The 72,089-nt window shown below is 35.4% G+C and overlaps 3 protein-coding genes and 2 long non-coding RNA genes across 7 annotated transcripts; 1 reads left to right on the top strand and 4 right to left on the bottom strand.

Annotated features, from left to right (window-relative positions):
• Nucleotides 1-42,595: 42,595 nt before the first annotated feature.
• LOC128295374 (uncharacterized) lies at nucleotides 42,596-44,245 on the bottom strand. The gene is made up of 2 exons (XR_008285832.1): nucleotides 44,160-44,245; nucleotides 42,596-42,950 (listed from the first exon to the last, which is right to left on the bottom strand). It is a non-coding gene; the product is annotated as an uncharacterized LOC128295374 (long non-coding RNA).
• Nucleotides 44,246-48,617: 4,372 nt separating this feature from the next.
• LOC128295373 (uncharacterized) lies at nucleotides 48,618-50,296 on the bottom strand. Its single transcript, XR_008285830.1, has 2 exons — nucleotides 50,171-50,296; nucleotides 48,618-48,971 (listed from the first exon to the last, which is right to left on the bottom strand). It is a non-coding gene; the product is annotated as an uncharacterized LOC128295373 (long non-coding RNA).
• A 3,932-nt stretch (nucleotides 50,297-54,228) lies between these two features.
• On the top strand, nucleotides 54,229-57,912 carry LOC108464572 (uncharacterized). Of its 2 annotated transcripts, none has more exons than XM_017764933.2 (11): nucleotides 54,229-54,600; nucleotides 54,700-54,852; nucleotides 55,129-55,182; nucleotides 55,357-55,383; nucleotides 55,818-55,929; nucleotides 56,006-56,062; nucleotides 56,254-56,364; nucleotides 56,919-56,990; nucleotides 57,187-57,297; nucleotides 57,447-57,498; nucleotides 57,642-57,912. In XM_017764933.2, exons 1-10 carry the CDS (start codon nucleotides 54,466-54,468, stop codon nucleotides 57,491-57,493), a joined length of 879 nt encoding a protein of 292 aa, XP_017620422.1. In that variant the 5' UTR covers nucleotides 54,229-54,465; the 3' UTR covers nucleotides 57,494-57,498; nucleotides 57,642-57,912. The 2 variants fall into 2 exon arrangements, with proteins under 2 accessions (XP_017620422.1, XP_017620421.1); XM_017764932.2 differs by having other exon boundaries at nucleotides 56,919-56,999.
• Nucleotides 57,913-57,937: 25 nt separating this feature from the next.
• Nucleotides 57,938-59,681, bottom strand: LOC108464571 (probable nucleoredoxin 3). 2 transcript variants are annotated; one of them, XM_053028113.1, is made up of 3 exons: nucleotides 59,303-59,681; nucleotides 58,671-59,088; nucleotides 57,938-58,589 (listed from the first exon to the last, which is right to left on the bottom strand). In XM_053028113.1, exons 2-3 carry the CDS (start codon nucleotides 59,043-59,045, stop codon nucleotides 58,008-58,010), a joined length of 957 nt encoding a protein of 318 aa, XP_052884073.1. In that variant the 5' UTR covers nucleotides 59,046-59,088; nucleotides 59,303-59,681; the 3' UTR covers nucleotides 57,938-58,007. The 2 variants fall into 2 exon arrangements, with proteins under 2 accessions (XP_052884073.1, XP_017620420.1); XM_017764931.2 differs by having other exon boundaries at nucleotides 58,671-59,156; nucleotides 59,303-59,678.
• Nucleotides 59,682-59,971: 290 nt separating this feature from the next.
• Nucleotides 59,972-63,535, bottom strand: LOC108463889 (luminal-binding protein 5-like). Its single transcript, XM_017763878.2, has 8 exons — nucleotides 63,307-63,535; nucleotides 62,525-62,792; nucleotides 62,217-62,431; nucleotides 61,873-62,115; nucleotides 61,310-61,789; nucleotides 61,049-61,203; nucleotides 60,846-60,928; nucleotides 59,972-60,758 (listed from the first exon to the last, which is right to left on the bottom strand). Exons 1-8 carry the CDS (start codon nucleotides 63,362-63,364, stop codon nucleotides 60,260-60,262), a joined length of 2,001 nt encoding a protein of 666 aa, XP_017619367.1. The 5' UTR covers nucleotides 63,365-63,535; the 3' UTR covers nucleotides 59,972-60,259.
• Nucleotides 63,536-72,089: the final 8,554 nt, after the last annotated feature.

Here is a 72,089-nt window from a genome sequence, read left to right as displayed (position 1 = left end):
GACAAGACTACTTATATACATACCAAAATATGCCAAAACGCAAGCTAATTCAATCGACCATATTCATAACAAAACATACAGGCCAACATTAGCCAAAATACCTATACATTCCATTGTAACCAAAATTTAACAACCGAATGTACCAAAAGAGACGATAGATAGTGTGATATAGCTCCGACAAGCTTCCTTCCAACCTGAATGAGCTTTCGATCCACTATAAAACACAGAAAATAACACAGAGTAAGCATTTATGCTTAGTAAGTTCGTATAACACAAAATTTAACTTACCATTTAGTCATTTAATAGGCAAGTAAACAAAGCATATCCCAACACAATTTAGCCAAATGCCTAAGCACATATACACCAATCATGCTAGCCTTGTAAACACATATATAAGCCAATAAACATGGATGAACACAATAATAGATCAAGTTTCCATATACCATGTGACAACATTTCCATGCAATTCATGTGTATACCTGTAATAGTTCGTATCAAAATCTTATCATTTCATACCAGAACATTGCCCATTGAACCATTTAGAATACCGCTAGGTACCCAGGATAGCTTACACATAGTGTGCTAGCTCATATAACGTAATCCATCAATTCATGTACATGTATGCTCATACAAGCTCGAGCTGTAGATCGGTATGCTCACACAAGTTGTGGGTCAGAACGTAGCTACACGATGCTGCTCACACAAGCTATAGAGTATCTGCAACAAATGCAGGACCTTAGCCATTGATAGGACGTTCAGGACCAGTACCCAAATCATGTAAACCCTAATGACATGTCTTATTATCATACGGACTCTTAAGGTTCAAACGGGGCTCAGTAGCCGTACATCCTTAGATATGCAACCGTGTATACATATAGCAAATTTACAATTCATGCATATTTCAAAATAAAACATACATTCACAACTTAATCACATGTATTTACCTCGACGAGTCTACGAAGATACGGAGGAAATTAATCTGAGACTCTTTTTGCCCCGATCTAAAGCTGTACGAGGTCTATCTTGATCTATACGAATAAATTTAACTCAAATCAATATAGTTTTCCTTCAATTTAACCCAAAACCATATTTTTAATTACTATTTTGCCCCTATCTTTTAATTCTTTACAATTTAGTCCTTGGCTCATAAAAATTGAAATTTATGAAATTTTACTACAACCCATTATGGCTGAATATCAACTAGGTCCCCATCATGCCCTATATTTCATTTATTTCATAATTTTACCCTGTATAATTTTTTATTTTTCAATTTAGTCCCTATTTGACAATTTTACCAAAAAATCCTTTACAAAAGTTGTTTATCTAACATCAAACTTCAAAAATCACGTATATCAAACCATGGAAAAACTTTAATAGTTTAACAGTTTCACAAATTAGTCCCTAGGCTAGCTAGATTAAGTTACAATGATCCTAAAACATAGAAAAATATAAAAATAGGACAAAAATCATACCAATTTAGCAAAGATGAAGATGGCCAAATCCCTAGCTTAGAAGAATAAGAAGTTTCAGTGGTGTTTCGATGAAATGAAGAAGATGAAAGCATTTTACCTATTTTTAATTATCATTTAATTACAAATTTACTTAATTAACCTTTAAAAACTTTAAAAATTATACAAAATGCCAAGCCATCATATTCCACTATCAACTTAAATGGTCTAATTACCATATAAGGACTTACATTATAAAGTTCTATAGCTATTTAATACATTTAGCTATTAGAACTCAACTTTTGGACTTTACGGGATTCAGTCCTTTTTATCAAATTGAGCATGTAAATGGTAAAATTTCTTAACAAAATTTTTATGCGGTACTACTATCATGCTGTAGGAAATAAAATAATAATAAGATAAATTTTTTGACTTTGGATTTGTGGTCCCAAAACCACTATTTCGATTTCACTAAAAATGTGTTGTTACAACTCTCCCCCTAAAGGGATTTTCATCCCCGAAAATCTTACTAGAAAAGAGGTTCGGATATTGGTTTCTCATAGCTTCCTTGGGTTCCCAGGTGGCTTCTTCTATTCCATGTCGTTTCCAGAGAACATTTACTAAAGTTATGTTCTTGTTTCTCAATTGTTTCACCTCTCGTGCCAAAATTCTGATCGGTTCCTTACTGTACGACATATCAAGTTGAATATCGACATCCGTCGGGAAGATAACATGTGAAGGGTTAGATTGATACCGTCACAAAATAGAAACATGAAAGACATTACGAATCTTTTCTAACTCTGACGGTAAAGCTAATCGATACGCAATAGGTCGGTTCTTTCAGTAATCTCATACGGCCCGATAAATCGCGGACTTAGCTTTCCTTTGCAACTGAACCGAAGAACTTTCTTTCAAGGCGATACTTTCAAGAATACTCTATCAATGACTTGGAACTCTATGTCTTTACGTTTAAGACCCACATATGATTTCTAACGATCTGAAGCTGTTTTCAAATTATCTTGGATCACTTTACTTTTCTTTGGTCTCACGAATCAAATCAACCCCGTGTGTCTTTTTCTCACTGATTTCGGTCCAGTATAACGGAGTTCGGCACTTATGACCATATAGAGCCTCATACGGTGCCATCTTTATACTCGACTGAAAATTGTTGTTGTAGGCAAATTCAATCAACGATAAATATTTCTCCCAATTGCCTTAAAATTCTAATACATAGTAACGAAGCATATCTTCAAGAATCTGAATTACTCGCTCAGAATGACCATCGATTTTAGGATGAAATGCAATGTTAAAATGCAACCATGTACCAAGAGCTTCCTGTAACTTTCTACAAAATTGTGATGTGAACCGTGAATCTCTATCCGAAATAATGGAGACTGGCACTTCGTGTAATCTGACAATCTCAGAAACATATAACTCAGCTAATCTATTAAGGAAGAAATCTGTATGTACTAGAATAAAATGTGCAAACTTCGTCAAAAAATCAACGATAACCCAAATGACATATTTCTTTCTCGGAGATAGGGGTAGACCCGACACAAATTCCACAGTAACTCGATCCCATTTCCAATTCGATATCATGACTGGCTGCAATAATCCAAAAGATACCTGATGTTTAACTTTAACTTGCTGACAAACTAAGCATCTAGATATAAATTCAGAAATCTCTTGTTTCATTCCCGGCCACTAGTGCATCTATTTCAAATCACTGTACATTTTATTACTCCTAAGGTGAACAAACAAGCTACTATTATGAGCTTCATGCAAGATTCTCTGAATGAGCTCTGGATTCTTTGATACACAAATTCTACCTCTGAACAATAAACAACCATTAGATCCTATCTGAAATTCTGAATCGGAAGTCGACTCACATTGTGCCCGCTTAGCTAGTAACTCAACATCACATTTCTGAGCTTCATAGATAAGTTGTAGAAACATCGGTCTATCTTTCAACTCAGCTAAGATCAAACCATCATCAGATAATGCTAGTAGTGTGTTCATCGCTTGCAAAACAAATAAAGACTTTCTACTTAGAGCGTCAGCAACTACAATAGCTTTTTCGGATGATAATCAATGATCGATGCATAATCTTTTAATAGTTCGAGCCATTTACGCTGTCTCAACTTCAAATATTTCTGCGACATTAGATACTTCAAACTTTTATGATTGGTAAATATATGACATTTTTCGCTGAACAAATGGTGTCACCAAATTTTCAACACAAACACAATAGCTGCCAACTCGAAATCATGTGTCGAATAATTCTTTTCGTGTGGCTTTAACTATCTAGAAGCAATAAGTGATTACTTTGCCTTGTTGCATCAAAACACAACCTAAACCATTTAAAGATTTATCACTTTAAATCACAAATTCTTTACCCGATTCAGGCTGAACAAAAACTGGTGCCTCGGTCAATAGTGCTTTCTTCTAATTAAACTTTGATGACATTTCTCAGACCATTCAAATTTCACATCTTTCTGTAAGAGTCGCATCATTGGTGTAGCTATCATCGAGAACCCTTTGACAAACCTTCAGTAATAACCAGCTAATCTCATAAAACTTCTAACTTCGGATACGTTTCTCGGTGGTTTTCATTCAACAACTATTGAAATGATCAACTCTGATGCCTTCAGCCGATACTATATGTCCTAGAAAATTGATTTCTCAGAGCCAAAACTGTGACAGCCCAAAATTGACCCTAGTCGGAATGTGGTTTCGGGACCACAAAACTGAGGCATAAAAATAATTAAAAATTTATTTTGATGCCTATAATATGTGTGTGCTCATGTATGACATTTTATGATGATTGATTTAGTGTTATAAAGGTGAATTCCACAAGAAAGGACTTAGTAGTGAACTTTGAAAGTACGATAGGGAAATGTGTGATGACTAATTAAAGCATGCATGCAAAATAATGGACTTGCATGTCAAATTCCCTTTTACAAGTGATGGCCGGCCATGACAAAGAGATATGGGCTAAACATGTCATGAAACATGTTTTGTTGGGCATTAGGGAGAAATAATAAACAAATAAGCATGGGTAAGAAAAGAATGAAAAAAAATGTGTGTGAGAGTAGCATTCCCCCATTGCCGTGCAACCAAGAAGAAAACAAAAAATTTGTTCATCCTTGTTCTCTCCTTTTGGCCAAAAATACTAAGAGGAAGAAGAGATTTTTGCTTCATTTCCTTTGTTTAGAAGAGATCTAGAAGGATATCTGGCTAAACTTGCATCAAGATTGAGGTATGTATGAGGTTGTGTCATGAGATTCATGCATGTTTTAGTTTCCAACTTGATGTTCATGTTAGCCATGGTTCAAATCCTTGTTATGCCATGGAAGTGGTATTTGGTCAAAGTTGGTATTGTGATAAAGCCATTGCATGTTAAGTGTGAAGCTTGATGATGATGCATGCAATGATGGATTGTCTACTCTTGAAATTTCTTTGTAGCCATCTTGAGTAAGATTTTGAGTTTTCTTTTTGTTTAACCATGATTGAAGATAAAAGGGGCATGATTATGATGTATTCGGCCATGATGCATTCATGAGCATGGTTCATGCTTCTTGCATGTTAGTTAAAATTTGTGTTTTAGATGGCTATGGACACCTTGAAATTGACCATGCTCATATATGTATATATATGTTTGCACATGATGTTTTGGCTATGAAGTAAGTGATGAATATGTTTGTTTAAAGAAGAAGATGTTGAAGAATGCTTGTGAAATTGCAAGCACATTCGACCTAGCACACATATGAGTGCTTGATGCTATATTATAAGTTTTGAGCTACAACATGCAAAGCATTAACTAGTAAAATGCATGCTGTTTTTGTGTGGTATTAAGTGCATAATTGGCCTCAACATGGACATGTATATTCGGCCTTAGGTAGCCTATTGAAGGCCTTAGCTTTTCCTTGATGCCCGAATGAATTGTATTGAATTGCTTGATGTAGTATAAAATGTGCATGACCATTGTGTATTCAAGCTAAAGGGTGGCCATTTGACCATTTAAACTCCTTGTCATATTCGCCATAAGCTAGCACAATGAGGTTTTAATAAATTGAATTTGTTTGAATTAGCTCAAGAGCTTAGAGGGCCACAATTGGACAAGGGGAAGGAAAAAGTGATCGAATAACCGTAAAAGCCGTTCGACAACATCCGAGGTAAGTCCTCAAGAAGTGACCTTAATTGAATTATGTGGAATGAAATATGGATGTATTGATTATTGATTTATGTGTGTATGAGTATTGAATGATACCGGGCTAAGTCCCGAAGGCGATTATGCTAGTGATTATAATTGTGTTTGAGCCTTAGTAACGAAAATGAAATATGTATGTCCAATGATTATTGATGTATGTGTGCATGAGAAATTGAATGATACCGGGCTAAGCCCAAGACAATTATGCTGGAAATTATATCCGAGTTAAGACCAAGGCAATTGTGCTAGTGGCTACATCCGGGCTAAGACCGAAGGCATTCGTGCGAGTCATTCTATCCGGGCTAAGACCAAGGCATTCGTGCGTGGTTATATCTGGTTGTATTCGAAGAAGCTTGGGCTGGAGGTGAGTGTTGGTTGCTGTAATAAATTCAATTAGTACGCTCGAAAAGCCCAAAGAATAAGGTACGTTTATATGTGCATTGGAAAGTCGACATATTTGAGCAACATTCGCTCAATCGACTAACAATTTCAGCTATTGGAATGGTTGATACTTTGTGAAAGTATATAATGATGAAGTGTGAAGTAAGAATGATTATGAGAATGTGTATTAATGAAATGATGCATTTGGTTATGTGAATGTATTGCTTAACTTAAAGCTGATTTTATTCCTTGAGACTTACTAAGCATAAAAATGCTTACCCGTTGCTTTGGCTCTCTGTTTTATAGATTACGCTCGATAGCAATCGGATTCGGGATCATTAAAGTCGAAGTCATCCACACTATCAACGCCTCTATTTTGGTATAAATTTTGGTTGAACTTTGAAATGGCATGTATAGGACTACCCTTGTTGGTTTAAATATCTTTGTGATGTATATGTATACGGCCATGCGAAAATGGCTCGTAAAAGTGAAGTACTGAACTTAGACTATTTGCGGTTTGTATATATATATATGGTGTCATGATGTGATTATGGATTGGAGATGGGAATGTTGGTCACATGATCAGCCATTGGTATGGTTAAAATGATCATATATGAACCTATGTATGGCAAGACTAGTTGGTTCATGGAGACTACAAAATAGGTAAGACCTACCTTAAAACAGATGCTGCCAGCTGCAGTGACATGAATGTGAAAAATCACCAAAATCTGTAGGAATGGTATTAAATAGTGAATAAGCTATGTAAATGAACCTTGATGAGTCTATTTTCATATGGAAGAAACGAAATGGTCATAGGAGTTACATGTTAAGAGATATTAAAGCTATTGTGAGACAGGGCCAGAACGGTTTCTGGGTCCCCTGTCACAACTTTAAAAATTTACTATAAATTATCCAGAAAGAATTAGGAGTCATGCCTTATATTTACAGATTCCATTTTGAGTCTAGTTTCATTAGAAACAAACGGCACCAGTATTAAAGCCCTTTACAGAGAGATATTCAAGTTATAACGCGCGAAGTTCAGAGCAGTCGATCCCTGTAACATGGGTGACTTTAACTAATAAACTGTACCAATTTGCCTGACCAAAAATTCTAGAAATAAATCCATGGATGGATATATGAGTCTAAATTCAGGGAAAATTTACGAAACCAGTTTCCGAGTTTTGAAACTCGAGATATGATTTTAAGGCGACGGTGACGCAGTTTTCCAGCCTGACTGGAAATGTCAAATTGGGGGCAAAATATGTGAACTTGGCTTGTTAACCCTCGTGTCCGACACGGCGATGGTCTCGGGTTCGGGTGTTATAATTTTATTGGTATCGAGCCACGGTTTAGTCGATTCTAGGACTACCGTGATGTGTTTGGGGTCTAGCTATACATGCCATTAAATGATGAATCGATAGTGTGGTGATTTCGACAATTTGACTTTGTGTTTGTTTATAGCAATGGATCCGATCCCAAGTAGAGCAATAGGCGATGATGTGGAGAGTGTGGCGCTGCTCCCACGCAAGGGACAGCCGCGGACTCTCAACCTATGGCCAGCAATCCGAATGATGAGGCTAGGCAAGCCTTTTATAGTGTGATGAACGAATGGTTTAATCAATACATTCGAACTAACACTACTGTTCCACAACCTCCATTCCCGACAAATGCAACCCCGCACCTACAATACCTCCGGTGGTGACCAAATAAGGTCAAGTAAGCCCCCATCGATAGGATTCAAAACATGGGGCCACTGAATTTAAGGCTACGGATGATGATGATGCCGAAGCGAGCTGAATTTTGGTTGGATAACACTATCCGGTGCTCGATGAGCTATCCTGTACACCCGATGAGTGCTTAAAGTGTACCATCTCCTTGCTACGCGAGTCGCCTACTATTGGTGGAGTACTCGACTTCGTGGTGCCTAGAGAGCAAGTGACTTGGGAATTCTTTCAAACCGAGTTCAAAAAAAGTATATCGATCGAGATTCATCGACCAAAAGCGAAGGAATTCCTTGATCTTAAGCAAGGTTCTATGTCGATTACCGACTACGAACGAAAATTTGTGAGGCTTAGCCGACTGCGAGAATGCATTTCGTCCAAGCCATTATGTGTAAACGCTTGAGGATGGGCTGAATGATGATATAAGGATGTTCGTTGGCATTCTCGAAATCGAGAGTTCGTAGTACTTGTTGAGCGAGCTTGTAAAGTCAAGAGCTTAGAAAAGAGAAACAAAAGTTGATGTGGGAACCGGAGAATTCGAAGAGGTCCTCGGAAAGTCTCTTCAATAGGCATCGAAGAGATTTCGAGATGATGTGAGCCGGTCTAGAGGCGTTTGGGCTTTTCTAGACGAGGACGCGATCGACCCCTGTGACCACACGAGTCACTTGATCGCCATGGTGGAAATGATCGCCGAGAGAGGCGGAGTGTCTACATTGTGGCAAATGGCATTCGGGAGCTGTTGGTTTCGTGATCGCTCCTGCTATAAGTGTGGATCGGCCGACCACTTTATGAAGGATTGCCCGAGGATGCTTGAGCAGAATGTAAGTCGAGTGGAAACCGGGTGCTACCATTTGCTCGAGGTAGGCCACCTAGAAATATGGGCAATGTCGATTGGCGGTCGAGAGGATCTAGAGATGCTACCATCGGATCTGAGGCTCGTGCCCTGCTAGGACTTATGCCATACGCGCCGCGAGGATCTGCCTCTCGGATGTCATTACCGGTACTTTCACTCTTTTCAATACTAATGTGATTGCTTTGATTGACCTGGTTCTACTCATTCTTATATATGTGAAACCTTAGCATCCAAAGAAGACTTCGCCTATTGAGTCTCGAGTTTGTAATTCGGTGTCAAACCCTTGGGTCATTACGTGCTTGTCAACAAAGTGTGCAAGAAAAGTCCCCTAGTGCTCCGAGGTTCTTGTTTTCCGGCGGACTTGATGCTTTTGCCGTTCGATGAATTCGATGTTATTCTTGGTTTGGATTGGTTGACCATGCACGATGCGGTTGTAAATTGCAAAAGCAAGACTATTGATTTGAGGTGCGCGAATAATGAGATAATTCGGGTTGAGTCTACGGACTTAAAGGGGTTGCCAGCTGTAATATCAGCAATGTTGGCCCGAAAATATGTAAGAAAAGGGTGCGAAGCGTACCTTGCATACGTGCTCGATGACAAGGAATCAGAAAAGAAACCCGAATCTGTGCCCGTGGTTTGTGAATACCCGGATGTTTTCCCTGAAGAATTGCCGGGTTTACCACCTGTTCGGGAAATAGAATTTGGCATCGAATTGGTACCTGGTACCACTCCAATTTCGATAGCTCCGTATCGTATGGCACCAACAGAATTAAAGGAATTGAAAGCTCAGTTGCAAGAATTGGTGGATAGAGGTTTTGCTCGCCCGAGTTGTTCGCCTTGGGGTGCACCAGTGTTGTTTGTGAAAAAGAAGGATGGAACCATGCGGCTGTGCATCGACTATCGTCAGCTTAATAAAGCGACGATAAAGAACAAATATCCGTTACCACGTATCGATGACTTGTTCGATCAACTGAAGGAGCCTCGGTGTTCTCGAAAATAGATTTGAGATCGGGCTATTATCAATTGCGAATCCGAGATTGGACGTACCCAAGACGCCTTGAGCGAGATATGGTCACTATGAGTTCCTAGTGATGCCGTTTGGGCTCACTAATGCCCTACGGTATTTATGGATTTAATGAATCGGATCTTCGACCATATTTGGATCGATTCGTAGTCGTGTTCATTGATGACATCTTGGTCTATTCAAGAAATGAGACCGAACATCTTGAACACCTGCGGTTAGTGCTTTGCAAATTTTACGGGATAAGCAATTATATGCTAAGTTCAGCAAGTGTGAGTTCGGTTAAGAGAGGTTAGCTTCTTGGGTCATGTGGTATCTGCATCGGTATTCGAGTCGACCGAATAAAATTTCAGCCATACTTAATTGGAAGCCTCAGAAATATTATTGAGGTTCGAGCTTTTTGGGGCTTGCTTAGGTTATTACCGACGATTTGTAAAGGTTTCTCAACGATAGCCACGCCGATGACGGCTACTCCAAAAGGATGTTAAGTTCGAATGGACGGAGAAATGCCAAAAAGTTTCGATCAATGAAAACCTATTTGATGAAGCCCCAATTCTAGTGCAACCCGAGTCCGCAAAGAGTTTGTCATCTATAGCGACGCCTCCCTACTTGGGTTAGGTTGTGTATTGATGCAAGAAGGTCGAGTTGTGGCCTATCGTCGAGGCAATTAAAGCCACATGAGAAAAATTATCCGACTCATGATCTCGAATTGGCGCCATCGTGTTCGCCTTAAAGATTTGGCGACATTACTTATTTGGTGAAAGGTGCCATGTGTACTCGGATCACAAAAGTCTCAAATATTTGATGACCCAAAGAGACTTAAATCTGCGACAAAGACGTTGGCTCGAGCTGTTAAAGGATTACGAGCTGGTCATTGACTATCACCCGGGAAAGGCAAATGTTGTTGCGGATGCCTTGAGTCGTAAATCATTATTCGCTTTACGAGCGATGAACGTGCACTTGTCTGTTCGATCCGATAGTGTGTTAGTAGCTGAATTGAAAGCCAAACCACTATTGATACATCAAATTCGAGAAGCTCAGAAAGTCGACGACGAGTTGGCTGCAAAACGGGCTGAGTGTGTTCCGAACAAGGACTCGGAATTTCAAATCGATGATGACGATTGTTTGAGGTTCGAAGTCGTCGTGTGTTCCAAAGAATTGAACTCATTTCGATAATTCTGAATGACGCCCATTGTAGCCGAATGGCAATCCACCGGGAGTCTGAGAGGCGTACAATGATTTGAAACGCCGGTTTTGGTGGCATGGTATGAAGCGAGACATCTCCGACTTTGTTTGAGATGTTTAATATGTCAACAAGTGAAAGCGGAACATCGGTGCCTTCAGATTACTTCACCAATCACGATACCCGAGTGGAAATGGGATCGAGTCACAATGGACTTTGTATCCGGACCGCCATTGTCGCAAGTAAGAAGGATACGGTTTGGGTCGTGGTAGATAGATTGACTAAGTCGGCCCACTTTGTCCCCGTCGTCACGGATTTTTCAATGGACAAATTAGCCGAATTGTACGCTTCTCGAGTTGTGAGATTACACGGGTGCCTATTTCCATCGTGTGGGATAGAGATCCGAGATTTACCTCGCGATTTTGGAAAAAGTTGCAAGAAGCTTTGGGTACCAAGTTGCATTTTAGCACCGCCTTTCACCCCCAAACCGATGGTCAATCCGGCGGATAATTCAGATACTTGAGGATATGTTGAGATGTTGCGTCCTCGAGTTTAGTGGTTCATGGGAGCGGTATTTGCCGTTGATTGAATTCACTTACAACAACGACTTTCAATCGAGTATTAAGATGGCACCCTACGAGGCTTTGTACGATCGTAAATGCCGTACACCATTGTTTTGGACCGAGCTTGGTGAAAGCAAGATTTTCGGGTGGATTTGATTAGAGATGCTGAATGAAAAGTGAAAGTAATCCGTGAAAGTCTGAAGATAGCCTCCGATCGTCGAAGTCGTGCGCGGATCTGAAACGTAAGGATATCGATTATCGGTGGGTGATAAAGTGTTTCTCAAGGTATCGCCTTGGAAAAAGATACTCGATTCGGTAGTAAGGGCAAGCTGAGCCCGAGGTTCATTGGGCCATATGAGATATCCGGCGAGTCGGTCCAAGTGGCATATCGTTTGATTTTGCCCCCGAACTCAAAAGGTTCACGATGTCTTTCATGTTTCGATGCTTCGACGCTATAGATCCGATCCATCGCACGTGATTAGTCCATCGAAATTGAAATTCAAGCTAATATGAGTTATGAGGAAGAACCGATTCGTATCCTATCACGAGAAGTGAAAGAGTTATGAAACAAGCGGGTTCCGCTAGTGAAAGTGTTATGGCTCAAGCACGGGATAGAATAAGCTACTTGGGAGACCGAGAACTCTATGAAAGAGCGATATCCAAACCTATTTACCGGTAAGATTTTCGGGGACGAAAATTTCTTAAGTGGGGGAGAGTTGTGACAGCCCAAAATTGACCCTAGTCGGAATGTGGTTTTGGGACCACAAAACCGAGGCATAAAAATAATTAAAAATTTATTTTGATGCCTATAATATGTGTGTGCTCATGTATGACATTTTATGATGATTGATTTAGTGTTATAAAGGTGAATTCCACAAGAAAGGACTTAGTAGTGAACTTTGAAAGTACGATAGGGAAATGTGTGATGACTAATTAAAGCATGCATGCAAAATAATGGACTTGCATGTCAAATTCCCCTTTTTACAAGTGATGGCCGGCCATGACAAAGAGATATGGGCTAAACATGTCATGAAACATGTTTTGTTGGGCATTAGGGAGAAATAATAAACAAATAAGCATGGGTAAGAAAAGAATGAAAAAAAAATGTGTGTGAGAGTAGCATTCCCCATTGCCGTGCAACCAAGAAGAGAAAACAAAAAATTTGTTCATCCTTGTTCTCTCCTTTTGGCCAAAAATACTAAGAGGAAGAAGAGATTTTGCTTCATTTCCTTTGTTTAGAAGAGATCTAGAAGGATATTTGGCTAAACTTGCATCAAGATTGAGGTATGTATGAGGTTGTGTCATGAGATTCATGCATGTTGTAGTTTCCAACTTGATGTTCATGTTAGCCATGGTTCAAATCCTTGTTATGCCATGGAAGTGGTATTTGGTCAAGGTTGGTATTGTGATAAAGCCATTGCATGTTAAGTGTGAAGCTTGATGATGATGCATGCAATGATGGATTGTCTACTCTTGAAATTTCTTTGTAGCCATCTTGAGTAAGACTTTGAGTTTTCTTTTGTTTAACCATGATTGAAGATAAAAGGGCATGATTATGATGTATTCGGCCATGATGCATTCATGAGCATGGTTCATGCTTCTTGCATGTTAGTTAAAATTTGTGTTTTAGATGGCTATGGACACCTTGAAATTCGCCATGCTCATATATGTATATATATGTTTGCACATGATGTTTTGGCTATGAAGTAAGTGATGAATATGTTTGTTTAAAGAAGAAGATGTTGAAGAATGCTTGTGAAATTGCAAGCACATTCGCCTAGCACACATATGAGTGCTTGATGCTATATTATAAGTTTTGAGCTACAACATGCAAAGCATTAACTAGTAAAATGCATGCTGTTTTTGTGTGGTATTAAGTGCATAATTGGCCTCAACATGGACATGTATATTCGGCCTTAGGTAGCCTATTGAAGGCCTTAGCTTTTCCTTGATGCCCGAATGAATTGTATTGAATTGCTTGATGTAGTATAAAATGTGCATGACCATTGTGTATTCAAGCTAAAGGGTGGCCATTTGACCATTTAAACTCCTTGTCATATTCGCCATAAGCTAGCACAATGAGGTTTTAATAAATTGAATTTGTTTGAATTAGCTCAAGAGCTTAGAGGGCCACAATTGAACAAGGGGAAGGAAAAAGTGATCGAATAGCCGTAAAAGCCGTTCGACAACATCCGAGGTAAGTCCTCAAGAAGTGACCTTAATTGAATTATGTGGAATGAAATATGGATGTATTGATTATTGATTTATGTGTGTATGAGTATTCAATGATACCCGGCTAAGTCCCAAGGCGATTATGCTAGTGATTATAATTGTGTTTGAGCCTTAGTAACGAAAATGAAATATGTATGTCCAATGATTATTGATGTATGTGTGCATGAGAAATTGAATGATACCGGGCTAAGCCCGAAGACAATTATGCTGGAAATTATATCCGGTTAAGACCAAGGCAATTGTGCTAGTGGCTACATCCGGCTAAGACCAAGGCATTCGTGCGAGTCATTCTATCCGGGCTAAGACCAAGGCATTCGTGCACGTGGTTATATCCGGTTGTATTCAAGAAGCTTGGGCTGGAGGTGAGTGTTGGTTGCTGTAATAAATTCAATTAGTACGCTCGAAAAGCCCAAAGAATAAGGTACGTTTATATGTGCATTGGAAAGTCAACATATTTGAGCAACATTCGCTCAATCGACTAACAATTTCAGCTATTGGAATGGTTGATACTTTGTGAAAGTATATAATGATGAAGTGTGAAGTAAGAATGATTATGAGAATGTGTATTAATGAAATGATGCATTTGGTTATGTGAATGTATTGCTTAAATTAAAGCTGATTTTATTCCTTGAGACTTACTAAGCATAAAAATGCTTACCCGTTGCTTTGGCTCTCTGTTTTATAGATTACGCTCGATAGCAATCGGATTCGGGATCATTAAAGTCGAAGTCATCCACACTATCAACGCCTCTATTTTGGTATAAATTTTTGGTTGAACTTTGAATGGCATGTATAGGACTACCCCTTGTTGGTTTAAATATGCTGTGATGTATATGTGTACGGCCATGCGAAAATGGCTCGTAAAAGTGAAGTACGAACTTAGACTATTTGCGGTTTGTATATATATATATGGTGTCATGATGTGATTATGGATTGGAGATGGGAATGTTGGTCACATGCAGCCATTGGTATGGTTAAAATGATCATATATGAACCTATGTATGGCAAGACTAGTTGGTTCATGGAGACTACAAAATAGGTAAGACCTACCTTAAAAACAGATGCTGCCAGCTGCAGTGACGTGAATGTGAAAAATCACCAAAATCTGTAGGAATGGTATTAAATAGTGAATAAGCTATGTAAATGAACCTTGATGAGTCTATTTTCATATGGAAGAAACGAAATGTTCATAGGAGTTACATGTTAAGAGATATTAAAGCTATTGTGAGACAGGGCCAGAACGGTTTCTGGGTCCCCTGTCGCAACTTTAAAAATTTAATATAAATTATCCAGAAATAATTAGGAGTCATGCCTTATATGTACAGATTCTATTTTGAGTCTAGTTTCATTAGAAACAAACGGCACCAGTATTAAAGCCCTGTACAGAGAGATATTCAAGTTATAACGTGCGAAGGTCAGAGCAGTCGATCCCTGTAACATGGGTGACTTTAACTAATAAACTGTACCAATTGGCCCAACCAAAAATTCTAGAAATAAATCCATGGATGGATATATGAGTCTAAATTCAGGGAAAATTTACGAAACCAGTTTCCAAGTTTTGAAACTCGAGATATGATTTTTAAGGCGACGGTGACGCAGTTTTCCAGCCTGACTGGAAATGTCAAATTGGGGGGCAAAATATGTGAACTTGGCTTGTTAACCCCTCGCGTCCGACACCGGCGATGGTCTCGGGTTCGGGGTGTTACAAAAACTCATATTTTCTAAATTTAGCAAAAACATGTTTATCTCGCAGGGTTTGCAACACAATCCTCAAATGTTTAGCATGCTCGAACTCGTCTCGTGAATATATCAAAATCTCATCAATAAATACCACAACAAATCTATCTAAATATGGTCTGGTTATTCTGTTGCTCAGATCCATAAATACTACAGGTGCATCAGTTAAACCAAACGGCATCACAAGAAATTCATAATGTCTGTACTTAGTTCTAAATGCAGTTTTCAATACATCTGAATCTTTCACTCGTAATTAATAGTAGCCAAAACAAAGATCAATCTTCAAAAATACTGTGGTGCCTTTCAACTGATCAAACAGATCATCAATTTGAGGCAGTGGATACTTGTTCTTGATTATAAGCTTATTGAACTGACGATAATCAATACACAATCTCATTAATCCGTCCCTTTTCTTAACAAATAGAACAAATGCACCTAAGGTGAAAAACTGGGTCGAGCGAAACCCCTGTCTGTTAATTCTTGTAACTGTGCTTTCAACTCTTTCAACTCAGTAAGAGCCATTCTGTAAGGTGCTATCAATATCGGTGATGTCCCCAATACTAGTTCAATAGCATACTAGTTCAATAGCAAACTCAATCATTTTGATCAGCGGTAATCCTGGTAACTCCTCTAGAAATACATCAGGATACTCACAAACCATCGGCACTGGTTCAAGTTTCGACTCAGATACTTTAGTGTCTAACACATAAGCAAGGTAAGCATTGCAACCTTTTCTCACATATTTCTGCATTGACATAGCTGATATAACAACAGGCAACTCACTCGGACTATTTGAATCAATACGAAATGTCTCACCATTCTGACATTTCAATACAATAAGCTTTCGTCTACAATTCACAACAGCGTCGTGTAGAGTTAGCCAATCCATGCCCAAAATTACATCAAATTCGTCAAATGGTAATAGCATCAAATCAGCCAAAAAATTGTAACCCCGAATCATCAAAGGACAAATCTTGCAGACTTTATGAACTAGCACATACTGACCTAGAGGGTTTGACACTTTAACCACGAACTCAGTGGACTCAACAGGTAAATTCTTACTAGACACTAAATTCGTACACACATATGAATGAGTTGATTCCAGATCAATCAAAGCAGTAATATCAGTATCAAAAATAGAGAAAGTACCAGTAGTAACATCCGGCGTAGAAGCATCCTCTCATACATGAATAGCATAAGCCCTAGCTGGTGCTCATGCCTCGAATCTCACAGCAGAATCTTTTGTTACAACACGTCTACCACTCACATTTCCAAAATTACGAGGTGGTCTACCTCTTGCAGCAGTATTGCTCGGCCTCGTGGTTTGTGCTTTCTTTTTCTCTGATTTCTCTAAGTAATCTCTAAGATAGTGATATAAGGAACCAGGCATGAAACACTCTCCATTCATTAATCGACACTCACCATAATATGGTCTTTTATAGTGCTTGCACTCGGGCCAAACATATCTAACACTACCCACACTTGCTACAGATGTAGCCTGAGGTTTTGGACTCGAACATCAGTTGCCTCTATCTCTACTAGAGTACCCCATTAAAGCTGTAGAATGGTTGTGATGTTCTTTTGATATCTTTGATGTTGATTGATATGACTTTCCAGTCGATCTCTTCCTCGAGTCTCTGGCTTTAAAATCAGCATGTCTTTTCTCTTTACTCAGCTCTTCAGCTTTATGTGCTCGGTCAACTAGGACAACAAATCTTTTAGCTGAAGAATTCTGACCAGAAGCTTTATGTCTTCGTTTAGCCCTTCTTCAAACCTCTTACACATAACAGTCTCGATTGGAATACATTCCAGGGCATATTTGCTCAGTCTAACAAATTTATGCTCGTACTTTGATACAGACATACGGTCCTATTTAAGCTTGAGAAATTCTTTACGTTTCTAATCCAGAAACCTCTGACTAATATATTTTTTTCGGAACTCAGTTTAGAAAAATTCCTAGGTGATCCGCTCTCTCTGCACAACAGAAATTAACGTGTTCCACCGCTGATAAGCTGAATCTTTCAATAACGATGCCACACACTTAACACACTTGACTGGTGAACAAGATAGTTCATCGAAAACCTTAATTACAAGAATTCTACTCTCTCTAGATCATCTTCAGCAGTAGCTCAGAATTCTTCAGCCCCGTAGCGGCTTATTAATTCGTATAGGTTCCAAACCTTGAGGAATAACGGGAACTGGTTAGGAAGCAGGAGGGGATGGTGGTCATTAAGCAGCCAGGTTCATCCATACGAACTTGGTGAACTCTTCACTCATCATCTGGAAAAAACTTCTTTAGCCTCTCCTCCTCGACCCTCAGATATAGGCCTTGTACCACTCAACGCTACTCCGTGAACAAAGGCTTGAGCGTTACTCTCTACTTCATCAGAGTTAGCTTGGTTAGATGTCATTGTTATATGAAAACATGTTTTAAAACAGTTAGGAGATATCACACTATCACAGGTTATATAATAGCATGTATAGCTAGACTCATACATGCTACGTTCAATCCAAGAATCAACTAAACTATAGCTCTGATACCAATCAATGTAAAACCCCTAACCCGTATTCGTTGCCGGAACAGAGTTACGGAGCATTACCAGAGTTTACAATTCAAACGGACAAAAATTTCTAGCATTTCATATCATAATAATAAATATATTAAACCCAAGTCAAAACATACATATTATCCTTTAAACGAGCCCTCGAGGCCTTAAATATACGTTAGAAACAATTCGGAACTAAATTGAAAACTCAGAGAATTTTTAGAAAATAATGAAAATTTTCAACACTGCAGGGGTCACTCGGCCAAGAGACACGCCCATGTCTTAGGCCATATGGGCATTCGAAGTAGGGACACATGACCGTGTCTCAACCTATGTCCATACACGTGTAACTCACTGACTTAGGTTACACGGCCAAGTCACACTCTTGTGTGCCAGGTCGTGTGCTAGGCCGTGTAACAGCCTAACATGCAACCCTTTGAAAGCTACAAGGGTCACCTGGCCGTGTGTCACACATGGCTGAGATACATGCCCATGTCTCTGTACGTGTGGATGAAAATAGGTCATTTTACAAGCCATTTTTCTCAACCAATTTGGCATGTACCTACACACAACATCACATACTAATAAGCCATAACAAGGCATCCAAATCAAGCATAAACAAATCTTATATATATGGTATAATATTATACAACCAATATGCCCTTAGGCACCTCAAATGAAAACATTAAAACATATATAAACATGTACTCTATTTGGAAAAATAATCAACTAACTACTAAGCATATTTGCATCAATTCATGCCATTTAGTTTACTTACCAAAAATTCTCAATTGGTACCAAATATGCCATTCTAAACTAGTACCAACTCACCATATAAGTATTACATACAAAAGTACCAATTCACCACAAATTCATCAATCCATAAAACACATTTAACCATCATTTTACCTTTCATTATTCAAACACAAAGCAAGCCACATATCAACCAGGACAAGGCTACTTATATACATACCAAAATATGCCAAAACATAAGACAATTCAATTGGCCATATTCACAACAAGACATATAGGCCAACATTAGCCAAAAACCTATACATGTCATTATAACTAAAATTTAACAACCGAATGTACCAAAAGAGCCGATGGATAGTGTGATATAGCTCTGACAAGCTTCCAACCCAAACGAGCTTTTGATCCACTATAAAACACAGAAAATAACACAAAGTAAGTATTTAAGCTTAGTAAGTTCGTATAACATAAAATTTAACTTACCATTTAGTCATATAATATGTAAGTAAACAAAGCATATCCCAACACAATTCGGCAAAATGCCTAAGAACATATACACCAACCATGCTAGCCTTGTAAACACGCATATAAGCCAATAAACATAGATGAACACAACAATTGATCAAGTTCCATATACATGTATCAACCAATTCAATTCCCATATACCATGTGACAACATTTTCATGTAATTCATGTGTATACCAATAATAGTTCGTATCGAACTCTTATTATTTCGTATCGGAACATTGTCCGTTGAATCGTTTAGAATACCGTTGGATACCCAAGATAGCTCACACATAGTGTGCCAACTCATATAACTATAATCCGTCAATTCATGTACATGTATGCTTATACGAGCTGTAAATCGATATGCTCACTCGAGCTGTAGATTGGTATACTCTCACGAGCTATAAATCGGTATGCTCACACAAGCTGTGGATCGGAACGTAGCTACACAATGCTGCTCACACAAGCTGTGGAGTATCCACAACACATGCAGGACCTCAGCCATCGGTAGGACGTTTAGGACCAGTACCCAAATCATGTAAACCCTAATGACATGTCATTTGTATCTTACAGATTCTTAAGGTTCAAACGAGGCTCGATAGTCATACATCGTTGGATATGCAGTCGTGTATACATATAGAAAATTTACAATTCATGTGTATTTCAAAATAAAACATATATTCACAACTTAATCGTAAGAACTTACCTCGACGAATTTACGTAGATCCAAAGGCAATTAATCTGAAACTTTCTCTTTGCCTCGATCTAAAATCGTACAAGGTTTGTCTTAATCTATACGAATAAATTTAACTCAATTCAATATATTTTTAATTCAGTTTAATCCAAAATCATATTTTGGCAAAATTACCATTTTGCCCCTACAGTTTTGATTCTTTACAATTTAGTCCCTAGCTCATAAAAATGGAAATTTATGAAATTTCACTACAACCCACTATGGTCGAATATCAACTAGGTACCTAGAATGCCTATTTCACAATTTCACCCTATATAATTTTCTATTTTTTAATTTAGTCCCTATTTGACGATTTCACCAAAAATTCCTTTACAAATGTTGTTTATCTAACATTAACCATCCATTTCTAACATCAAACTTCAAAACTCATGTATATTCAACAATGGAAAAACCCTAATTGTTTAACAGTTTCACATATTAGTCCCTAGGCTAGCTAGAATAAGCTACAACTATCCCGAAAACATAGAAATATATAAAAACGAGACAAAAATCATACCAATTTAGCAAATATGAAGGTGGATGAATTCCTATCTTAGAAGAAAAAGAAATTTCAGTGGTGTTTTGATGAAATGAAGAAGGTGAAAGCATTTTACCTATTTTTAATTATCATTTAATTACCAATTTACTTAATTAACCTTTAAAAACTTTAAAAATTATACAAAATGCCAAGCCATCATATTCCACTATGGTCTAATTACCATATAAGGACTTCCACTATAAAGTTCTACAGCTATTTAATACCTTTAGCTATTACAACTCAACTTTTTCACTTTACATGATTTAGTCCTTTTTATCAAATTGAGCATGTAAATGGTAAAATTTCTTAACAAAATTTTTATGCAGTACTAATATCATGCTGTAGGCAATAAAATAATAATAAAATAAATTTTTTCACTTCAAATTTGTGGTCTCGAAACCACTATTCCGATTTCACTAAACATGGGTTGTCACAGAAACAAATGGACCTAGGAAATCAATGTCCCACACATTAAAAATTTCACACACATGTATAGGTGTGAAGGGCATTTCATTCCTTCGGCTCAAATTATGCACCTTTGATACCGTACACAAGTCTTACAAAGTAAGTAAGCATCATGAAAAATGCGTGGTTAAAATAATCGACACTCAAGTACCTTATGTGTTGTACATTTAGGGCAAAAATGCCCTCCACAAGCATAAGAATGACAAAAGGCTAGAACAGATTGTACCTTGGTTTCTGCAACAAGTTATTAGATTACCTCATCGGAACAGTGTTTCCATAGGTAGAGGTCGTACCAGATGTAGTACCGTGAATCTCATTTGATTTTGTCTTTTCTAGAGTGTGGTAAGTTACAAGAGATAATATTTGTAGTGAGGTAATTTACCATATTCGCGTACCATTGATAAACAGCTTGTGTCGAAAGTAGATTCTAGTCTAAGAAATTATCCTTTCATAGCATATTGTCTTTTGAGAGCCACAACAGACTTAAGTGGTCCACTACTAAGTTCTCGCACTCTTTCTTATCTTTAATCTCGAGGTCAAACTCTTGTAAAAGTAGAATCCATCTAATCAACCTTGGTTTCTTCTCTTTTTCGATCAAATACTTTGAAGCTGCATGGTCAGAGAAAACAATGATTTTAGTTCCTAACAAATATGATCTAATTTTTTTCCCAAAGTAAAAACAATAGCTAATAATTCTTTTTCAACGATAGAACAGTTTCTTTGGGCAGTATCAAGGTTTTAGAGGCATCAGAGATGACGTACGGTTCCTTCCCGATTCTCTGTCCAAGGACAGCTTCTACTTGCATTATACATAATCTTGAAGGGATAATCCCAATTCAGTGGTTGCACTGTGGGAGTTGAAACAAGCTTCTTCTTAAGAGTATCGAATGCATCCTTAAACACTTTATCAAATTCAAAACCTTTGTCTTTTTACAAGAGATTATAGAGCGGTTGTGAAATCTTCAAAAAATCCTTAATAAAACGCCTATAAAAACCTACATGGCCAAGAAAACAACGGATTTCCCTTACAATCATCAGGTACAGAAGTGAGTTAATAATGTCAATTTTTGCCTTATCGACAGCAATCCCTTCAACAGAGACAACATGACCAAAAATTAATTTCTTATCAACCATAAAATGACATTTTTCATAGTTTAGAATGAGATTAAATTTCAGGCATCTTTCCAAAATCTTAGTGAAGTTTGACACACATTCCCTGAAAGAATTACCATACACCATTAATTCATCCATAAATACCTCAATTATTTTCTCGACATAGTCAGAAAACATACTTACCATACACCTCCGGAATGTGGCCGGTGTATTACAGAGTCCAAACGGCATCCGACTATAGGCGAATGTGCCAAAAGAACACGTAAACATCGTCTTTTCTTAGTCTTTCAGTGCCACTAGAATCTGGAAGAAACTTGAATAGCCATCAAGACAACAATACTGATATTTACTGGCTAAGCATTCGAGTATTTGGTTAATGAAAAGAAGTGTAAAGTGGTCTTTTCGAGTTAAAGCATTCAAGTTCTTGTAGCTATCCAAACTCTCCACTCATTTTGAACCCGAGTAGGAACCAATTTACTTGCTGAATTTTTAATTAAAGTCACGCCGATTTTCCAAAATACATATTTTAAGTACACTTTGCTTTTTTTTTGTTTTCAATTCAATTTTTACTTTGTTGTTCAATTTTGTTTCTTTCTTTGCCTGCGAAATATTACGCATTGTTTTATTGTTCTTTCCTTTACTTTTTTTAATTAATCCTGCATAAAACCTCCATTAAACATATTTATTTTCACGAGTAATTAAATTTTATATTTAGTTTTAGGCCGATTAATAATCCGGTAGAGAGTGGTGAGATCCGAACTCGCACTTAAAAATCTTTATTCTAGTATTTGTTTTTTTCTCCAGTTTAGGAGATAGACATCGTTATCTCACAAAGTTGTATTGGCACCAAATAAAAAAGAGTTCGTTGGTTCAGTGTTGGTAGGCATACAGTTGGAAGTACCGAATTGATCGTATGTTGTATTCTATCTATTGAAAAACACATTGGTGTGTTCAATTAAGTAGTTCGTTGGATTTCGTCAAAGGAAATAACAATCATATCTAAATTACCTGCATGGCTGAGGTTGTTGGTTCGAGTTAGGCCTTTTTAGTTCGCAAGGCTACCAGAAAGCTAAATCGTGGACACATATTTCCTGGTTGTTCATTTGATAAGATTAATTGTTAAGCATTCCTGTAATTAATTTATACACGGGAGGGTTGGTGGTATGAAGCGTTCTTAGTCATTATAACTAACTTATCAGTTAAGGAGAAAATTTATTATCAATGATTGGTTTGAAAATAGAGCAAAATCAAGTTTGAAGTTGGAATTTCATCATATTAGTTTATTCGATTTAATTTCTTTTCTTCTTATTTTAACTATTATTTTGATTTCAATTATTTTTATTATTTTTACATGTATCATATTTAAATCCTCCCTTTTTATTTTTGCACAAATTGTCGCACGTTGTGCACATGACAACTACATAGATGCAGAACCTAATTGAATCGAACAACAATTTTAGATGTCTAGTCTCTGTGAGATCGACTCTACTCCCTATACTACTATTTATTTACTGTTTAGGCATAGAAATATTATTTTTGGTGGATTTGACACCCATCACTAGGTCATGTGGAGTAGAGAGGTGATTTTTGTTACCCTTATGCTCCATCAATACACTCCACTTACAGCTCGGCCACCATTTTGGTTTCACCTAAAAAAAGAGGAAGAGCATCGAAAAGAGAGTGAAAAACAATATTGAATGGCTTTTTTCTTATTGTTGTTGTTGCTGTGATTATTTATAACCAGAGAGGCCTAAACGATGGTGACGACAATGGTGGAATGAGATACGAAGGTTATGTGTTCAATCTACGCTTACCGCAGCATTTGTTGATATCGTGGGTGAAGAAAGTAGAGAGGGGATGGTGTGGATGTAACACCCCTTACCCGTGTCCTACTTTGGGATAGGGTACAAGGCATTACCAAACTTAAACACAAACAATCATGCAAACCGGGCCATAAAATTTTATTCATATTTTAAATTTCTATCACATGCACATAGTCCCTTATTTGGGTCTACGAAACCCAAAACATACTTTAGAAAAGGTTTGGGACTAAACTAAGAACTTTGGAAAGTTCCGGGAAAACTTAGAAATTTTTCTCATGAAACAGGGTCACACGCCCGTGTGGACACAGGGACACGCCCGTGTGGACACAGGGGTACGCCCGTGTCTCTCATATGGTTGAGACACACGGCTGTGTCTCATCCTGTGTAGTTAACTCTTAGGCTATTTTCCAAGCCTCTTTGTCACCCTTACATGCACACACATATACATGGACCCAATGGCATTCAACATTCTCAATACTGATACAAACATATCATTTACCTATCAACATGCATGTGTTACACATTCTCACATTAAACCAAGACTAGTTATACCATAATTATCTTTGTGCCAATTTATTTCAACTTATCATTAAAGTTTCATGTTCAAAGCATTATTTTTTTATCTCCTTATTACACATTTAATTCATGGTCATAAAACATGCATTCAACACATACGACATATTGCCAACCATACATGACAAACAAACATAATCATATCTTCACATAATAAGCAATAAATCATAACATGACTAGCTAGACTTACAAGCCATAAACAATATGAGCCACATCTCATGGCCATATACAATAGCTAAAAATAGGCCAATACATTTGGCCAAATCATAATAACACATGCCATACAACTAGGTCCCTATACATGCCACTCACTTGATATTTCTAACATGTGTATCAATACTCCAAAGGTATTGGCTTAATAGTGTGATGCTGCCTCCGACGATCTCTAACCCCAAGCCGACCTAACAACACTAAAAGAAATGGAAAGGAGGGAGTAATCTTTATGCTTAGTAAGCTCGTATGAAAATAATAAGCAATGTATTAACATGCTATTTTCAATTTCTCTTTATTTATTCAAAGTCCAGTTAAGCTATTTTCTCAAGTCATAGTCACTTAATTATTTATATCTGGAGCTACAAAACTCAAAATTAAGATCCACTAATTTTCCCTAAAACTAGACTCACATATCTTCTTACCATAAAATTTTCAGAATTTTTGGTCAAGCCAATAAGTACAGTTTATTCTTTAAAATCTCCCCCGTTTCGCTGTTTCATAGTTTTGACCTTTCTTCACGAATTTTTATTTATCTCTTAGTACGGTATTTGGACAATGTTACCGTCTAATTATCTTGAAAATAGACTCATAAAGGACTTAATCATATGAATTCTAACCCATAATTATTTTTTTACAATTTCTAGTGATTTTCCCAATTTAGAACAAGTGATTCCGAACTCATTCTGACTTTGTCTCACAAGAATTTGAATATCTCATAATATTAAATTCTTTTGCTTGTACCGTTGTCAAACTAAACTCAATAAGATTTCATTTCATTTTTAATTCAGCCTTTAATTCGACTTCCACAATTTTTGGTGGATTTTCAAAGTAGGACTACAGCTGCTGTCCAAACTGTTTTAGTATAATATAATGATACCATCACAAGATTTTCATGAAATTACTCTCATAAGTATCACTCATTCATTTTCATTCTTATCACAAGTCCATGGGTTTCGAGTACTTACCTATGCTATTATTTAGCACAACACTCATCCAAACATGACAATTCATATGCATCATAATTGTGACAGCCCTAAATTGACCCTAGTCGGAAAGTGGTTTCGGGACCACAAAACCGAGTCTTATAAGAAATTAAAAGTTATATTCCGTGTTTATAATGTGAGTAAATGCATGTGTGAAAGTTTCATGCATTAATTTGATCATTTTTATATGAATTATTAAAATGGACTTATATGAAACATTGTTGGAAAGTGATAGGTTAATCTTACAATGGTCTATTAGTACATGCATTGAAAAGAGTGGTTTTGCATGTCAATTTACCCAAAATAAACATAGTGGCCGGCCAAGAAATGACAATGCTTCACTAATTCAAATTTAAAATAATTTTATAGTAACAAATGATTTAATAATTGAAATAAAATGAATTAAATAAAAGAGAAGAAAGAGGAAGGTGTTCATCTTCTTCTCCTACCTCTCTCAAAGCCGAAAAGAAAAAGGAAGGGAAAATTTACCTAGAGCAATTCGGCATTCATCTTTGGCTATTAGGAGGTAAGCTTTGAATTTGTTGATTTGGTTTCATAATATGCTAAGTTAAATTGTGGATGCACTCTTGGTAATGCCAAGAAAGTTGAGATTTCTTATGGTGATTTGGGCAATATGCCGAATGATTAAGTGTTAGAATTAGAGGTTATTTTCATGTTGTATGGAACAATAGGGGAAAGACTAGAATGGGGTAAAGATTTTTGGGATGAGTAGTAGTTTAGAGGCACCTTGTACATTCGGTCAAAAAAAATTTGAGCTTATTTAGAATGTTAATTTCTTCCTCTATGATTATTTTCCTTGCATGTTAAATGGTTCTTGATAGGGGCGAATGAGTTATGAAAGTTTTTATAAATGTATGAAGTTCAAGGTGCAAAAATTTTAGTCTTGATGTTATGAATAATTCGGTTGAAATATGAAGAATGGGAGTTGTCATTTAGGTTAAGATCAAAGGATGATAAATAGGCACTAAAAGGTTAAATGTGTGAAATTTAAGGTATAAGAACCTATAGGTAATTACATAGGTAATGTTAAAAAAAAAAATTAATGTGGTATATTCGGCTATGTAGGGTACATCCTAAAGATATTATGTTTAATTCCCTATAATCGGCTAAATGGGTGATAATGGTTTATAATGTTGAATTGAATTATGATTATGTACGTTAGAATTAGATATAACAAAAACTATGTGAATTTTGGATGAACTTGAATAAATAATATTCAGCTAGCATGATAAGTTATGAAATATTAAGTAGATGATATAATTGATTGGTGAAGTGGCTAATAGGGATTTTTAATGAAATTATGCCAAGGCCGAATGTATCATGAAGTAAATAAAAATGCTAAATGTGCATTATGTGCTTATATGTGTATTCGGCCAGGGAAGTTTGACATGAAGCTTTGATAGGTTTGAGAGATGAATGACCGAATGAGCTATAGGTTATGTATGGATGAATTTTATGCATATGTGTGTGTGTGGCATTAGTAGTTAATGGCATTCGGCATTGTTTAATTAAAATTAGAAATGAATGCTTGAAAGTTAAATAGGTCGCTCTAATGACCAAATATGCTAAAAGCTAATATATGGACAAATGATACGAATGAATTGGTTTTGAAATGTATATGGTTGCCGTATGTATGTGTTTGATTGAGAAGTAAATTTGTTTGATTTAGCTCAAGAGCCTAGATGACCAAAGTTGGATAAGGGAAAGGAAAAAGTGATCGAAGAGCCGTCGTAATCGTTCAGCAACTTTCGAGGTAAGTTTTAAGTGATTAAACGTTGAGTAAATTCAATCATAATAGGACATAATGAGTTGATTTAATAAGATATGATGTGGCCATGATATGTCTTAAACTCAAATGGTAAGTTCATAAGTGTTTGGACTTGGAAATTTAAGAGCAAATTGTAATAATTTGCTTAGGAAAGCAGCAGTAACGTGATTTTAGAAAATCACTATAAATTGTTGGTGTGGAATTATAGGCTGAATAAAATATTTAATCAAAGCTCAATTAGTCTAGTTTCTTATAAAAGAGACCGTGTAAGCAAAGAAATTTCCTATAAAGAGATATTTAAAGTTGTGTGAGACAGTGTCAGAATGACTCCGAAATCCCCTGTTCTGTTTTTAGAAAACCATTATAATTTGTACAAAAATGGTTATAAGATAAAATTTATATTCTTAGACTCCTTAATGAGTATAGTTTCAAATGAAATCAAATAGAACATATTTTGAATTCTGTACAATGAGAAATTTGATTCGTAGTGAAGAGTGGTCAGATTAGTCAAACAGTGAAACAGGGGAAACTTTAAGAAAAATCTGGTATTGATTGGCCAAACCTAAAATTCTGAAAATTTTATGGATGGAAGATATATGAGTCTATATTAATGGAAAATTAACGGCAATTGATTTTGAGTTTTGTAGCTCTAGTTATAAATAATTTAGTGACTATTACTTAGGAAAACAGCTTGTAGTGAAATGTGAATGAGATATGTATATGTGGTAAAGCCGAATGGCTAATGTGAAATATGTATGAGATATGTATATGTGGTAAAGCCTAATGGCTAATGTGAAATGTGTATGAGATATGTATATGTGGTAAAGCCGAATGGCTAATGTGAAATGTGTATGAGATATGTATATGTGGTAAAGCCGAATGGCTAATGTGAAATATATATATGAGATATGTATATGTGGTAAAGCCGAATGGCTAGTGTGAAATATGTATGAGATATGTATATGTGGTAATGTAACACCCCTAACTCGTGACCGACGCCGGTGTCGGACACGAGGGGTTAACGGCCAAACCCTCTCAAGATACCAACCAATTTGACATTACCAGTCAGGCTGGAAAACTGCGTCACCGTCGCCTTAAAAATCATATCTCGAGTTTCAAAACTCGGAAACTGGTTTCGTAAATTTTCCCTGAATTTAGACTCATATACCCATCCATGGATTTATTTTTAGAATTTTTGGTTGGGCCAATTGGTACAGTTTATTAGTTAAAGTCACCCATGTTATAGGGACCGACTGCTCTGACCTTCGCGCGTTACAACTTGAATATCTCTCTGTACAGGGCTTTAATACTGGTACCGTTTGTTTCTAATGAAACTAGACTCAAAATGGAATCTGTACATATAAGGCATGACTCCTAATTATTTCTGTATAATTTATGGTAAATTTTCAAAGTCGCAACAGGGGACCCAGAAACCGTTCTGGCCCTGTCTCACGAGAACCTTAATATTTCTCAGTATACTGCTCATATGGTCGTTTCGTTTCGTCCATATAAAATAAGATTCATCAAGGTTCAGTTCCATAATTTACTCACTATTTAATTCTACTTCTACTATTTTTAGTGATTTTTCAATCTCATCTCACTGCTGCTGTCCGCAACAGTTACTGCAGTAGACTATGCCAATTTCATGAATTTTTCCTTGGCCTTAATCATCCATCATACATGACACAAATTATGGCCACCTTATCAAAATTTGAGTTTCTAAGACTCGTGGCTATAGGTTCTAGCATCCCACTCGACGACCACATAGGCCATTTTCACATGGCTTAAAGTTTACAACCCACAATTCGACAAAATATAATAGCCTATACATGCCAAATGTTCTTCAACAACAAAAACAATACCACAAGATTTCAGCCGGTGTGATGACTTCAACGACGGTCCCGATCACGCAAACAATACGAGTCCGAGAGACCTAAAATGGGTGACAAGAAAAACACCGAGTGAGTTTACAACTCAGAAGTCATAAGCATTAATCAATCCAATCGATAAAGTTACTACTACATGTACAACAAATGAGGCTAGGTACTCGTCCATATCGAATCTATACCATAATACCTCGGACCTTTCGGTCCAATCTCGTACTAATTCATACATCCACATTTCATATTCTACACAACAAGATAATCGAAGCATTTTTACACATTAACTCATTTTCCAGCACAACCATACACATTTCAATCATCACATAGATTTAAGGCTTACCAATTTCAATCCCCAAGCATGAACGAATTCTCTATTCGTCATGAGCTCGAGGTACTTACCCGATCCGCTGTCCATACTCAATTCAATGGAGACACACCCTCCATATATATAGAGTACGCACACACAGTGCTTACCACTCGATTTCGCACACTTGCCACGTAATTTAAGCTCGCACACACAGTGCCATACCCTCCGAACTCACACACCCAGTGCCGTATTTTTTCCAGCTTGCACACTTAGTGCCAAATATTTCCAGCACGCACACTTAGTGCCATATATTTCCAGCACGCACACTTAGTGCCAATCTCATCACCATACACACGTATTGCCCACACATAGTGCCGAAAGCAAACTTTCTACACATTCCACTATTTCTTTTACATTCAACAATTATCCTCATTCCATACACATACAATTTCATTTATACATATATATAGCATTCCATTAAACACAATTGCATAGATTTTCCAATCATTCAAGCAATATCAAATACGTGCTTAATGACTTACCTTGTTTGGGGTAGAACGGTTCCAAATCGGCTACTCGTTTGCTTTCTCCTTTCCTTTGTCCAATCTAGTTCCCCTTTGCTCTTGAGCTAAATCAAACAATTTACCTCTCCATCAAACACAAACATACGGCATTCACATGCATTATTATGGTTATTGCCGAATACTTAACACAACTAAGCTGAAAATTTACTCAATCTCATCTTAATTTATTGCTACTTATTTATCAAAGTTTCCAATACAAGGTATTTAACACCTATGCCCATTTGTACCCCATATGGCGAATGCTTCATTCCTTACCCAATTAACCATCCAACAATTTTTCAGCCTCATTACCACCCTTTTCATGTCTAATTGTTTAAATACTCTCAAGCTCATTCACAAGTACTATTATACATCTCATTAAGCATTAATCATGTTGCAACATAAATTCTATAGCATGGCCGAATACTCATGCACACACACATAACAACAAGAACTCAATGGCACAAAATTTCCTTTTGTTAAACATTCGAACTTACTCATTTCCATGCTTTCATCACAACAACATCAAAACACTCACCAAGGAAAACAACATGCATGGCGAATTTTAACTCACCTAACAACTTAGTTTCGATTTGAGATTCAAGGAAAATTTTGAACCAATCCTCCAAATCATGCATGCATTTTCAAGAGTGGCATAAAACATACCTTCTTGTATCAAAACACCTTAGTCTAGTAAGCTCCCATGGCTGATTTTCTCAAGCTTTTCCTCCTTTCTTCTTAGTATATTCGGCCAAGCAAGGAGAAAATGAGAGAATGAACACCCTTTTTTTTTTTCTTTCTTTGCTTTTGTTTCTCTCATGTACGGCAAGGGGGGGAAAGCATCCACACTTTTTTTTTGTTATCATCATTTTCTTTTTTCCATTTCTTTAATGCTAACTTTCTTATTTTATTGTTTCCTACATGCATCACTAGTCTAACATGTTGGAGACATGTTTCCACCCATAGCATGGCCGGCCATCATGCTTCATTTTGGCTAATTTGACATGCAAGGACAACACTTTCCCACATGTATTAATAGGCCACCTTACATTTGCCTAGCACATTTCTAAATTTTCTCACATATGTCCTATTTGATAAAAATTCACTTACAATTAACAAAATCCAAACATGAAATTTTCACACATGCATATATACATATAATGAGCATCAATTATGATGGTTAATTATTATTATGACTCGGTTTAGTGGTCCCGAAACCACTTTCCGACTAGGGTCAATTTAGGGATGTCACAGGTAAAGCCAAATGGCTAGTGTGAAATATGAATGAGATATGTATATGTGGTAAAGCTGAATGGCTAATGTGAAATATGTATGAGATATGTATATGTGGTAAAGCCGAATGGCTAATGTGAAATGTGTATGAGATATGTATATGTGGTAAAGCCAAATGGCTAATGTGAAATGTGTATGAGATATGTATATGTGGTAAAGCCGAATGGCTAATGTGAAATGTATATGAGATATGTATATGTGGTAAAGCCGAATGGCTAGTGTGAAATATGAATGAGATATGTATATGTGGTAAAGCCGAATGGCTAGTGTGAAATATGTATGAGATATGTATATGTGGTAAAGCCGAATGGCTAGTGTGAAATATGTAGGAGATGTGTGTATATTGTGACCGAATGACCAAGTGTGAAAGGTGTGTATTATTAGATATTTGATGAGGCAAATGAATTACAAATATGACAGTCGATGTGAATGTTGTAACATGTGATTAAATGTACATGAAACTTGGAAATATATTCCGGGTAAGACCCAATGACTACGTGTGGAGATTATGTCCGGGTAAGACCCGATGACTACGTGTGGAGATTTTGTCCGGGTAAGACCCGATAACTACGTGTGGGGACTATTCGAGCTAAAGGTTTCGCTGAAGATTCGAGTAAAGCATAAGATTATACGACTTCACAAGTAACAATTGGTAATAAATACGTTCAATGCGTTAAGTGGTCGTATGTATTTTGAGATTATATTTAAGCTTGATTTGGACTAAATCACAAGGTCGTTATGTGATGCATATGTGAGTAAAGCAATAAGACTGTTCTATGATTATTGTGCGTTTGGTCAATGTGGAAAGTTAGGTGAAAATATGTAATGTACCTATGTTTATAAGAGATCACTATCAAGTGAGAATTTATCGCCTATTATATATGATGAGATGGGCATATTCGGTAAAGGGATGGTATGCCCGAAGGAAGAGTGAAATAAAATACGAACAACTATGTTATAATTTGATTGTTATCTGTTAGCACTTTGCTTAAAACTTACTAAGCATTGTAATGCTTACTCCGCTTACTTTGTTTCCTCTGTTTTATAGATCTCATTTGGAAGCTACAGGCTCGGGGATCGTCAGCAACTAGTCAAACTATCACTATCCACTGCTTGTTACTGTTATGTTTTGAATTATTTTATGGCATGTAAAGAATAGACCAGTGGACGAAGAATATTTTGGTTAATGTATATAAGCCATGCGAAAATGGCATCTTTTGAATGTGTACTTATAGCAGTTAAATTGTATCCCTGACTGTCTTTAGTATTTACCTAAAGGAACGTCCTTTATAAAAAAATATATATATATATTCAAAATTTTTACTGTTCGGATATGAGTTTCAAGTCCGGTAATGCCCCTTTACCTATTCCAGCGACGGATACAGGACAGGGGTGTTACATTTTATTGGTATCAGAGCTACGGTTTAGTCAATTCTAGGACTAACGTAGCACGCGTGAGTCTATTTATACATGCCATAAAGTGATAAAGTGATAGTGTGATGATTTTTTACTCTTAAAATGTGTTTGTTGTATTGTAATGAATCTTGATCCCGATCGAGCTGTAGCAAGCTTCTGACTATGAGAATTTGCGATATAACTTCACTTGGATATGCTTAAATTATTAAGTTGATCAGGTACGCATCATGTACTCGTATTTGAATTTTGATTTGGATTGAATTATAAGGGTATAAGTGATGCAATTTTGAAAGAGTGTTATGACTATAAATGTGATCTTTGTATGTGGCTATGGAATTGAAAGTTGAATGGTCGATAAGCATGTTGTGTTCGTATTCAAGTAATGTAAAGGATATACTAATGTATATTATTATATATGTATATGTACATGAGAATTGAGAGTTAGATATCCAGGCTAAGTCCCGAAGAGCATTCGTGCTAATGATATATCCGGGCTAAGTCCCGAAGAGCATTCGTGCTGGTGTTTTATCCGGGCTAGGTCCCGAAGAGCATTCGAGCTGGTGTTATATCCGGGCTAAGTCCCGAAGAGCATTCGTGCTGGTGTTATAACCGGGCTAGGTCCCGAAGAGCATTCGAGCTGGTGTTATATCTGGGCTAAGTCCCGAAGAGCATTCGTGCTGGTGTTATATCTAGGCTAGGTCCCGAAGAGTATTCGAGCTGGTGTTATATCCGGGCTAAGTCTCGAAGAGCATTCGTGCTGGAGTTATATCAGGGTTAAGTCCCGAAGAGCATTCAAGCTGGTGTTATATCCGGGCTAGGTCCCGAAGAGCATTCATGCTGGTGATGTGTATTCGGGCCTTCGTGCCTAGTAGGCTTCGTGCTGGTAATTTGAACAAAGTTTAAGTGTTCATTATTATACGAATTCAAAGTTAAATGAAAGGATGTGTTTAAAAGTGTACATACATGATGTTTATAGACTTGGTTAAGTCATTTCAATGTGTAACAACAAACGAATAAGGGCATTATGTGTGCAAATAATTAGAGGCATTGAGAGTGCAAGTTCTTCAACCGAGCACTATGCGTGCAAGATCGGTCAGTAGACATTAAGTGAGTAAAACAAGATTCATGTAAGACCTTGTATAGAACGAAGGCATTGATTTAAGATGGTGGATATGTTGTTAAGAAATGAATTCATGTTATAAATGTGTTACAGATTTAGTTTATGGAATGCTTGGTATATGAAGTCATATGTGCTATTGCTAAATGACCCCTATTTTTGTTAATCATGTTCAAGAAATTATTTCGATTAAGTTCGACATTTGAAAGTCTGTAAGAATTTTTGATGAATGCTGATAATTTTGGATATATGGGTTATGTGCTAAAATAAATCCCATGCCGGTATAATATATGAGGCTTTATGCCAAATCGATTGTATACGGGTATCGTTAACGGTGATTGAATGTCCTAAATGAATTCAATGTTCAGGTATGTGGAAGTTGATTTTCTGTTGGAAATAGGTTAAGTTGAATAGTGAGATATGATGGAGTTATAAAGGATATTTATTGGGATGTTTGAGTATATGTGTACTTTCGATCAGGTTACAGCTTATACATGAATGGAAATGTGGGTTACAAATATGTGGGTTGATGATGTGAATTATACATGTTAATATGTGCTTAATATGTGTTTGAAATGCATTTGTAAATTAAATTAAGTGATTATTGCTTATGAAATCAAGAAAATGAGATATATGTGCATACTTGTAGAAATATTTATGTATTTGTTTTAAGATAAGAAAATGATCTTTTAGATCGATGCAAAATCAGTAATGAATTACAATTGCTATCGATGAGCTAATGTTTATATGGATATAATTCAATAAGAGGACGTTATCCTATTTGCCGGTAAGATTTTCGGGGACGAAAATCCCTAAAGGGAGGGAGAGTTGTGATAGCCCTAAATTGACCCTAGTCGGAAAGTGGTTTCGGGACCACGAAACCGAGTCTTATAAGAAATTAAAAGTTATATTCCGTGTTTATAATGTGAGTAAATGCATGTGTGAAAGTTTCATGCATTAATTTGATCATTTTTATGTGAATTTATTAAAATGGACTTATATGAAACATTGTTGGAAAGTGATAGGTTAATCTTACAATGGTCTATTAGTACATGCATTGAAAAGAGTGGTTTTGCATGTCAATTTACCCAAAATAAACATAGTGGCCGGCCAAGAAATGACAATGCTTCACTAATTCAAATTTAAAATAATTTTATAGTAACAAATGATTTAATAATTGAAATAAAATGAATTAAATAAAAGAGAAGAAAGAGGAAGGTGTTCATCTTCTTCTCCTACCTCTCTCAAAGCCGAAAAGAAAAAGGAAGGGAAAATTTACCTAGAGCAATTCGGCATTCATCTTTGGCTATTAGGAGGTAAGCTTTAAATTTGTTGATTTGGTTTCATAATATGCTAAGTTAAATTGTGGATGCACTCTTGGTAATGCCAAGAAAGTTGAGATTTCTTATGGTGATTTGGGCAATATGCCGAATGATTAAGTGTTAGAATTAGAGGTTATTTTCATGTTGTATGGAACAATAGGGGAAAGACTAGAATGGGGTAAAGATTTTTGGGATGAGTAGTAGTTTAGAGGCACCTTGTACATTCAGTCAAAAAAAAATTTGAGCTTATTTAGAATGTTAATTTCTTCCTCTATGATTATTTTCCTTGCATGTTAAATGGTTCTTGATAGGGACGAATGAGTTATGAAAGTTTTTATAAATGTATGAAGTTCAAGGTGCAAAAATTTTAGTCTTGATGTTATGAATAATTCGGTTGAAATATGAAGAATGGGAGTTGTCATTTAGGTTAAGATCAAAGGATGATTAATAGGCACTAAAAGGTTAAATGTGTGAAATTTAAGGTATAAGAACCTATAGGTAATTACATAGGTAATGTTAAAAAAAAAAATTAATGTGGTATATTCGGCCATGTAGGGTACATCCTAAAGATATTATGTTTAATTCCCTATAATCGGCTAAATGGGTGATAATGGTTTATAATGTTGAATTGAATTATGATTATGTACGTTAGAATTAGATATAACAAAACTATGTGAATTTTGGATGAACTTGAATAAATAATATTCAGCTAGCATGATAAGTTATGAAATATTAAGTAGATGATATAATTGATTGGTGAAGTGGCTAATAGGATTTTTAATGAAATTATGCCAAGGCCGAATGTATCATGAAGTAAATAAAATGCTAAATGTGCATTATGTGCTTATATGTGTATTCGCCGGGGAAGTTTGACATGAAGCTTTGATAGGTTTGAGAGATGAATGACCGAATGAGCTATAGGTTATGTATGGATGAATTTTATGCATATGTGTGTGTGTGGCATTAGTAGTTAATGGCATTCGCATTGTTTAATTAAAATTAGAAATGAATGCTTGAAAGTTAAATAGGTCGCTCTAATGACCAAATATGCTAAAAGCTAATATATCGACAAATGATACTGAATGAATTGGTTTTGAAATGTATATGGTTGCCGTATGTATGTGTTTGATTGAGAAGTAAATTTGTTTGATTTAGCTCAAGAGCCTAGAGGATCAAAGTTGGATAAGGAAAGGAAAAGTGATCGAAAAGCCGTCAGAATCGTTCGACAACTTCCGAGGTAAGTTTTAAGTGATTAAACGTTGAGTAAATTCAATCATAATAGGACATAATGAGCTGATTTAATAAGATATGATGTGGCCATGATATGTCTTAAACTCAAATGGTAAGTTCATAAGTGTTTGGACTTGAAAATTTAAGAGCAAATTGTAATAATTTGCTTAGGACAGCAGCAGTAACGTGATTTTAGAAAATCACTATAAATTGTTGGTGTGGAATTATAGGCTGAATAAAATATGTAATCAAAGCTTAATTAGTCTAGTTTCTTATAAAAGAGACCGTGTAAGCAAAGAAATTTCCTATAAAGAGATATTTAAAGTTGTGTGAGACAGTGTCAGAATGACTCAAAATCCCTATTCTGTTTTTAGAAAACCATTATAATTTGTACAAAAATGGTTATAAGATAAAATTTATATGCTAAGACTCCTTAATGAGTCTAGTTTCAAATGAAATCAAATAGAACATATTTTGAATTCTGTACAATGAGAAATTTGATTCGTAGTGAAGAGTGGTCAGATTAGTCAAACAGTGAAACAGGGAAAATTTAAGAAAAATCTGGTATTGATTGGCCAAACCTAAAATTCTGAAAATTTTATGGATGGAAGATATATGAGTCTATATTCATGGAAAATTAACGGCAATTGATTTTGAGTTTTGTAGCTCCAGTTATAAATAATTTAGTGACTATTGCTCAGGAAAACAGCTTGTAGTGAAATGTAAATGAGATATGTATATGTGGTAAAGCCGAATGGCTAATGTGAAATATGTATGAGATATGTATATGTGGTAAAGCCGAAAGGCTAATGTGAAATGTGTATGAGATATGTATATGTGGTAAAGCCGAATGGCTAATGTGAAATGTGTATGAGATATGTATATGTGGTAAAGCCGAATGGCTAATGTGAAATATATATATGAGATATGTATATGTGGTAAAGTCGAATGGCTAGTGTGAAATATGAATGAGATATGTATATGTGGTAAAGCCGAATGGCTAGTGTGAAATATGTATGAGATATGTATATGTGGTAAAGCCAAATGGCTAGTGTGAAATATGAATGAGATATATATATGTGGTAAAGCCGAATGGCTAATGTGAAATATGTATTGTAACACCCCGTACCCGAGACCGTTGCCGGAGTCAGACACGAGGGGTTCGCAGACTTAAATCACTTATTGCACAGTCCATTTTAAATTTCCAGACGAGCTGGCTAACTGCATCACTGTCACCTTAAAAATCATATCTCGAGTTCCAAAAGTCGAAAACCAGTTCCGTAAATTTTTCCTGAAACTAGACTCATATATCCATCTAAAAATTTTTTTCTAGAATTTTTGGTTGAGCCAATTAGTACAGTTTATTAGTTAAAGTCTCCCCTGTTTCAGGGTTCGACCACACTGACCTTCAGGCATTACGACTTGGATATCTCCCTGTACAGGGCTTCAATACTGATGCCGTTTGTTTCTATAGAAACTAGACTCGAAAGGAATCTGTAAATATATGAAACAACTTCTAATTATCTCTGGTTAATTTATAATGAATTTACAAAGTCGGAACAGTGAATCCAGAAACCGTCCTGGCCCTGTTTCGCGAAAACTTAAATATCTCCTAATATACTGTTCATATGATCATTTCGTTACTTTCCTATGAAAATAGATTCATCAAGGTTCGATTACATAATTTATTCACTATTTAATTCCATTCCTACTATTTTTAGTGATTTTTCACATCCACGTCACTGCTGCTATCAGCATCCATTTTTAAGGTAGACTTTACCTATTACATAGTTTCCATGCCTCTTAATGAACATATACATTCAAGATAACTATAACATTATGCTCAAAACGTATATAAGCCATTTTCGCATAGCTATCCAAAGTTTTACATACCAAAGTTCAAACAAAACATAATAGCCTATACATGCCGAAATGTTCTCTTAGACCAACTAGGAAGAAGATACCAAAAGTTGCAAGTGGTGTGATGACTTGACGATGGTCCCGAGCACACAAAAATGAATCAAAGGAACCTAAACAAGTGACAAATAAACACACCGAATGAGTATATAACTCAGAAGTCATAAGCATTACACTACTGTCCATCTATAAAATATCATAAAAGAAATCAAATAATGCAAGATTAGGTACTCCATCCATACCGACTATGCCATAATTTCACGCACATTTATGATTACATGCTCTCAACTAGCCAAGCCTCCATTGACATCTCGTATGATATTCGATATGATATTTGATGCATCTCCACACATCATTTTATCTTCATTTAAATTATACTAATAATAGCATTTCATCTACTCCACAATAATATTATGTTCATACTTCAAATATAATCACCACATAGGTTCAAGACTTACCAAGCTCAGTTCCAAATATAAACATAACATCTACTCGATAAAGTTGCACACTTAACGTTAATGATTATTCAAAATATACAGTAAGTCCGCACACTTAGTGCTTAATATTCAAACCCGCACACTTAGTGCTATACAATTCAAACTCGCACACTTAGTGCTATACAATTAAACTCGCACACTTAGTGCCAATCTCATTATAGTAAACGCTTATACCCGCACACTTAGTGCCAAAATCAGCAACTCAATTCATCTCACTTCTTTTTTACACTCGATAAATTTTGTCACTTCATGCATTTATATATCATTCCATTCGCATAAGTACATAGGTATTATGATTATTTATATCAATACAAAATATATGCTTAATAACTTACCTTGTGTTGGGTAAAACGTTTCTAACTCGGCTACTCGATGTCCTTTCCTTTGCCTTTGCTTGATTCTCCTCCTTTAACTTCTTGAGCTTAATCAACAAATTAACTAGTTTAACCGTCTTGCTAAATATTTATATCAAAATATTAATGATTTCATATCATAGGAGATACATGACTAATTCTTATCTTCCTACCATATGTTTTTGAGCTATTGGACTAATAACCATATGCTATCGCCCTACTATCAATAATTCAATCACACATGCATATATATATATATATGGCCGAATGTACAAAGCTTAGACTCAACATCACCTATGCTCTTAATTTGATGGCCGAATATGCATACATATATACATGATATCAACTATACTATAATCTTTAATTCACCTAAACACAACATTTCATCTCATGAACACTTGACTGAATTCTTCCTAATCTAGCATGGCTTCACATATATTTATAACATCCTACAAATCCACATATACCACATTTCTACATAAATTTTCTTTTACTTTTCCACTACTTCCATTCACAACATCAAAAGCACCATACACATGTATCATTACAAAGCTTCACACTTAGCATGCAAATGACATCAACACAAATCCACCTTAGCCGAAACTTAACTCATCTTCATGCCTCATCACCACAACATCAAACATCAACCAAGAAGACAACACCCATGGCCGAATATCATCTCCATCCCATAGCAAAGATTTAAACCATGGCTAGGTAGAACTCAAACTAACAACTAAAAACATGCATGAATCTCATGGACAACATCAAACATACCTTAGTCTAGCAAACCACCATAGCTGATTTTCTCAAACTCTCCCCCCCTTCTTTTTAGAACGTTCGGCCAAGGAAGAAAAATGTGAAAGGATGGACACTTTTTTTTTTCCTTTTGTTTTCATCATATTCCTTTTTTTCATTATTTTATTCTTTCTAACATAACCACTAACCCAACATGTTTGCAACATGTTTCCACTCATAGCATGGCCAGCCACCATGCTTAAATTTTGGGTAAATTTACATGCAAACCATCATTTTCACAACATGCATTAATAGACCACTTTACATTTGCCTAGCACATTTCTAAATTTTCTCACACAAGTCCTATTTGATAAAATTCACTTACAATTAACAAAATCCAAACATGAAATTTTCACACATGTATATGTACATATAATGAGCATCAACTATGACGGTTAATTATTTTTATGACTCAGTTTAGCGGTCCCGAAACCACTTTTCGACTAGGGTCAATTTAGGGCTGTCACATGTATGAGATATGTATATGTGGTAAAGCCGAATGGCTAATGTGAAATGTGTATGAGATATGTATATGTGGTAAAGCCGAATGGCTAATGTGAAATGTGTATGAGATATGTATATGTGGTAAAGCCGAATGGCTAGTGTGAAATATATATGAGATATGTATATGTGGTAAAGCCGAATGGCTAGTGTGAAATATGAATGAGATATGTATATGTGGTAAAGCCGAATGGCTAGTGTGAAATATGTATGAGATATGTATATGTGGTAAAGCCGAATGGCTAGTGTGAAATATGTAGGAGATGTGTGTATATTGTAACCGAATGACCAAATGTGAAAGGTGTGTATTATTAGATATTTGATGAGGCAAATGAATTACAAATATGACAGTCGATGTGAATGTTGTAACATGTGATTAAATGTACATGAAACACGAAATATATTCCGGTAAGACCCGATGACTACGTGTGGAGATTATGTCCGTAAGACCCGATGACTACGTGTGGAGATTATGTCCGGTAAGACCCGATGACTACGTGTGGAGATTTTGTCCGGTAAGACCCGATAACTACGTGTGGGGACTATTCGAGCTAAAGGTTTCATTGAAGATTCGAGTAAAGCATAAGATTATACGACTTCACAAGAATAATTGGTAATAAATACGTTCAATGCGTTAAGTCTGGTCGTATGTATTTTGAGATTATATTTAAGCTTGATTTGGACTAAATCACAAGGTCGTTATGTGATGCATATGTGAGTAAAGCAATAAGACTGTTCTATGATTATTGTGCGTTTGGTCAATGTGGAAAGTTAGGTGAAAATATGTAATGTACCTATGTTTATAAGAGATCACTATCAAGTGAGAATTTATCTGCCTATTATATATGATGAGATGGGCATATTCGGTAAAGGGATGGTATGCCCAAGGAAGAGTGAAATAAAATACGAACAACTATGTTATAATTTGATTGTTATCTGTTGGCATTGCTTAAAACTTAGTAAGCATTGTAATGCTTACTCCGCTTACTTTGTTTCCTTTGTTTTATAGATCTCATTTGGAAGCTACAGGCTCGGGATCGTCAAGAACTAGTCACACTATCACTATCCACTGCTTGTTACTGTTATGTTTTGAATTATTTTATGGCATGTAAAGAATAGACCAGTGGCCGAAGAATATTTTGGTTAATGTATATAAGCCATGCGAAAATGGCATCTTTTGAATGTGTACTTATAGCAGTTAAATTGTATCCTTGACTGTCTTTAGTATTTACCTAAAGGAACGTCCTTTATAAAAAATATATATATATATATTCAAAATTTTTACTGTTCGGATATGAGTTTCAAGTCCGGTAATGCCCCTTTACCTATTCCGGCGACGGATACGGGACAGGGGTGTTACAATAATAGTATCATATAACATAGATGAGTTTATCATGGGAAAAACCTTTTTATTTCATTTCTCATATTAATCTCGTTGAATTTTCTCGTAAATTTTAATGGATATCCCATGTACCGTCAAATCGTACAAGTGAGCATTTCAAGTACACGCTCCCGCGAACCTTGCATCTTACAGAGGGATTGTAACACCCCTCGCCCGCATCCGACGCCGGGACGGGTTCGAGGTGCTACCGACTTTACTAACACTTCCATACTAAACAGGCCATGAAATCTCAAATAATTAAAACTTTTCTTTTCACATGCAATTTGTCCCTTATGCGAGCTTACGAGGCCCAATACATGCATTCGGGGCGGTTCGGGACCCAATTGAGAACTCATGAAAAACTTAGAAAAATCTCTTGCGTTAAGGCTTCACACGCCCATGTGCTCAGCCGTGTGGCGTAAATAGTCTAATTATCAAGCCTTTTGTCACTCTCACACCACATGCATAGATACATACTTATCCAATAACACACAACGTGGCATAAATGAGCTCTTAAACATCTACAAACATGATATGCTCAAGTTATTTTCTTATGTAATAAATATTATAGAATTTGCCCATATCATTACCACATACTAGACATAACTATCATTACATCACAAACCATTCATGAAGCATTATTAACTATTTACCAATCACTTAATCCTGCATTAGTTACTAGCTCATCAATGAATCTCAATTCAATCTCTAGGCATACATGTTGTAAGCCACATCACAAGAAATAATAACATAAATGCATAAGAATAATCATATGGGCCCATAACGTCATTAGCCGACATAGGCCAATTTACATGACTAATACTACCTTAATAACAAGCCAATGCCTTTGGCTAAATCATAATATTACATACTCACATTAAAACCCTATACATGCCATAGACTCGAATCACTTGAGTTTACTTACTCCGCTAAAGTTAACTCGATAGGGTGATAATATCTCTGACGGCCTCCAACCCGAGCTAACCTGGAACTCTAGAAAACATGGGAAAGAAAGGGGTAAGCTTTCGCTTAGTAAGTTCATATGAAAACAATAAGCAACTCATTAACTTGTTTTATCAATGTTTACAACATATTTTCAAGTTCACTACAAGCTGTCTTTTTGAGCAACGGTCACTAAATTATTTATATCTGGAGCTACGAAACTACGAATTAAGTTCTGTTAATTTTCCCTGAAACTAGACTTATTTTCTTTTTTTCCATAAAATTTCCAGAATTTTTGGTTAAGCCAAATAGTACAGTTTATTAGTTAAAGTCTCCCCTATTTCAGGGTATGACCACTCTGACCCCTGTACACTACAAACCGAATTTCTCCCTGTACAAAATTCCAACGACCATTCCGTTTATTCCCCATAAAAATAGACTCAATAAGGAATCCATTCATGTAAGGTATAACTCTTAATAATTTTTGTACAATTTTTGGTGAATTTTTAAAGTTAGAACAGGGGATCTCGAATTCATTCAGACCCTGTTTCACAAGAATTCAAATATCAAACAATATGGAATTCTTTTTCTTCCTCTGTTTCTTTCATGTGAAAATAGACTCATTAAGCTTTAATCCCATATTTTATTCTGCCTCTAACTCATTTTCCACTATTTTTAGTGTATTTTCAAAGTTACACTACTGCAGTAACTCAAATCTATCAAGGCTAAATTACTCATTCATGATCATTGTTCATAATATTAATACAACACCATTTTATCCATCATGGTAAGAATACATATTATGCATCATAGATCATCACATATCAAGGCATTCTCATAGGATTAGTATACATACTTGCACAACTCGTAACATAACTCGAGTGCATACTCACCAATGACTTACCTCATTGAGACCATCATTAACTCTTTCCTTGGATTGCCCGTTGAACACTTGGAATACTAATTAGATACTCGGAAAAGCCTTTGCACATAAGTGCTTCAATTGTAGCTAAAGCTACCTCATATCTCATGACATTTCAATGCTCACTCTCGAGCTAGTCATCTAGACTCATAATTCCTAGTGACATGTCACTCGTATCCTATTCTATTCCTAAGGTTCAAAGGGATTTTTCCTCGTCTATTAAGGCTTTGTCTTATCATATTTCTATTAATTACATACACATTAATATCTGTACAATTCATGTAATGATAACATTTAAATACATGTATAGCATGGTATTGTTTACATACTGAACTTACCTCGATACCACAAATGTGAAAAGGACATACTCGTCCATAAATCGATTTCTTTCCGCTTCTAGGTCCAAGTCTCAATTTTCATCATCTATAACATCACATTTAGCCTACCAATCAGTCACAATATTCATATGGGTCTAAAATCATATTTTACAAATTTTCATTTTGACCCCTAAACTTTTGCATATTTGCACTTTTGCCCCAATGCTCGTAAATTAATTTTATTCAATTTCTATAAGGTTTAAGACATGCTGAACATTTTTCTCTTCTATGGCAACTCCAAATTTTCACTAATTCACACACGACCAATTTGTAACTTTCACAATTTAACCCTTTTGACATTTTTACCGAAATTCATTGAATAAAACTCATATTTAACACATCAAACATTCATTATCCACTATAAATCATCAAAGCACAACCATATCATGAATGGGTAAATTTTAAACTCTAATTTCTCTTCACCAATTGGTAGAAATAGAAAATTTAAGCTTCGGGGATCTCAAAATACGAAAATCATTAAAAACGGGACAAAAACCATACCTATAGAAGCCATAAAAGCTTGGCGAATGGAGCTCATCCGTGGCTGCTATTTTCTGTTCTTTCCACGGTTGAAGAAGAAAGAATGAAAAAATGATAGCTTTTATCATTTGTCTTATTAGGTTATTTTAATTAATTTACAAAATTACCCTTTTATTTCAACCAAATTTCAAAAATACCAAACAAATATCCATTCACTAACTTATTAAAGGAATAATTGTCACATAAGGACTTTCAATTTAAAACTCATAACAATTAGGCACCTCATATATAAAGAACTCAACTTTTGCACTTTTTACAATTTAGTCCTTTTGACTAAATTGAGTGCTCAAACGTCAAAATTTTCGAATAAAATTTTTACGAAATATTTTCATAAATTTATAGACTATAAAATATAATAAAAATAAATTTTTTTTTTTCGTCGGGTTTGTGGTCCCGAAACCATCGTTCGACTAGACCTGAATCGGGCTATTACATTTCTTCCCTTTAGGATTTTCGTCCCTAAAATCTTACCAAAAAGTTGTTCTCTACTTTCACGAGTCACTTATATCTTTTTCTCACAACTTACAAAACAATTCCACACAAGCTCATACTCAAGATTTCCTATAGCTTTTCCATAGTTGAGGTATAAGCCTCTGAGCTCAATTTGAAACACCGGAGACCGACATTCTTGGAACTATAAACTTAGAAACATACAACTCAGTCACATCGGTTGAATAATATATCTGTACATACTAAAATAATCATGCAGACTTCCATCATCAATATTTCACAATTCAACTTGCATCTCTTCTTTTTCCTGGAAATGAGAGACATCCCGATACGAAATTCATAACAGTCCTTTATCATTTTCTTCCCACTATCATAACTGACAATAATAATCTCGAATACATTTGATATTCGGCTTTACCCTATAGACAATTCGACATCCTTTGAACGAATAAACAAGATATCATTGTGAACTCAGACTCAATTCTCAGATACCCGAGTTTCTCAAGATCAAATCTTACTCAATTAATAGTAATAGAAACCAAAATCAAATCCTCCCGCAATTCCAAATTAAAAGTCGAATCATGTCAGTACTTGTTTAATTTACCACTTATAGCCACATTTCTATACTCGATCATCAACTGCTTAGAAACTTTACTAACATGAATCAAATGATTCCAACTTCATAGATGTGGTCTTTTATTAATCAGATAACTATACTTATAACATCTCTCGAACAAGAGAAATCCAACTAATATGTTTCCATAACATACTTTCAAGAATAAAACCCATCATTTCGATCGCATTTACTACTTACCAAAGAACACGTAATTCAGTATTCTCGAACCGGAGAATAAACTTAAATGCACATAACTCAGATTTACTTTTGCGAATAACCATTCTTTACCCTAGAAATTTTAAAGAAATCTCGACATTGAAATCCCCACACTTCTATGATCGAGCCGTAAGCTTAATCATAATAGATTCTAATATCGCAAGTCAAAGATTACTCGTAAAGATAAACCAAGCTTGATAATTCTCAAACAAGAACGATAGAAAAGCCAATATAAGAAATTCCAAGATATAAAGATTATACCGTAAATCGAGAATATAATCCGTAAGAAAATAATAAAGATGATCCAAAAATCCTCGAGAAAACCGTAGGAAACTACATCAGTATGCTTTAGAATTTCTCATAATAGAGATAATATAATTCTCGCATATATAAACCATAATCAATAGAACATCGAATAATCTTACATAGATTTTTATCACAACTTCATTCCAATATATCGAATAGAAATCAAGAGATGGGGAAATGTAGATCATAACTAATCGGACCAATAGAACTTTTCATCTAATATCACAGCCTCCAAAGATCCTCACACAAGAGAATTCCCACCGAAAGGGATAACTATCGTATTCCCGAATAGAGGAAAACATAGAATACTCGTAAGAGAAAGATAGCCATCACTTTTGTTTAATTGAATTCGTCATACTCGGACATCCTGCAAGTCCGACATTATTCCTCTAACTAATTCGCCTTCGCTAATCTCATACTATTCCATTTTGTACTCTTCGTTTCACTTTTGCAAGCTTATGCAACATATCTCTCGAGAATCTCATCGAGAAATCTATTCGTAAGGGCGAAGATTGTAAAGCCTCTAAACTTTTGACTCTCAAGCAAATACATATTCAACAACAAAGATAGCTTTACGATATTGATTCAAACATTTCAAATTTCCAACTTGTTATAAACACATTTTCACATATCTCAGTAATACATGTAACTTTATTTCATGCGAATATTAGCTAAACATAAGTGAATTTATCATAACTCAAACTTTCATTTCTTTTTCTCGAATTACCCTTAATGTTTTATCAAATTCCCATATTTAGTCTTAATCACTTGCCAATATTTATCAAATTGGAGAACGTCTTATGGTTTTGAGTACATCGCTTACTTGATGCCATAGTTCAACTATGGTCTTGTACTAGCTCTCATCCATCTGTGTCGATGCCGTGTCCTGCATGTGTCTTACAACGACACATGTAACCGTCGACGCATGTCTCATACATGTCTTACACTAGCACATCTCGTAGTCGACGCATGTCCCGGACATGTCGACATCGGCTATCATCTCGAGGCCGATGCATGTCCTGCACATGTCTTACATCGCTCTCATCATCGTGGTGATGCATGTCCCGGACATGTCTTACACTAGCCCTCGCCTCAATGCCGATGCCATGTCTCATACATGGTCTTACACTGGCACACAAATCTCATGTATTGCCATGGTCCAACCATAGACTTTTCCGTCAATTCATTAGTGAACGATCGTACTCATTCCCTGCGTTCCACCCAATTTGATCTTTCATTACAACTTTCATGCTATTGTGACATTTATGATTCTGTAACTGAGATTATAAAGCATAACATTATTGCATATTGACTTCATCAATCTAGACATAAATGTCAACCTCATGTATATATCGATTATTAATCATGCAATAAAAGCATTCATACATACATTCTGTCATTTCAAGAAAATTTCTTTCTTTTCCTAAACACTTGGCCAAATCAAGTTGGACATTTAACATCGTATGAATACTAACATGCATAAAAGCATTTTTCACAACTTAACGTGTTTTACTCCACTATTTCACATTCTTTAACTCAAGAGTATCACATAGTGAATACTAGTTCATATGAAAATCATGAATATCTTTTCATACCTTTCCCATTTTCAGCATGTCACAAGCATGATTCAATAACCTCAACTTTACTCTTATCTCTATCAAGATTTGCTCGGTTCGAACTCATTCTGTCTTAATCAACAGCTTTTGTTAGGGCGAGAGATATCACACTATCACGAGTAATACTATGTCATGTATAGCTAGACTCTCTTACGCTAGGTTAGTCCGAAACCGACTAAACCATGCTCGATACCACTAAATGTAACACCCTCGCCCGCATCCGACGCCGGACGGGTTCGAGGTGCTACCGACTTTTACTAACACTTCCATACTAAACAGGCCATGAAATCTCAAATAATTAAAACTTTTCTTTTCACATGCAATTTGTCCCTTATGCGAGCTTACGAGGCCCAATACATGCATTCAAGTGTTCGGGACCCAATTGAGAACTCATGAAAACTTAGAAAAATCTCTTGCGTTAAGGCTTCACACGCCCATGTGCTCAGCCGTGTGGCCGAAATAGTCTAATTATCAAGCCTTTTGTCACTCTCACACCACATGCATAGATACATACTTATCCAATAACACACAACGTGGCATAAATGAGCTCTTAAACATCTACAAACATGATATGCTCAAGTTATTTTCTTATGTAATAAATATTATAGAATTTGCCCATATCATTACCACATACTAGACATAACTATCATTACATCACAAACCATTCATGAAGCATTATTAACTATTTACCAATCACTTAATCCTGCATTAGTTACTAGCTCATCAATGAATCTCAATTCAATCTCTAGGCATACATGTTGTAAGCCACATCACAAGAAATAATAACATAAATGCATAAGAATAATCATATGGGCCCATAACGTCATTAGCCGACATAGGCCAATTTACATGACTAATACTACCTTAATAACAAGCCAATGCCTTTGGCTAAATCATAATATTACATACTCACATTAAAACCCTATACATGCCATAGACTCGAATCACTTGAGTTTACTTACTCGATAACGTTAACTCGATAGGGTGATAATATCTCTGACGGCCTCCAACCCGAGCTAACCTGGAACTCTAGAAAACATGGGAAAGAAAGGGTAAGCTTTAGCTAGTAAGTTCATATGAAAACAATAAGCAACTCATTAACTTGTTTTATCAATGTTTACAACATATTTTCAAGTTCACTACAAGCTGTCTTTTGAGCAGCGGTCACTAAATTATTTATATCTGGAGCTACGAAACTACGAATTAAGTTCCGTTAATTTTCCTGAAACTAGACTTATTTTATTTTTTCCATAAAATTTCCAGAATTTTGGTTAAGCCAAATAGTACAGTTTATTAGTTAAAGTCTCCCTGTTTCAGGGTATGACCACTCTGACCCTGTACACTACAAACCGAATTTCTCCCTGTACAAAATTCCAACGACCATTCCGTTTATTCCCCATAAAAATAGACTCAATAAGGAATCCATTCATGTAAGGTATAACTCTTAATAATTTTTGTACAATTTTTGGTGAATTTCTAAAGTTAGAACAGGGGATCTCGAATTCATTCAGACCCTGTTTCACAAGAATTCAAATATCAAACAATATGGAATTCTTTTTCTTCCTATGTTTCTTTCATGTGAAAATAGACTCATTAAGCTTTAATCCCATATTTTATTCTGCCTCTAACTCATTTTCCACTATTTTTAGTGTATTTTCAAAGTTACACTACTGCAGTAACTCAAATCTATCAAGGCTAAATTACTCATTCATGATCATTGTTCATAATATTAATACAACACCATTTTATCCATCATGGTAAGAATACATATTATGCATCATAGATCATCACATATCAAGGCATTCTCATAGGATTAGTATACATACTTGCACAACTCGTAACATAACTCGAGTGCATACTCACCAATGACTTACCTCATTGAGACCATCATTAACTCTTTCCTTGGATTGCCCGTTGAACACTTGGAATACTAATTAGATACTGGAAAAGCCTTTGCACATAAGTGCTTCAATTGTAGCTAAAGCTACCTCATATCTCATGACATTTCAATGCTCACTCTCGAGCTAGTCATCTAGACTCATAATTCCTAGTGACATGTCACTCGATCCTATTCTATTCCTAAGGTTCAAAGGGATTTTTCCTCGTCTATTAAGGCTTTGTCTTATCATATTTCTATTAATTACATACACATTAATATCTGTACAATTCATGTAATGATAACATTTAAATACATGTATAGCATGGTATTGTTTACATACTGAACTTACCTCGATACCACAAATGTGAAAAGGACATACTCGTCCATAAATCGATTTCTTTCCGTTCTAGGTCCAAGTCTCAATTTTCATCATCTATAACATCACATTTAGCCTACCAATCAGTCACAATATTCATATGGGTCTAAAATCATATTTTTACAAATTTTCATTTTGACCCTAAACTTTTGCATATTTGCACTTTTGCCCCAATGCTCGTAAATTAATTTTTATTCAATTTCTATAAGGTTTAAGACATGCTGAACATTTTTCTCTTCTATGGCAACTCCAAATTTTCACTAATTCACACACGACCAATTTGTAACTTTCACAATTTAACCCCTTTTTGACATTTTTACCGAAATTCATTGAATAAAACTCATATTTAACACATCAAACATTCATTATCCACTATAAATCATCAAAGCACAACCATATCATGAATGGGTAAATTTTTAAACTCTAATTTCTCTTCAGTCAATTGGTAGAAATAGAAAATTTAAGCTTCGGGATCTCAAAATACGAAAATCATTAAAAGCGGACAAAACCATACCTATATAAGCCATAAAAGCTTGGCGAATGGAGCTCATCCGTGGCTGCTATTTTCTGTTCTTTCCCACGGTTGAAGAAGAAAGAATGAAAAAAAATGATAGCTTTTATCATTTGTCTTATTAGGTTATTTTAATTAATTTACAAAATTACCCTTTTATTTCAACCAAATTTCAAAAATACCAAACAAATATCCATTCACTAACTTATTAAAGGAATAATTGTCACATAAGGACTTTCAATTTAAAACTCATAACAATTAGGCACCTCATATATAAAGAACTCAACTTTTGCACTTTTTACAATTTAGTCCTTTTGACTAAATTGAGTGCTCAAACGTCAAAATTTTCGAATAAAATTTTTACGAAATATTTTCATAAATTTATAGACTATAAAAATATAATAAAAATAAATTTTTTTTTTTTGTCGGGTTTGTGGTCCCGAAACCACTGTTCCGACTAGACCCAGAATCGGGCTATTACAGGGATTACTAGTCCAGGTTAAATCCCCCGTAGTATAAACTTATAGAGTAAATGCTAGGATTACCAGTCCAGGCTAAATCCCTTGTAACAACAATTACTCTCATGAACTCAGATCTGAATTACCAGTCCAGGCTAAATTCTGACCCTAATCGGATTACCAATCTGGGCTAAATCCATATTGCACCCATATTCTTCGGGAGGCTAGATCACTTTATGAGTTCATGTCCGTCAATTCATATTTTCCCTTTCTAAAAAGCACCCTCCCGCCAACCTCCTTTTTTAGAGCGGGATTACCAGTCCAAGCTAAATCCCCTACAACGACATATACTCAAATGAGATCAGATCTGAATTACCAGTCCAAGCTAAATTCAGAACCTACTTTGGACTACCCGTCTGAGTAAATCCGGTCACACGTATTTTCGGGAAGGCTATATAGGGATTGGATCACCCGTCTAGGATAGATCCTTTTTACCATCAATTCCTTTTCAATAATCCATCGAATATCCTATTTCATTCAACCGAGATTTTTCTTCCTCTTATTATCAATCATGTCAATGTTTCATAGATTTTCATACATTGAGCATTCAAATCATATCCTTGTCAAGAACGTACATTTATCACATAATCATCATTTGAGCAATTAACATACCTCACACATTGTATTTACTTACAAATGGACTTACCTTCCTTTTCACTCTTTCACAAGTTATCCAACTTAATAAAACATCATGTTATATCAAATTCTCAATATATTCAACTATTATATGGCAAGCCATCAATGATTGAACCATCAAACATTTCATGTACTACTAGACATATATCATTGTTCTCACAAATTTTATTTACCATTCTTTCATCACTTTTCAATATATATTAAACCATGTCATTCGTGCAATAATAATATATAATTTTCAATTCAAATATAGCATTGCAATATTTTTGACACACGAACTTGCCTCGGCACCAAAATAGCAAAAAGGAACCTAACCGTCGATTTTCCATTTTTCACCCGATCTAGGTCCAATCCTCGTTTTCCTTAATCTATAATATCACATTTAGTCTAATTATTAGTCACATTATTTAATGTGATCCAAAAACCATATTTTGGAAAATTTGCGTTTTTACCCCTAAACTTTGTCAAAATTACACTTTTGCCCCTAGACTTGTAAAGTGATTTTTATTCAATTTTCTCACTCTATAGCCCTAGACGAACCATTTTCATAACTATAGAAAATTGAAATTCTCATCAAAACACCCTTTTATGCCATTTTTACAACTTTTACAAAATGGTCCTTTCGGATGTTTTCATCGAAAATTGCTTAGTAAAGGTCATTTATTTAACACCCAATTCTCATTTTCTACCATTAGACATCAAAATTCATGCAAGTCACACATGGGTCAATTCTTAAACATGAACCCTAGCTCAAATTAATGGTAGAAATATATAGATCTTGTTACGGGGATTGCAAAAACGTAAAAATCATTAAAAACGGGGCTAGAACAGACTTACAATCAAGCTTGGAAGCTTGAAAAACCCTAGCCATGGTTTCTCCATGCAAGTTTCGGCCAAGAGGTTGAAGATGGACAAAAAATGGCTTTTAATTTTGTTTTTAATTTTTTTAATAACTAAATGACCAAAATGCCCTTAGTGAAAAACTCTGGAAGCATGCCTAACCATGTCCATTTTTGTCCACCAACTTAACCAATGGTCTAATTACCATATAAGGACCTCCAATTTAAAATTTCATAACAATTGGACACCTCTAGCATGTAGAACTCAACTTTTTTCACTTTTTACGATTTAGTCCTTTTGACTAAATTGAGTGCCCAAACGTCAAAATTTTTTAACAAAATTTAGACAAAATCATTCCATGAAATTTTAGACCATAAAAATATAATAAAAATAAAATTTTTCTCATCGAATTTGTGGTCTCGAAACCACTATTCCAACAAGGCCCAAAATCCGGATGTTACAGTGGAGGAAGGCAGATTCACCCTTGTTGGGGCTGAGAGCCAACAGAGGGTCCAATCAGGTAGTTAAGGATAGACCGTCCCTCCCGTGGGGGATACGAGGCACGCAGGTAGTCGATTACTAAGTGACAATCCAGATGGTACAAGGTAGAGATCAATTGCGGGTGTCTCTCAGGTTGATTCTCGTGTTGCCACGTGTCCCAATCGTATAGGGGTATGACAAAATTATTATAAAAAATTTAGAGTTAATTACACCAGACATCCCCAAACTATCAAAGTTATATCAATAAAGTTCTTCCATTATTTAAAATGTTAATTTAATTGTTAGATTAGAGTTCCTACATCATGTGACATAATTTAAAATAAAAATTGTAAAGAAAACGAATATTATGAAAATGGATGTTGTAAAAATCTTAGTTTTTAAGCTTTCAAAGCTTTTACGAAAACTTTATTGTCTATTTTTTCTTTTAGTTTTATTTTTATTTTTATTTTAGTTTTTACTTTTAAAAGTTACGTAACAACATTTTGCTTTTTTTAATTTTTATGTTAAAATTTGCCAAATAAGATTTGGCGTGTTATTTAACCATTAAATTATTATTTTAATAATAAAATGACTTTATTGATCTAACATCAATAGTTTGGAGATATAATTAGATTATTTTGAAATTTAGGGATTAATTTAGAATGAGGGTCATAATTTGAGGATACTTTGTGCAATTAACTCAAAAAATTAAAACTAAATTAACTGAAAAAAGTTAAAATAAGAATTTAGAATGTTTTCAGGAAAAATGAAAATAAAATCATTAAAAAAGAAACTGATAAGTTGGCTGAAAAGAAAATAATTTTAGAGGATAGTTGGAAAAGAAGTGAATTAAGCTATTGGTGAGAAGAAAGCACTATATTTAGCTTTATTTTTAAAAATGTTTTTGAGTGAAAAGTTAAAATTCTTTGTTTCTGTTTTATTAAAAATTGTTTCTAAAAATAATATTTTTTTAAAATATCTTGTTTAACCGTGCTTTCAAAAAATATGTTTTTTATTAAAATATTTTGGGTAAAAATATTTTTATGTCCAGACTATTCTTTATTCTAAAACTTTTCTTAAAAACAATGGTTGGCATGGCCGTGGACAGTAAATATCTGAAAAAGAAAGTGAGATAACCGAGTATTTTAAACAATGTGAATATGAATTCCAATTGAACTCTCGCGCGATGGAAACGCTCGCGCAATGGTGATCTAGACTACTTCTTCGAATTCCTTTTTCTTTCGTTAGGATGATAATCAGTTTCTTTTATTCAAAACCTCAAAATGGAAGAGCAAAAGGGAAGAAAACAGCATCGAGCAAAGATGGAGGGTACAGCTGGCGGTGCTGAAGCTGGAAGCCATTCCAAACGACCTCGTACCGATCCTGAAAGGCATAAACTGTATCGAGAGATAAAAAACGTAAGAGTGATTCCTTAAAACATCATCGATTTTTTTTCCTTTGTTTATATATGTCTTTATTAATTAGTCAATCCTTGCCTTGTGTTTTCATGACTAAAGTGGATGTTTGAGGAGCTTCAACTCGTCGAAATAGATTATCATGAAAAGCTTCAAGAGTTGGCCGAGAACAAGAATGAGCTGGAGCGATGCAGATTAGAACTTGGAGATAAGGAAAATGAGATCCAACAGCATAAGGCAACTCTTGAGTCACAGGTTCTTCACTGCCCATTTCTCTCTCCTTTTACACTAATATGGTGTCATGTCGGTAGTACTAATTAGCTTAAACAATCATAAATTAGTTTGAATCACATGCTTGGTTTTCAATGTACTAATATATGATGATTATAATTAAGAGTATTTTGCAACATGGTTGGTCTTGATTCTTAAATCACATAGTTTCAGTGGAACACTGGAAACCTAGGGTTAAAGTGGAAATAAAGAATTGTGCTTTTTCCCTAAGCATTTATATGATAATTGTGTTTTTTTCAGAAAGCAAGCATGGAATTGATGGAGCAAACCGTCGTTCATATAATGGCACACTTGGTACGGAAATTTGTATACTATTAACCGTTTCTCTCTTTTTCTTACTAAAGATCTGTTGCTTATATATTTTTATAACAATATATTTATTATATGCGTTTTACTTAGTACCCAACACTTGGTTAAATCCATGTTATCTTCTATTCGGATGAGTAATTCATTTCTCTTCAATTGCAGGGGCTTAACTGTACTTCTTTTAAGAAGGTATGCCAATTATTTGTATTTAATAATTCTGAGTTTCTGATACATTTGTTGAGTGCTGAATAGGGGTGTAATTGAGCCAAGTCAAGCCTGAATACTGTCAAGTTTGAGCTCGATTGAACATCTATTTTTAAGCTCGTTTACCAATTTTTATATTCAAGCTCAGCTCAAGAATTAAGCTTAGGGTTAATAATATATATTAAGGGCAACAATGTAATTTAGTAATATAAAAATATGAAAAGTTTGATAGGCTCGCGAGGCGTTTGAGTCAAGTACTACTAAACTTGTGTTTGGCTCGGTAGATAGCTCGAGTTGCTTGAGCTCAACTCAATAATTACCAAATTGAATTCAAATTTTTTTCGAGTTGAGCTTGAGTAACTTACAAGCACTAGTGGCTCATTTACACCCCTAGTGTTGACCTTTATTCTTCATTGCAGATGGAAGAATGGTTTCTGGCGCAGAAGTATGTGGGAGATCATCAAGGTTCAGCAACTGTGACCGCCAACTTTCAAACTTCCACGGCTGATTTTTGTCAGCCAATGGCTCTTGGTAATTTTATAAGCCACAAGCCACCCCTTGATTAAATTGCTTAGTGTTGTATTATTGACTTTTGACATGTTTTCAGGCCAGTACCAAACCAGCATTGCTGCCTCTACTGCTGCTGGCTCATCCTTTTCTTCAGGTTTTTGGTTTTGTCATCATATATTTTGGTTCATCCTGTTGATCTTATTTGTTTTTTTCTCAAATTTTGGCATAGGATTTACATGTTTTGTGGTATTAAAGTTTTTGTTTTCTTTAATGTGAAAATTGGTTAATTTAACTCTTTGATTACAAGCTCTTCTTATGTCTCTCTAAATTTCCTTGTTAATTTAGGAGTTTGGATTAATTGTGCTGCACGCTCTCCCTTTGGTACAAATGATATCTTGTCTGAGTATGGTGATCCGAACAACATTGGTAACCATTTCGGCAGTGACCTTGCTGGTGGTAATAAATTTATATTTTTGCATTTATCACATTGATTTCTCTTGTTTATTGTATTTTCTTTAAATCAGCCCTCCAATTGGCAAAGAAACTAATTACATGTTTTTACTTTTTATCATGCTAAAAAAATTTCACTTTTAGAGCTGTTTTACAAAATTTAATCAATTAGAGGGTATTTGGTTAGTGGAAGATAAGATTTTGTTATTTAGTTGATGGAATGTAAAGACATAAATTACCAACTTTTTTTATTATTAAAACATATTATTAACTACGGTTTAAGACCAAAATGATAAATAAATATATAAAAGGGAAAGACATTTTTATCCATTTTTTGACAGTTGTTTGATTGTTGGGAATGTGAATTGAGATTATCGGCTAAGGTAATATTTGAAATCCAGATATGAGAATCCTATTTTGGTGTCTCATATTACCCTGAAAATGTTCCATTTCTTAGCCATCTCTCCAGGACATCTAGTTTTGTTAGATTGTAACCTTTTCTCACCATACTAAAAGAATCCTTTACAGCGTTATATTATTGACTTTTAACATGTTTTCAGGCCCGGACTACACAAGCATTGTTGCCTCTAGTGCTGCTGCTGGCACCTCCTCTGCTCCCCCAAATGGTCATGGTAAAGCAGGTTTTTGTATTCATCATCATATATTTTGCTTTTTCTTGTTTACATCTTACTCTTCTTTTTTTCCCCCAAATTTTGGTAAATGATTTACCTGTTTTTCGGGTATTAAAGTTTTTGCTTTTATTTTGGGTAATTTTATTGTTGATTATAAGGTCTTCTCATGGCTTCCAAAATTTACTTTCTTGTTTAGATGTCTGGATTAAGTCTGATGCTGCAAATTATGACTCGTGTGAGTTTGGCGTCCCCAACAATGAAGATTTCCTTTGCAGGGATTTTTGCCTTTTCATCGATGACCTTGATGGTAACAAATTGAGAGTTTTTTTTTTTTTCTGCATTCATCATATTGGTTTATACATTTTTTTAAATTCTTCCCTACAATTGGCAAAGAAATTACATGCTCTTTTTCTTTTTTGGGTTAATAATTTAATAGTTGTCACTGATTTGCTGCAGGAAATAATCATGAGAATGAAGGTGGTCCTTTCCCCCTGTTTCCTTGATGCAGGTAACAAATCATGTTTTGCATTTATCATATTGACTCATCTTGTTTATTTCTTATTTCTCCTTTTACATGTTTTTGATGGTGCAATATCTTCTCTTTGGCTTCCCAAGTTCCCTCATCCTTGCTTAATTTTCTTGTTAATTTAGGATTTCAGCTTTGTGAAAATCCATCTTCGGAGTCACTTTGGCAATGGCCCCCAGATCCTTTATTTATATCTTATTATCGCCATAGTCTTTCCTCCATTGTTTTGCAACTGCGTTTTTGATTGATCAGTTTGAATATGTTAATAGAGATGCTTGATTATTCAGTTGGTACTTTTAAGACATCTTTCTCTTGATGACTGAGTCACCTTTGACACGCTTGGTTTCCAATTTCCTTTGAAGTTAAATATCAGTTTTTGTAGATTAATTTGAATAATGATGTGTCATGTTGTATGCTAAGGTTTCAAATTTGAGTATGGTGGAGCATTTATTTGCCTTGGAAACAAATAGAACTACCCATCATTGAGACTTTTAACTTGCTTCTTCCACACAAGTAGGATGAAGATCATAATCACAGGCATCACAAGAAAATGCCCAGAACTTCCCTTGTCTTTCGCAATAATTGCAGACATATGATTTAGCCATGTCCAGTTTAAGCACATGTTGATGCTTTATGTCCTGGATTTGCGTAGGCAATGAATCCCCTTCTTTTCTCAAGCTTTCTTCAATTTCTTCAATGCTTGATTGAGTGAATGGGAAAGCCTTTGCACCATACAGGGTGATTATGTTCTTCCCGTTTGTGCTAATTGGTTTCCCATCCGGTCCAATAAGAACTAGTGCAGGAATGGCTTTGATGTTGAAGATTCGGCACAGATCTTGTCGAGTTCGGTCTTCAAATGGAAGTGCCAGCCATGGCATACCGCTTATGTTGACATCAAATTCTTTCTGGTCTCTGTCTGAAGAAACCAAAACAACCTCAAAACAGTCTCCCCTGCTGCTCAATAGCTGGTTGTAAGCTTCTACAAGCTGAGCAGTGAAAGCACGGCATGGAGGACACCAGTGTGCGCCGAAATAAAGGCCGACTGTCTTCCCAATAAGTTTCGATACTAAAACCTACAAAACCCGAAACATAACCGGGCTCATAAATAATATCTTAACCCTACATTAATATAAAAAACTCTCAGATAATCTTACCTTTCCACCATCGCTAGCAACAACATAATCCCGTCCTGGACGAGCTAAAAGTTGATCGATTTTTCCTCCTTGACGCTTTGAATCATCGATAGCCTTCAATTCTTCTCTTCTCTTCTTGGTGAAAGGAAATGCATCTTCGCCAAAATCTTCAATCAATCCAATCAAGTCTTCTTCAACTGATTGTCCATCTAAGTTTAAAGGAACGAGAAAGGGAATACGAACAACATGAAACCTTTCACGTAATTTCTTATGCAAATTCACATCAAAAGGAACGGTAAGCCAAGGCATGGTCTCGAAGTGAGCATTGAATCCATCTTCATCGTGGTCCAAGGAAATAAACACAATCTCTAGCTCTTTCCCCATTGTTCTTAACATGTTGTATAGTTGCACCAGCTTTGGGGTAAAACTTTGGCAGGGCCTGCACCAGTTTGCAGAGAAGAAGAGGCAGATCGTCGTTTTCTCATAATCAAATGAAGACAAGGTTACCTAAAAAACACACAGCAAAGGAACTAACCGCTTTCTTAGGATAATCAAATCACTAATCTTATCCATATGGTCCAAGCAAGATAATCAAAAATTGTCGACAACTAAAGAAAGCAAAAAAGGGGTATTTGAATTTTGTCAAAGAGTACCTTATCTTCTTCACCGGATAACAGGAAGTCAACCCCTTCAGATGCCAAGATGGTGAGGAAGTCCCAAAGGGGCAAGTTTGTGGCCTGATAATCAGGCTTTGACATGGCAACTGTGTAGTTACAAGGCTTAAAACAGGAAGTTTGGGAGGTTATTTTTGTGCAGGGTGACCTGAATTGCAAACGCTAGGTATAAAAGGTTTATTATATTCTGCTACGCAACTTACTGTTAACTTGATGAAAAAGTTTTATTCTCATCACGCAACCAGGAATATTCGATGAGCAATTTTCAGGGAATTTAAGCCATAAATGGGAGAAACATATCCAATTTTCTACGGATATATTCATGACATTGACTCATGTTTCGTCGGCCCTCTTTCTTTTTTATAAGGATAGGTTCGAAGTTTGGATTCAAATCCATCATCTCTTATGGAGCCCACTTATTACTTATTTTAATATTTTTATGCGTATAAATGAGGCACAAACAAGAATCATTCTTTTCTTTTTGGCTTTCAGGAAAGCAACGTTAAAAGCCTTCCATCTTTTGTCACCCTCTTCTATGGGTTTACTATTTAAGAGAAAAAGAACAAGAGAATTTTATAAGAGTTAATTGAATATGGGAGTCGTAATAAATTGAAATACTAACTTTTTCTACCATGGACATTTACTGGATTTTTCTTTTTTGGATCAAGAGAACCAGATTCAATCATAGATAAAAGAGATCACAAGTTCCAGGGAAGAGAGTCATGAAAACAAAAAAAATAATATCCGTTAAAACGTATTCATTCACCCAAAAATAACATCCGAACAAAGGGGGATATAATTCTCCCTTTTTTAACTTCTACCATGGAGAAAAAATCCTGTATATCCTCATCTCACCTACCTATGCTCTCATCCTTCTCACCCTTTGCTTTGCTTTGCTTTGCTTGTTTCAGCAATCAAAATGTCATTACCAGTTTTTTAAAGTTCATCATGAGAATCATCATCTTCTTCAGTTGATCCACCACCTGGGGCTCCACCAGATCTTTGGTACACAGCTGTGATGATTGGGTTGCATACTGCCTCTACCTCATTGAGCTTCTCCTCGTAGTCTTCCTTCTCGGCACTCTGGTTGTCATCAAGCCACTCAAGTGCCTCTTTCACTGCGGTTGCAACTTTCTCCTTCTCATCAGATTCAAGCTTGTCAGCGAGCTTATCCTTATCATTAATCTGGTTTTTCATGTTGTAGATATAGGTCTCCAGGCTGTTGCGAGCATCAATCCTTTCCTTCACCTTCTTGTCCTCCTCTGCGAATTCTTCTGCCTCACGAACCATTCTCTCAATCTCCTCCTGGCTCAGACGACCCTTATCGTTTGTGATAGTGATCTTCTCAGATTTTCCAGTGCCCTTATCTTCTGCCTTGACGTTTAAGATGCCATTTGCATCAACTTCAAATGTGACTTCAATTTGAGGGGTTCCTCTGTAAATTGAGGGATCAAACCATAAATGAATAATTCAGGTGAAGAAATGCAGAAAATACAAATGAGAATTGGTGGGGAGAGCAAACCTTGGGGCTGGAGGAATTCCAGTAAGATCAAATTTTCCCAATAACCTACAATCTTTTGTGAGACTCCTTTCACCTTCAAAGACCTGACATCAAACCACAGCAATTCAAATAAAGGTTCAAAGTATTACAGTTATTAGCATTAAAAGGAAAGGAAAATCCAATTCTTGAGTATTTTACATGTAGGCAAGCATAACTAAGTGTACCTGAATGGAGACGGTAGTCTGCTGGTCCTGATAAGTGGTGAAAACTTGTGACTTCTTGGTTGGGATAACAGTGTTTCTAGGAATTAACTTGGTCATTACTCCACCAACAGTCTCAATGCCAAGGGTAAGTGGAGCCACATCAAGGAGAAGAATATCTGTGCAGAAAGCATCAAACACAAATATCAGCCAAGTCGATTCAGTTATAGAAAGGTTTCATCCCCTATGGAGTCACGTATCGTCATTATAGGCAAAACTACTTACCTTTCGTTTCATCACCACCCTCTCCACTCAGGATGCCTCCTTGTACTGCAGCACCATAAGCAACAGCTTCATCTGGGTTAACACCCTTGTTGGGCTCCTTTCCATCAAAGTAGTCCTTGAGGAGTTGTTGAACCTTTGGAATTCTAGTGCTTCCACCAACAAGAACGATCTCATCAATTTGACTCTTCTGCAAACCAGCATCTTCCATCGCCTTCTTCACAGGTCCCATGGTCTTTCTGAACAGGTCATTGTTCAATTCCTCAAAGCGAGCTCTGGTCAGTGGCTCGGAGAAATCAACACCGTCAAAAAGTGATTCAATCTCCACACGGACCTGGTGCTGGCTGCTGAGAGCTCTCTTGGCACGCTCAGCTTCCCTCCTAAGCTTCCCAAGAGCTCTGTTGTCCTTGCTGATATCCTTTCCATGCTTTTTCTTGATCAATTTAATGAAGTATTCCATAATCCTCTGGTCAAAATCCTCACCTACATATAGAATATGACCATAAGCAAAATGCATTGTAAAAACAATTTTTGAAAGCATTAAATCAAACAATGAATATCCTTACCTCCCAAGTGAGTGTCTCCATTTGTTGAAAGAACCTCGAAAACACCATTGTCAATTGTCAAGATACTGACATCGAACGTCCCACCACCCAGGTCAAAGACAAGAATATTTTTCTCACCGCCCTTCTTGTCCAAACCATAGGCAATGGCAGCTGCAGTTGGTTCATTGATAATTCTAGCAACATTGAGCCCGGCAATAATACCAGCATCCTTTGTGGCCTGCCTTTGGGCATCATTGAAGTAAGCTGCAAATAAAACATAAATGTATTGAGCATAAAGGAATAATCAAGGATCAGGCGAACAACTTTTCCCCAACAGAGAGCATTGCTTCTTATTATGCACTCACCTGGAACAGTAACCACCGCGTCCTTGATTTTCTTCCCTAGGAAAGCTTCAGCTGTTTCCTTCATCTTAGTCAGAACCATAGCACTGATCTCTTCAGGACTGAAGACCTTGGTCTCTCCATCCTTAATCTTTACTTGAATATAAGGTTTGTCATCCTTGTTCACAATCTTATAAGGAACAAGTTTCATGTCCCTCTGGACCTCCTTATCTTCGAACCTGCAAATAACAAAATTGCCCTGATAAGCATATTACATATACCAATAAACCATAAAAAAACAAAAGAAGAAACATGAGAAGAATGTCAATTACTTTCTTCCAATAAGTCTCTTGACGTCAAAGATGGTTCTTTCAGCGTTAACAGCTGCCTGATTCTTTGCAGCCTCACCGATGAGCCTCTCGCTGTCAGTGAAAGCCACCCACGATGGAGTAATACGGTTGCCTTGGTCATTGGCTATAATTTCAACATGACCGTTTTTGTATACACCAACACAAGAATAGGTTGTACCAAGATCAATTCCGATGACTGTTCCCAATTTCGCGGCTTCCTCCTTGGCAATTGCGATTGCAAAGAAGCATCCTGTTTGCAGAGTTTACAGGATGTTAAAACCATTATAGTTAATAGTTATAGAGGCTCTACTGAAAGGGCCACGTGAACCACAGATCAAGAATCCTAACGAAATTTCTAGAACATTCTCGTGCATAATTTTAATAATCTAATAAAGTTATTGCACCCTAAATAGGAGAAAATTTACACTGTTTAGTTCAAATTTAAATAATTAGATCATAGTTCTAGCCCGGCAAAGTAATTAGAGAGTCGTTATCCTCAAAATCCAGAGAGTTCTAGTTCTCGATTCAACGGAGAGTAATGAAATGATATGAGATCGCTGAAACGCTCGTTCGACGATCCAATGCATCTCGAAAACTCATAAAAACATAAATCAGATCTAAAAATGCATCGATTCACGGGAAGAACATCACCAAACAGAACTAGATCTACTACATTTTCACTAAAACAGATCAAGAATCAGAGATCACGAAATCAAGCGAAAGCAAACAGAACTAGCAAAAAACAGGAACAGCATAGCACTCACCGGACAAGACTATAGCTAGAACCACCAAAGAGCCGCTTGCTCTCCACGAGCGAGCCATCGCACGTACTCAAACTTTCCTCTCACTACGTAGAAGTTTCGAGGTTTCTCTATGAAAATCGAAACGCTGTACCGTTGATACCAGGACGAGTGATTTTCAAATGACACTTCGCTTTGTTTTTTCTTTTTATCTGTGATAGGAAGTCGCGGTTCGAGGTTTTTATACGTGGAGTGCCCGCATCAAACGCGAACTTATTTCAGATGGGTGTATGTCATCACTGGTGACGTGGACCAATAAGGATTCAAGAAGGGAATTGTTGAGCCAATGAGATTAGATCTTGTGCTGGGGAGATCCTGGCCGTTTATTCTCTGTGACGTTTGCGTGTCCGCTTTTCCGTTTTTCTAAATTATTAAAAGTAGGATATTCACAACGCGCAAACACTAAGTCGTTTTTGACCGGCTCAAAACCTGAAATGCTAAAATTAATACTCATTACGGTTTTAATCACTACGAAAACATTGTACAAATATATTACCATCTTTTTTCCCATAAGAGGAAGATTAATTTTAATTTTTATAAAAGAATTATAGTTTGAAAATTAAAATGAAGAAATTTTAAATATTAATATTTCAATTTTTATATTTATTAATTTCCATCATTTAAAAATATTGTATAAAGCTATCTAGATTGTAAGAAGATGCAAGAAAGTTCTTCTGAGAGTTGCTAACTTTAAGGGTATAAGATCATGACTTTAGATTAATGTGTATTAGATTAGAGAAATGGAGTTTGAGTTGAATCTCCATTGTTGAATGCTTAAGGAAATTTGAATGTTTAAGTTTAAACAGATTTATGAGTAAAGTTAGTTCACGGAAAAAGCATGTTAAAAGTGTGATTGATGATAGTAAATCAAGCTTTGATTATTTGATAAATTATGTATTATTGAGGACCTTATTGAAAAGTGTGAAAATTTTAGAGATTTGTTAGTAAATAATAAAAAAAGGTTCTTATATTATATTTATAAAGTTCAATCGGGTAGGTTGTAAGAATTTAGCATTTCGGATATTCGTGTGTATAGGGACTAAATTGAATAGAATGCATTCATGTTATAATGTATTTATTTGTGCTTGAATTATGCAATCAATGAATTTTTCATATTCGAATTTAATTTCGTAGTTAAAGACAATGTTGGGCCATCTCAAACCAAAGGGAAATCCAAAGCCACCGACGAACATATATTCTGGTTTGTGCTCTTATAACTCGAGTTAATTAAATAATTAAATATATATGTTTAAACCGATATATGTTTGGAAGTGGTTTACTATCAATAAGAATGTGTTTAACACATATGTATATACTTGATTGGGTGATTTGTGATCAATTGGTTGAATGAATATACATATATATATATGCTTGAAGATGTTATACTATTAATAATGACGACATTTGCCTTATTAACATTGTCAGATAAAGTCACTGGTATAGTTGGCATGCCATAGGATCCATATTGATAGGTGGGAGATTCAACACTATGTGTCACGAGGCTAGAATTTAAGTTTCGCAAACCATGCGACTGTAGGCAATTTTTTTTTTTTTTTGCTTTAAATCTGCCTAAGTTAGCCGAACTCTTGAAAGATGAAAACTCTTACAAAAATTCTCTAAGGCACCAAAATATAATGGAAGCAACTTAAAGACAAAAGCAACAAAAGAACTGAAAAGCCACAAGAAAGAAATGCACATAAGGTGTTTGAGTAAATACTCTCAAATAACTTAAGAATAAATGAAGTACAATGGGATGAAGTGATTATAAATGAGAGGGAAGGCCTCTATTTATAATTTACTTCCCCTAAATTTAATGGAATAGATTAAATTACATCAACGACTAATATTAGTGTGTATCTACAAGATGAGAGACCTAAGGGATTTAAACTCTATACAATCTTATCCCTTAAGATTTACATTAACCATGGTAACTCTAGTTTTACTGGAGTGTTTCATTGGGCCACTAAGGCTTCAAGTAGACAGGCTTCTCCATGGATTCCACAAATCGATGCCAGTTTAAGTGGGTCAAATAAACCCTATTTAATCAGCTGACATCCATGGGATGCTCTGCGTGCATTCATCATGCACTTTGGTCCACGCCCCGTGACATTCTCCCTCACCCATTTTTGCAATGCCCTTTTCGCGTCCTCAGAATGACACTTGTTTGATTGTCTCGGAACTGTCTCAATGCCTCAGCTGATTCCCAACTAATCTCTCTATTGGCTAGTTCACCCCTTTAAAACATTTGTCTCAGTTTATGTCTCTATTGTCCCTTTAACTCTAATTGTATTTCTCTCTTGTACATCTCGATTATAAAAGGCCACCACTATTACTTGCCCCTATTATGACTTGCCTCAACCGAGATATTGGATCTGCTACCTTAAGTATAGTATTTTCGTCTATGTACACTTATAAATTGTTTTTGAACAAATTGGTTAATAAAATGATTCATGGATTACATTAATATTCTTTGTATAATTTCCTCGTATAGTTTTTGCATGTAAAGAAAAATAGAAGTAAATATTAGCTCAATGGTTGTCTAATGTTTAATCTAATACTAAGTGGTATTATGTGATCGGATCATCATACGAAAAGACAACTTGTAACACTCCTCGCCCAACCCGATCGCTAGATCTGAGCTACAGAATACTACATCTGTTGTTGTAGCAACTACAATCAAATACATAATATAACAATCATCCAAACATGCAATTTCAATATTAATTACACTCATTTCGTGCTAAAATATCAATTACAGGTCTTAATCGAGCTTATGAAAGCTATTTTATTAACCCGAGCACGAAATAGGACCAAATTGCAAAGTTTTTAAAAGTTCAGGGCTGACATCATGATGTCACCAACTAGTTTGTCATATCACGATATCAAGCCAGTCAACACAGCGACGCCACATATGATCAACTGAAGTGGTGATGAGGAGAAATGGTCTGTAATGACCTGAAATTTATGGTATCAGAAATCGAGTTTTTGGTTTACTATTTTTGAAAATTGGGTTCGTAAATATTTATTAGAAATATTTACAAATGTTTGTTGAGTGATTAATTAGATTTTGGCTGGGTGAATTAGCTTGAATTAAAATTAATTTAGTGTAAGGACTAGATTGAATATAGTGTAAAAGTTTAATTATAGACTAAAGAAAATTGAAAGGGACTAAATTAGTAAATAAACCAAAAAGGGAATAGTGTCAAATGTATGGAAAATATTATTCCATGTGTATGTATAATGTACATATATTATATGCTCAAGATTTAAGAAATTAATATAATAATATATTAATATAAAATAATATAATAAAATAAAGCATATAATAAAACATAAAAGAAATAAAAAAAAGAAAAGAAAAAGAATAGAAACGAAACAGAGAAGGAATTGGGAGAAAAAAATTAGGGATTTGAAGCTTCAAGCTTAATTTGGTAAGTCAATTAAGTCCCTTTCTTTATAATTTTGATGTTTTTGGAATCCTAGAGACAAATATTACTTGATGTAAATGGAAATTTTGAAAGTTAATAGATCTTTAAATATGGGTTATGTTGAACAAATTGTTGAATTAGGGATTTAATTGAATAAATTTCAAGTTAGAATTGATTAAGGGATTAAATTGTAAAAGAAGCTATAAGTTTTATGTTTGAGGGACTAAGTCGAAGGAAACTTGAGATTAGGGCTTTATATGAATATTCAATGTTTAAGGAGAATATGATAGGAAATTGAATAGAAATGAAGTATGAATTGAGTGATAAAAGTAAATGTGTTAATTAGTATTAAATTGAAAAATTTAGGTATGAATTAAATAGAAATTCAATTATTTGTTGTGAATTATTGTTGTATTAATAGTATAAATTATTTAATTTCTATATCTAATGTAGTACAGGAGACATCGACAAAGAAAGGAAAAGAGAAAGTTAACAAGGAGTAATCCGAAAAATTACGGTTTGTATTTCTATAAACTGAACTTAAAATTTATTATTGCATTTATTACATATATATATATATGGTAAGTAATATAGAGGTAAGTAATGCTATTATTGTATTGAATCGAATTGAGTTGTAAATATTTGAATTGCAATGTATATTGACTGTTATCTGAAAATTTAAGTGAAATAAATACCCTATTAACAGTGTCGGGCTAGGTTGGATATAATTGGCATGCCATAGGATTGGAAGTGTACAGGGATACTTCGACCTTGAGTCGATGAGGCACTAATAGTGTCGTACCATTACTTCGACTTTGTGTTGGTGAAGCACTTTGTATGTCTACTGTTACTGATACTTCGGTTTAATCCGATGAGGTACTATGTGCAGTACTGTTACTGTTTTCTTCAACAATGCCGATGAAACACTAAGTGCCGTACTGGTTTGTTTGGTTGGAATCCGTGTATCTATCAAGGTCCGAGTTATGTTAATAGGGGTAAATTACCGTATTGGACTATTGAATGACTGTGCTACTGTACTGAAAATCGATTGTTATTGATTGATATTAATTTGAACAGAATGTTTCATTGAGAAAGAACTTTGAATATAATTAGTGCTATTATATTTGAAAGTTAGTAGCTTAAATGCATTTTTTGTTAATAATGATTTAAGTATTGATTTATAGAAATACCATTGAGTGATTACTCAGTGTACAGTTGTTTTCGTGCATAGGTTAGGTACGAAAGCGACTAACAACTCAACATCCAAGACAAGCCCGAACTCAAATACTTGGTGATATATCTTATTTTGAGAAATGGCATGTACCTAGGTTATCTTTTGAGGTTATTTTGAGTATAAATGTTATTAGTGTAAGGATGATAAAGGTTTATATATATATGAAGACCTATGCCATATAATATGGTCTTTTCATAGTTTAATTTGAATTGATTTTGAATGATACCAAAGTATACTGTCTGGAGGTTCTATGTTAAACACTTACTAATGCACTCTAGTTAGATCGTAACATTGATGATTTTAATGTGAAATGGATGTATTTAATCATGTTTTGGATTGGTTGAAAGATTGAATTTTATGTTGCTTGTTATTAAAGTTTGCAGGGTTGATAAACTTGGACTATAAGGTTCATTTTGAGTCAACACAGTCTAGCACACGGTCGTGTGATCAGACCGTTTGAGACACACGACCTTTACACGGGCATGTGAGTAGACTGTGTGTCCTCTGCATCTAAAAATTTGGTAAACAAAATGCTCAGGTATGGCCACACGGGCAGACATACGGGCGTGTCGTGAGAAGAACACAGCCACAGTAAACGGGCATGTGCCTGGCCATGTAAAAAGCTGCATTAGATTCGAATTGAAAATAATTATACACGGGCTAAGCACACGAGCGTGTGTCTTGGCCGTGTAACATTAGTTTATTTTAGAGTTATAAGTTAGAGAAGTATACGAGCTGTAACATCTCGATTTTGGGCTTAGTCGGAACAGTGGTTTCGGGACCACAAATTCGATAAGTAAAATTTCATTTTTATTATATTTTTATGGTATACAATTTCACGGAATGATTTCGTGAAAATTTCGTTTGAAAATTTCGACGTTTGGGCACTTAATTTAGAAAAAAGGACTAAATTGTAAAAAGTGCAAAAGTTGAGTTTTACATGTTAGATGTGTCTAATTGTCATGAAATTTTACGTGGGAGGTCCTTAAATGATAATTAAACCATTGTATAAATTTTTGGAAAAAAATGGTCTTGGTTGAGTAAATTTTGAAAGAATAGTAAAAAGGGCATTTTGGTCATTTAGGGATAAAATGAATTAAAAGACAAATTTTAAACCCCAAATGTGTCCCTTTCTTCTTGCTACAGCAGAATGTACCAAGAGCAGCCATGGTTAGGAGTTTACCAAGCTTCCAAGCTTAATAGTAAGTGATTCCGAGTTCCGTTTTTAATGTTCTATGTATTTTTGAAATCCCGGTAACATGATCTGCTCAGTTTTACCATTATTTTGAGCTAGGATTTATGTTTAAAAATTTACCCATGAATTATATTCATGTATTTTGATGTTTAATGGTAGAATATGAAGCTTGAAATTGTGTTAAACAACTTTTGCTAAGCGATTTTACGTGAAAACGAGTAAAGCGACATAATCAGTAAAAATACCTAATGTTCATAAGTACATGCTAGAGTGAGAATTTGATGTTGCTATATAAGGGAAAAATGATCAGCATGTCATGAAACATAAGAAAATAGGAAGAAGTTTAATTTCCGAACCTTGAGGAAAAAGTGAAAATATGCAAAAGTTTAGGGGTCAAAATAAAAATTTGTAAAAACATGTTTTTTTAGACCCATATGAATAGTGTGACTAATTAGTAGGCTAAATGTGATATTATAGATCAAGGAAATCGAGATTTGGGCTTAAATCGGGAAAATACAAGGTTATGGACTAGAATGATAAATTGCCATTTCTGGATCCGAGGTAAGTTCGCGTGATTTAATAAGCCTATTATTCATGTTATTATTGATATACATGAAATATAATTTGTTATAATTGTATTGAATTTGATGTTAATAGAAATTTGATGGAATATGATATTTAAAAGAAATGGGTGATTACCGAGAATATGAGATCTTGCATATAATTATCCTGTTTCCATGAGTGGTTGTGCTAAGAGATAGCACAGGTACGTACTCGAAACTCATGAGTACATGTTTGATATGTGAAATGAAATGGACTAGTGAAGAGAGTGCAAATAAAATAAGTTTTAGTATTGTTCAATTAATGGACACAAACAGTGATTTCTGGTTGATGAATTGAGATTAAATGAGGAAATCTCGGTTGAACCTTTGGAATAAAAAAATGTGGTGCTAAGTGGATACACCATGGTTATACGTGTAACGTGGTACTAAGTGGATATACCACGATTACACATATTGATACATGTAACATGGTGCTAAGTGGATATGCCACGGTTACATATATTGATTCATTAGCGTGGTGCTAAGTGGATATACCACGGTTAAACATGTAACGTGGTGCTAAGTGGATATGCCAACATATATTGATTCATTGACGTGGTGCTAAGTTGATATGTCATGGTTACATATATTGATTCATTAACGTGGTGCTAAGTGGATATACCACGGTTAAACATGTAACGTGGTGCTAAGTGGATATGCCACGGTTACATATATTGATTCATTAACGTGGTGCTAAGTTGATATGTCACGGTTACATATATTGATTCATTAACGTGGTGCTAAGTGGATATACCACGGTTAAACATGTAACGTGGTGCTAAGTGGATATGCCATGGTTATACATGTTAATTTGAAAAGTGGCGCTAAGTGCGTATGGCACAATTACATGTTAGCCCAATAGTGTGGAGCTATGTGCTACAACCACCGGATATTGTTACTTTCCGAAGTGTTCACCGGGAGAAACAAGTTTGCTAAATGAAATTTAACGTGAAAAAAAATGTGGGATAATACCGGAATATGAATATATGAGTTTTGAATTATGAGTTAGATATGTGATTAGATATGTGATTGAATTTTTGATAAGATGAATATGGATAAGTATTGTCTTGAAAGTTGATAATAAGAAATTTTAGTGAATAATGAAATTTGGGATAAACAGTCTAAAACAGCGGCAAGGGAGTGAATTTGAAAAATCACCAAAAATAGTAGAAGTTGAACTAGAAGTGGAATGAGATATGGAATTAAATATTATTGAATATATTTTCATATAAAAGAAACATAGAAAACAAATGAATTCTTTATTTTGAGATATTTATATTTTTGTAAGACTGGTTTAGACTGATTTCGTGATCCCCTGTTCTGAATTGTAAAAATCATTAAAAATTGTAAAAAAAATATTTAAGGAACATAATTTATATGGTTGGATTCCTTGTTGAATTTATTTTTAGAAGAAAGAAACGATAACCTCATTTGAATTTGGTAGCAAAAGATAATTAAATTTTAGTGAAGAGTGGTCGAAGCTGTCAAACAGAAAAAATAGGGGAGACTTTAAATAATAAACTGTATTTATTGGCTGGACAAAAAATTCTTAAAATTTTGTGATAGAAATATATATGAGTCTAGTTTTTGAAAAAATTCACAGATCTTAATTTGGAGTTCTGTAGCTCTAGATATAAATGATTTAGTGACTGTGACTCAAGAAAATAGCTTAACCAGAACATGTGTAAATGTACAATTGAGATAGTTTTACTAGTAAATTGCTTATTATTTTAATGCGAGCTTACTAAACGTAAATCTTACCCCCTCCTTTCCATTTCTTTTAGTGTTGTCAAGTTAACTCGGGGTTGGAGATTGTCGGAGGCAGCATCACACTATTAAGCCAACACCTTGACAGTATAAACACATATGCTAGAATTATCAAGTGAGTGGCATGTATATGGACCTAGTTTTATAACATGTGTTATTATAATTTGGCCAAATATATTGGTCTTTAGTGAGCTAATGATTCTGACTTATAAATCTAGCTATTCATGTTATGTCTGATATTGGTGATGTGCATATGCTTGTTTGCCATGCATGGTTGGTAATATGTTATGTGTTGTTGTAAGAATGCTATGCTTGTGTCTTGATTGTGAATATACAATTACTCAAATATGCCATGTCAATTGCTATGAAAATGTATAAGTGTATGTAGGTAATTAAGGGTGACAATTGGCTTGGAAAATAGCCTTGAAATTGACCACACGGCCCAATCCACACGGGCGTGTGACTCTCCGAAGCAAGAAAATTAGTTAAGTTGCCCAAAGATATTCAAAGTTTTTGGTTTA

This window comes from Gossypium arboreum, chromosome 1, assembly GCF_025698485.1.
Source record: "Gossypium arboreum isolate Shixiya-1 chromosome 1, ASM2569848v2, whole genome shotgun sequence".
NCBI classification, from domain to species: domain Eukaryota; kingdom Viridiplantae; phylum Streptophyta; class Magnoliopsida; order Malvales; family Malvaceae; genus Gossypium; species Gossypium arboreum.
This window is presented reverse-complemented; position numbering and strand designations above follow the sequence as displayed.

Coding starts and splice junctions, on each gene's coding strand:
- LOC108463889 (XM_017763878.2), bottom strand. CDS start 63,364: ATGGCTCGCTCGTGGAGAGCAAGCGGCTCTTTGGTGGTTCTAGCTATA. Junction 62,116..62,216: donor CGCGGTGGTTACTGTTCCAG/GTGAGTGCATAA, acceptor TTTTATTTGCAG/CTTACTTCAATGATGCCCAA. Junction 61,790..61,872: donor TGGAGACACTCACTTGGGAG/GTAAGGATATTC, acceptor TTCTATATGTAG/GTGAGGATTTTGACCAGAGG.
- LOC108464572 (XM_017764932.2), top strand. CDS start 54,466: ATGGAAGAGCAAAAGGGAAGAAAACAGCATCGAGCAAAGATGGAGGGT. Junction 54,853..55,128: donor AGGCAACTCTTGAGTCACAG/GTTCTTCACTGC, acceptor TGTTTTTTTCAG/AAAGCAAGCATGGAATTGAT. Junction 55,183..55,356: donor TTCATATAATGGCACACTTG/GTACGGAAATTT, acceptor CTTCAATTGCAG/GGGCTTAACTGTACTTCTTT.
- LOC108464571 (XM_017764931.2), bottom strand. CDS start 59,407: ATGTCAAAGCCTGATTATCAGGCCACAAACTTGCCCCTTTGGGACTTC. Junction 59,157..59,302: donor TATCCGGTGAAGAAGATAAG/GTACTCTTTGAC, acceptor TGTGTTTTTTAG/GTAACCTTGTCTTCATTTGA. Junction 58,590..58,670: donor TTGCTAGCGATGGTGGAAAG/GTAAGATTATCT, acceptor CGGGTTTTGTAG/GTTTTAGTATCGAAACTTAT.